The following is a 68,809-nucleotide window of genomic DNA, read 5'->3' as shown; positions in this document are numbered from 1 at the left end:
CTCCGTCAGTTGCCCCTCATCAGATTTATTATCTATTTGTGGAAACCCAACTTCATCAGGCTTCCCCCCTGCTGCTGCAGCTCTTGGCCCAGCAGGGCTCAGCTGAGTTTCTGGGCTGCTCCCCAGACCAGGTGGTCACCAGCTGAGCAGGATCTTATGCAGCTGAACCAGACACCCCAGGAGAGAAACAACTCTGGCCCTGGGACAGAGCTGGCTGGCACCATCCATGGCAATTTCCCTCCTGGGGTTCTGCTGCATCTAGTGATCTATGTGCTGCCCTCACCAGGAGCCCATTTTCACTTGGCACAGAGCCTGGGTCAAACAAAACATCAAGGGCAGTATGTTCCTACCCACCATGGCAGCCAGGCCCTGGCTTTTATGCTGAGATGTGCTGGCATCCACAGGGATGTGCAGGGTGAGTGCCCAGAGGCTGGAGCCAGGCTCTGCTGGGGGATGCCCAATGCCAGCACAAGGGGCAGTGGTGGAAGCTGAGGCAGAGGAAGTGCCATGGAAATATCACAAAATGTTAGAGGTTGGAAGGGACCTCAAGAGATCATCCAGCCCAAGCCCCCTGCCAAAGCAGCATCACCCAGGGTAGTCCTCACAGGAATGCATCCAGGTGGAAAGCCTCCAGAGAGGGAGACTCCACAACCTCCCTGGGCAGCCTCCTCCAGGGCTCTGGGAACCTTACATTAAAGAAGTTCTTCCTCATGTTGAGGTGGAACTTCCTGTGTTGGAGTTTCCATCCATTGCCCCTTGTCCTATCCCAGGGCACAGTGAGGAGAGGCTGTCCCTGCCCCTTCTTTCCTGACCCCCACCCCTCAGATATTGATAGACATTGATCTCCAGGCTAAACAGCCCCAGGCCTATCAGTCTCTCCTCATAGGGCAGTGCTCCAGTCCCTTCAGCATCCTTGTAGCCTTCCCTTGGTCTCTCTCTAGTCTGTCCCTGTCTCTCTTGAACTGGGGAGCCCAGCACTGGATGAAATATTCCAGGTGAGGTCTCAGAAGGGCAGAGTAGAGGGGGAGGAGAACCTCCCTGGATCTGCTGGACACACTCCTCTGCATGCACCCCAGGATCCCTTTGGCCTTCTTGGCCCCCAGGGCACATTGCTGTCCCATGCAGAACTTGTTGTCCACCAGCACTCCCAGGTCTTTATCCCTTTGCTTAGGACAGGGACACCTCACCCTACAGCAGGTTGCTCACAGCCACATCCAGCCTGGCTGCAAACACCTCCAGGGATGAGGCTTCCACCACCTCCCTGGGCAACCTGTGCCAGGCTCTCACCACCCTCATGGGGAACAACTTCTTCCTAACATCCGATCTGAATCTCCCCATTTCTAGCTTTGCTCCATTTCCCCCCAGTCCTATAACTCCCTGACACCCTCAAAAGTCCATCCCCAGCTCCTTACATGTCTGCTAACACGGTGCCAAAGAGCCCTGAAAGTCACAGAAAGGAGGACACCTAACTGTATGACCTTCATTTGATCTAAGCATCTTTCACACTCCTTTGTACAGCAGAGGAATTTCATACTCAATAGGATCTCCTTATCTTTTTTCAGGGAGGACCAAGTCTTTAGCTGGCAAAATACAGGGCCATGACAAAACAGAAAAGTAAGTCAGGAGGGGACCTGGGGGTACTGGTTGACATGAACATGAACCAGCAGTGTGCCCAGGTCCAATGGCATCCTGCTCTGCATCAGGAACAGTGTGACCAGCAGGAGCAGGGAGGTCATTCTGCCCTGTGCTCAGCACTGGTTAGGCCATACCTTGAGTCCTGTGTCCAGTTCTGGGCTCCTCAGGTTAGGAAAGATGTTGAGATGCTGGAAGGTGTCCAGAGAAGGGCAACAAAGCTGGGGAGGGGTCTGGAGCACAGCCCTGTGAGGAGAGGCTGAGGGAGCTGGGTTTGGAGAGGAGGCTCAGGGGAGACCTTCTTGCTCTCTACAACTCCCTGCAGGGAGGTTGTAGCCAGGTGGGGGTTGATCTCTTCTCCCAGGCAAGCAGCACCAGAACAAGAGGACACAGTCTCAAGCTGTGCCAGGGGAGGTTTAGGCTGGAAGTGAGGAAGACATTCTTCCCAGCAAGAGAGATTGGCCATTGGAATGTGCTGCCCAGGGAGGTGGTGGAGTCACCATCCCTGGAGGTGTTGAAGAAGAGACAGGATGAGGCACTTGGTGCCATGGTTTAGTTGCTGAGATGGTGTTGGGTGATAGGCTGGACTGGATGATCTCTGAGGTCTTTTCCCACCTGGTTAATTCTGTATCCTGTAACTGCTTGCCTGCTTATCTCCATGATCATTTACTCTTCAGCTAAAGAGGAATATGGCTGCAAGATGGGGATTTATTTACAGTGCATGCCTGACCTTTGTAAGGCCTGCTAAAATCATGTTATGGAAATGTTTGAAAATGTATGGTCCCCCCAATTTAGCAGCACTGACATCTCCTGATTATGGGCTCTGGAAAAAAATCTACTGGCACTGGCAGGCAAAGAGAGTTCAGGAACTGCTTCCAGGGAGCAACAGAACTCTGAGGTGTTTTAGTCTGGAGGATCAACAGATCCTTTGTGTTGCATATTTTTAATCTCCACCAAAAGGAACACACCCACACACAGAGAAACAAACCCCAAGATAAAACAAACAAACAAACTCCCAGAAGAATCCCAACCAAACCAAACAACAAACAAGCTGCAAAGCAAAGCTGAAAAAGAGAAGGAGGAAAATACCTTTAGAATCACAGAATTGTCAGGGTTGGAAGGGACCTCAAGGATTAGCCAGTTCCAACCCCCCTGCCATGGGCAGGGACACCTCACACTACAGCAGGTTGCTCACAGCCACATCCAGCCTGGCCTTCAAAACCTCCAGGGATGAGGCTTCCACCACCTCCCTGGGCAACCTGTGCCAGTCTCTCATTCCCCTTTCCATCAGGAAGTGCTTCCTAACATCCAACCTAACCCTCCCCTGGCACAGCTTCAGGCCATGCCCTCTCCTCTTGTCACAAGCTGCCTGGCACAAGAGCCTGACCCCCACCTGACTGCAACTTCCCTTCAGGTACTTGTAGAGTGTGATAAGGTCCCCCCTGAGTCTCCTCTTCTCCAGGCTGAACACCCCCAGCTCCCTCAGCCTCTCCTCAGCACTTTCCCTCCAGTCCCTTCCCCAGGCTGGTTGCTCTCCTCTGGACCTGCTCCAGCACCTCAAGATCTCTCTGGCAGGGAGGGCCCAGAGCTGCACACAGTGCTCCAGGTGAGGCCTCCCCAGTGCCCACCACAGGGCAGAATTCCATCCCTAGCCCTGCTGGCCACTCTATTCCTGATCCAAGCCAAGATGCCATTGGCCTTCTGTGCCCCCTGGGCACACTGCTGGCTCCTGTTCAGCTGTTGTCCCCCAGCACTGCCAGGTCCCTCTCTGCCAGGCTGCTCTCCAGCCACTCATCCCCCAGATTCTTTACAATCCAGTCTGTGGCACAAGTCATGTGGAATCTCAGCTTATTCTATGTTTGTTCCAGGTCTGAGCTCGACTAATGGAAGTAAGAAAACTGCCTGAGTGGGGAAGAGGTTGGATGTTAACACATCTCTGAGCACATCACTCCTGAAACTGGGAATTGCCACAGACATTTCTTCTCCCTGGCTGGAGAAGGCAGCTGGCAAAGCAGTGTGACTCTGCTTGGTGGCAGCACAGCACTTCAACTAGCAACCATCAAGATGTCAAAGAGCCACTCTGGAGTCCCAAATGTCCCTAAATAACCCAAGGATTGGGGCCTGACTGTAGTGCTGAAATGGAAGTGTCTCACTCGATGTGGCTCCAGCCAGCTGGAACATTTCATCTCTTTGGGGGGGGTTAGTGGTTTGTTGTTGTTGCTTTGTTTTTCTTTTGGTGGTTGTGATGGTTGGATGGGGGGGGGGGAGTTGGGGTTTTTTCCCCACCTAATTTGTATTCCTAGTACCAGTTACTGGAGAGATCCTTTGCAGAAGGCAGGTTTCAGAGGCTGGGTTTGGCTGGCCTGGTTTTACCTTTGTTTTCTGCCACCTCTGAGCCAGGCAGAATTGCTTTTCTCCATCTTCTCTGGAGGTCCCTTCCAACCTCTAACATTCTGATTCTGTGATGGGTGGCTCTGATGACAGTCGCCCTCTGCTCCCTTTTCACAGTGACACCACCTGAAAAATCAGACTCTGCAGGAATGTTTCCTATCACAGAAGTGCCTGCAGCCTTTAGCACTGTTTCTGCCTGCTCTCACCCAATCTAGCGAGGTCCTACAACGTCTATTAGACCTCAGAGATCATCCAGTCTAACCTATCACCCAACACCATCTAATCAACTAAACCATGGCACCAAGTGCCTCAGCCAGGCTCTTCTTAAACACCTCCAGGGATGGTGACTCCACCACCTCCCTGGGCAGCACATTCCAATGGCCAATCTCTCTTGCTGGGAAGAACTTCTTCCTCACCTCCAGCCTAAACCTCCCCCTGCACAGCTTGAGACTGTGTCCTCTTGTTCTGGTGCTGCTTGCCTGGGAGAAGAGACCAACCCCCACCTGGCTACAACCTCCCTTCAGGGAGTTGGAGAGAGCAACCCCAGCTCCCTCAGCCTCTCCTCACAGGTCTGTGCTCCAGACCCCTCCCCAGCTTTGTTGCCCTTCTCTGGCCACAATGTACTGTAACAGCCCTGCCATGATTGAATTAAGATGCAGCAGCAGCTAAATAATTATCACTTTACTCCATTAGTCCACATTCATAAAGCAGAGCTATCAGCACTCAGTGACTTCCAACAATTACTTTAAATGGCTTTTTAAACGTGGTAATGGGGAAAATTTATGGAGGGCTGCTGAAGCAGCTTAGCTGCTGAAGGACTTCTTCATCAGCTGTTCATTTATCCCTCCATTAGCATTGACCACTCAGCTCTTCAGGAGATTTTGTATCTTTCCACTCCTAATAAATAGCATTTTATAATGCAAACTGCTCAGGACTGAAGTGTTGCCTAGAAGGGAGAAGCATTTTGGGTAGCCAGTCAAGACAAGTGCCTGTGTCAAAACTGGAAAGGTTGCTTCCTTTTTTAGGGGAAATGGGAAAAAAAAAAAGTTGGATATTTTAATGGTAGGGAAGGATTCAAACCTAAGTGGCCACAGGCAGGCTGGCTTCTGTCCATTTAGTTGTTCTCAAAACAGCTAAATGCTGACAGTTTCTGATCTCTGTATCCAAGCTCTATTGCTGCTTTTACAAACATCCCTTCTAATACTCTGCTGCATAGAATTGTCAGGCTTGGAAGGGACCTCAAGGATCAGCCAGTTCCAATCCCCCTGCCATGGGCAGGGACACCTCACACTACAGCAGGTTGCTCACAGCCACATCCAGCCTGGCTGCAAAAACCTCCAGGGATGAGGCTTCCACCACCTCCCTGGGCAACCTGTGCCAGTCTCTCACCACCCTCATGGGGAACAACTTCTTCCTAACATCCAATCTGAATCTACTCCTAGTTTTGCTGCATCCTCCCCCAGTCCTATCACTGCCTGACACCCTCAGAAGTCCCTCCCCAGCTTTCTTGTAGCCCCCTTCACATACTGGAAAGCCACAATTAGGTCTCCTCAAAGCCTTCTCTTCTCCAGCCTGAACAGCCCCAACTCCCTCAGTCTGTCCTCACAGCAGAGCAGCTCCAGCCCTCTGCTCATCCTCATGGCCCTTCTCTGGACACCTTCCAGCACCTCCACATCCTTCCTGTAATAGGGGCTCCAGAACTGGACACAGCACTCCAGGTGGGGTCTTATCACAGCAGAGCAGAGGGGGAGAACCATGTCAAGAGCATCACAGTGATGATGAGCCCACAGAAGACACACAAATTGTTTCTCCAGCTCCATGCATGAACATGGGAAGTGAAACTGAGATCATTGGGAGAGTAAGGTCTAAGGCTGCCTGCAATGCATTACTTACTATTGCTACTCTGGTGCTAAAAGGATTTGGTGATGGCATCATAACTCCTCTCTGCTGATTGTCAGCAGAAGCAGGTACCAACTGCTCAGGAAGCACTTAGAAGAGAATGGAATTAACCAGGTTGGAAAGGACCTCAGAGATCATCAAGTCCAACCTATCACCCATCAACTAAACCATGGCACCAAGGGCCTCAGCCAGGCTCTTCCTGCACACCTCCAGGGATGGGGACTCCACCACCTCCCTGGGCAGCACATTCCAATGGCCAAGCTCTCTTGCTGGGAAGAATTTCTTCCTCACCTCCAGCCTAAACCTCCCCTGGCACAGCTTGAGACTGTGTCCTCTTGTTCTGGTGCTGCTTGCCTGGCAGAAGAGACCAACCCCCATCTGACTACAACCTCCCTTCAGGGAGTTGTAGACAGCAAGAAGGTCTCCCCTGAGCCTCCTCTTCTCCAGGCTAAGCAACCCCAGCTCCCTCAGCCTCTCCTCATAGGGCTTGTGTTCAAGGCCTCTCCCCAGCCTTGTTGCCCTTCTCTGGACACCTTCAAGTGTCTAAATGTCCTTCTTAAACTGAGGGGCCCAGAACTGGACACAGGACTCAAGGTGTGGCCTAATCAGTGCTTTCTGCTTGTAAATACAGCTTTCATTTGCTGGTCTAGCAAAGTCAGTGTTGGGGGGAAATCCCAACCCACCACACCGGGCTGCTCTGGGTCTGGGTTCCCAGCATCGACTGTTGCTTGTGCCCTCCTGCTGTTATTTATAGCAGGACAGAAAACTGCATTTATATTCAGCCATCCTGTTACTTCTGCTGCACTGCAGAATCCCTGTGGCTTTATCTGTGCTTGAATAAACATTACCAACAGCTTCTGACCTGATGCAACACCTCAAGCAGCTGCTAATTGTAGGCCATGCTCGGCACCTATTGACAGAGAGCAGTTTGGTCCAGGTCCTGCTGAAAGCATTTTGGTCACCATTTTTTCAGCAGAGCTAAAAGCTGTGTTCTCTGGCGATGTTTTTCATGGTTTCTGTGCTTAATTTTTTTCTGGGGGGGCGGGGGGGGAAATTACATCTAAAAAAAGTGATTGCTCCATTGTGAAGGGCTGGAGAAGTAATGCACAGCAATAAATCACTTGGAGTGTAAGCCTCAGCGAGTTCGCTGAGGATAGCAAACTGGAGGGGGGCTGGCTGACACCAGAGCTGCCTGCAGGCAAACCTCATGAAGATCAACAAGGACAAGTGCAGGGTCCTGCATCTGGAGAGGAATAACAGCAGGCACCAGGACAGGTTAGAGGCTGCCCTGCTGGAAAGCAGCTCCATGGAGAAAGACCTTGGAGTGCTGGTGGGCAGCAAGTTCTGCAGGGGACAGCAATGTGCCCTTGTGGCCAAGAGAGCCAATGGGATCCTGGGGGGCAGCAAGAAAAGTGTGGCCAGCAGGGCTGGGGAGGTTCTGCTCCCACTCTGCTCTGCCCTGCTGACACCTGGAATACTGTGTCCAGTTTTGGGCTCCCCAGTTCAGGAGAGACAGAGGCCTGCTGGAGAGAGGCCAAGGGAGAGCCAGGAGGATGCTTAGGGGACTTGAGCATCTCCCCTGTGAAGAGAGACTGAGAGCCCTGGGGCTGTTGAGTCTGGAGAAGAGAAGGCTGAGGGGGGATCTGATCAATGTCTATCAATAGCTGAGGGCTGGGGGTCAAGTGGAGGGGGCCAAGCTCTTTTGGGTGGTGCACAGGAATAAGCCAAGGAGCAATGGAGACAAACTTGAACAGAGAAGGTTTCAGCTCAAGATGAGGAGAAACTTCTTTGCAGTGAGGGTGCCAGAGCCCTGGAGCAGGCTGCCCAGAGAGGTTGTGGAGTCTCCTTCTCCGGAGCCTTTCAAACCACCCTGTCTGGATGAGTTCCTGTGTGACCTGTGCTGGATTCTATGGTCCTGCTCTGGCAGGGGGCTTGGACTGGATGATCTCTGGAGGTCCCTTCCAACCCCTAATGTACTGTGATACTTATCCCATTCACAGCCTCTCTGGGCACGGTCTCTCTTCATGGCAGTGCCAAGCCATTCAGACCACACCACCAGCAGACACCTAGCTGCACCAGCACTGCTGTGGTGAATTTCTACTTGCATAAGCTTAGCCAAACTTTACAGCACAGAAATGAAGTTTAGGAATCACAGAAATGTTCAGGTTGGGAAAGACCCTCAGGCTCACCAAGTCCAACCCAGGACCCTTCTTGACAAGGGTCACCCCTAAAAATGCCTTGTAAAAGACTGGGAAGGAAGCTTGAAGTTAGCTAGTCTCCAAATCACAGAAAACATCTGGTTGGAAGAGTCCTCAAAGCTCACCCAGCCCAACCTTTGACCCAGTTTAGAGTCAATCCTAAACCATGTCCCTGAGCCCCAGCTGCACACAGCACTTGAACACCTCCAGGGATGGTGACTCCAGCACTGCCCTGGGCAGAGCATTCCAATGTTGGAGAACCCTCTCTGTGAGGAAATATTTCCTAGCATCCAGCCTGAACCTCCCCTGGTGCAGCTTGGAACCATTTCCTCTGCTCCTGTTGCTTGACACCAAGGAGAAGAGGCTGCCCACTCCTCATAGTCATGACAGAAAGCTTCTGTATCTTGTCAAGAAAAAAAAACAAACTACAGAATTAATTCCCAATCCATTCCTCAAATACCTGTGAGCTCTTAACCCACAGACAAACCTGGCTCATGTTCCTGCCCCAATTTGATTGCTGTTTGTTAATGAGGTTCCAGCGCCACCTCCTGGAAATAAAGACACCTTAGAACCAGAGAATGGTCCAGGCTGGAAGGGACCTCCACAGCTCATCCAGCCCAACCTCCCTGCAGTCAGCAGGGACATCCCCAACTACATCAGGTTGCCCAGGGCCTCATCAAGCCTCACCTTGAATATCTCCATGGAAGAGGCCTCAACCACCTCCCTGGGCAACCTGTTCCAGTGTTCCACCACCCTCAGAGTAAAGAACTCGGTCCTAGCATCCAAACTACATCTGCTCTGCTTTGAAGCCATTGCCTCTTGTCCTGTCCCTGCAGGCCTTTGCAAACAGTCTCTGAGCTGCCAGAGAGCAGTGAAGGGGAAAAGGACCTGGGGGTCCTAGTGTGTGGGATGGAAGGTTGACCATGAGCCAGCAATGTGCTCTTGTGGCCAGGAAGGCCAAGGCCATTCTGGGGTGGATTAGAAGGATTGTGGTCAGTAGTCCAAGAGAGGTTCTCCTCCCTCTCTACTCTGCCCTGGTGAGGCCATATCTGGAATCTTGTGTCCAGTTCTGGGCTCCTCAGTTCAAGAAGGACCTCAGGTGAGGTCTCACCAGAGCAGAGTGTTCAAGTCAGAGAATACAAAACCAGAGGGTCCAAAAGGCTAACGTCAGGATGAAATTGAAATGCCACCAAGCAGCCCCATGTTTGATTTCATTACAAAAAGAGACACAGCAGTAACAATATAATCACTTGTCCTCTAAAAGGAAAATGCTGCCAGAATTAATGTTAGCTTTTCAAAAGAAGCTAAGACTCCAGGATTTTATTTAACACTTAGCACTGGGGGGAAAAAAATACCAAAGAATTGTCAGTGCTTATATTATTTTTTTTTCAGAGAACTAAAATAACTTCCACAAATGTGAGAGGTGGACAGACTGAGAGCTGGGCACAGAGGAACCAAATGAGGGTCAGCAAGGACAAGTGCTGAGTCCTGCACCTGGGAGGGAAGAATAAACTGCAGCAGCACAGGCTAGGAGGTGATCTGCTGGAGAGCAGCCCCAAGGAGAAGGACCTGGGAGTGCTGGGGGACAACAAGTTCTGCATGGGACAGCAATGTGCCCGGGGGGCCAAGAAGGCCAATGGGGTCCTGGGGTGTATTGAGAGGAGTGTGTCCAGCAGAGCCAGGGAGGTTCTCCTCCCCCTCTACTCTGCCCTGCTGAGACCTTATCTTGAGTACTGCATTCAATTCTGGGCTCCCCAGTTCAAGAGGGACAGGGATCTGCTGGAGAGAGTCCAACAGAGGGCTACAAGGATGCTGGAGGGACTGCAGCACTGCCTGGTGAGGGAAGGCTGAGGGACCTTGGGCTGTTTAGTCTGGAAAAGAGAATATTTAGAGAGGATGTATGTCTGAGGGCTGGGGGTCAGGAAGGAGGGGACAGGCTCTGCTCACTTGCTCCCTGGGATAGGATAAGGAGCAATGGATGTAAGCTGCAGCACAGGAGGTTCCACCTCAGCACAAGGGGGAACTCCTTGACTGTAAGGGTCACAGAGCACTGGAACAGGCTGCCCAGAGAGGTTGTGGAGTCTCTGGAGATTTTCAAGGTCTATCTGGATGTGTTCCTGTGTGACCTAAGCTAGATTGTATGGTCCTGCTCAGGCAGAGGGGTTGGACTTGATAGTCTCTTTGGATCCCTTCCAACCCCTGACATCCTGTAAAATGCAACACTGACTTGCATCCAGAAGGAACTGGTAGCTTCCAAAAAACATTCAAACAATTAAAGGGGGGTTGGGGAACAAGCTAGGAAATTTCAGCCATTCTCAAACAGGTGGACATACAAATTCTCTAGTGGAGATCTTACTGTGTTAAATTACAGAGCCTTGGAAAGAACAGAACACTTGAAGCAAGAATTACTAGCAAGCAGGTATTTCAATCCTGCACTTCTGCCTGATGTTAACACCCCAAGGCACATTATTGTCTTCCTGGTGCATTGTGAATGCTCTTTTGTGCAGCCTGAAGAATGTCCTTGATGATCTGTGGTTACTACTAAAGCTATCACAAAGAAACAGTAACTTGTTTCCAAGAGGATTCATCTTATTTATATATTATTCCATTGAGGGAGATTGTAGCCAGTGGGGTTAGTACCACATCCAACTCCACAGCTGGCAGAGGACAGTGAAATATACAGCTACAAGGATTACAGTGCTTCAGTTATAGAATCATAGAATCACAGAATTGTCAGGGTTGGAAGGGACATCAAGGATCAGCCAGTTCCAACCCCCCTGCCATGGGCAGGGACACCTCACACTACAGCAGGTTGCTCACAGCCACATCCAGCCTGGCCTTAAAACCCTCCAGGGATGAGGCTTCCACCACCTCCCTGGGCAACCTGTGCCAGTCTCTCACCACCCTCATAGGGAACAACTTCTTCCTAACATCCAGTCTGAATCTACCCATTTCTAGTTTTGGTCCATTGCCCCCAGTCCTATCACTCCCTGACACCCTCAAAAGTCCCCCCCCAGCTTTCTTGTAGCCCCCTTCAGATACTGGAAGGGCACAAGAAGGTCTCCTTGGAGCCTTCTCTTCTCCAGCCTGAAAAACCCCAACTCCCTCAGTCTGTCCTCATAGCAGAGCAGCTCCAGCCCTCTGCTCATCCTCGTGGCCCTTCTCTGGACACCTTCCAGCACCTCCAGATCCCTCTTGTAACAGGGGCTCCAGAACTGGACACAGTGCTCCAGGTGTGGTCTCACCAGAGCAGAGCAGAGGGGGAGAATCACCTCTCTGGCCCTGCTGGCTCTGCTTCTCTTGATGCAGCCCAGGATGTGATTGGCTTTCTGGGCTGCAAGTGCTCACTGCTGGCTCCTGTTCAGTTTCCCATCCACCAGAGTTCCCTTTTTATTGCTCCAGGCAGAGCTCTGCATAAAACCACATAAAAGTATACAAGAGGTAACCAAGGCAAGCCTGACTGGGCTCTGTAGTGACATAAAGCAAACAAACATTCACCATGAAAGATGTGATCTGTGTACAGTCCTAAGGTGCCTGTGCTGGAACATTTGCCCTGCAAACAAACAGCACAGCTGCACAGAAACAACGTGGGGACACTTAAGGCTAACTCTGCACATAAGTCTTGTGTTATATTCTCTGCCTTTTCAAAGCACTATTCAGGGGGCCTACAAGAAAGCTGGAGAGGGACATCTTAGGGTGTCAGGGAGTGATAGGACTGGGGGGAATGGAACAAAAAATAGAAGTGGGGAGATTGAGATTGGATATGAGGAAGAAGTTCTTCCCCATGAGGGTGGTGAGAGACTGGCACAGGTTGCCCAGGGAGGTGGTGGAAGCCTCATCCCTGGAGGTTGTGAAGGCCAGGCTGGCTGTGGCTGTGAGCAACCTGCTGTAGTGTGAGGTGTCCCTGCCCATGGCAGGGGGGTTGGAACTGGCTGATCCTTGAGGTCCCTTCCGACCCTAGTGTGAGGTGTCCCTGTCCATGGATGTTAGGGAGTTCTTCAGCGTGATCTTGGTGGAACATTGGAACAGGCTGCCCAGGGAGGTGGTTGAGGCCCCATCCCTAGAGGTATTCAAGGTGAAGCTGGACAGGGCTCTGGGCAACCTGATCTAGTTGGGGATTGGACTGGATGATTTTTGGAAGTCCCTTCCAACCCAGACCCTTCTGTGCTATTGAACTGCTTCACAACTGGAGGATTTGTTTGGTTGGGGTTTCTGTGGGCATGTGTGGTTGGGTCGTGGGTTTGTTTGGTTTCTGTTGCTGTGGTTGGTGCTTGATTTTGTTGGGTTAGTTTCTGGTTTGGGTTTTCTTTGCTTGGTTGTTTTCTTTTTGTTTGTTTGAGGGGGTTTGATGATTTGTTTTGTTTCTTTGTGGAGGAGTTGTTTTGTTGGTTTTGTTTGAAGGAAGTAGTTGAGAAGGGGAATTATCCCCTACGTTCTGGGGGGGCACAGAAGTTCACAGCTTCCCAGTTGCCTTTGGGGGTGTGCTGGATTCCCCCCCCCCCCCCCCCCACTTACTTCCAACCTTCAAGGTGGAACATGAAAGAAGAATTATCCAAAATGAAAGTGTCCTCCCTTGGAAATGTCATTTTCTCTGTCTCAGTGCTGTATTTCAGGTAACATCTATCTTCCAGCCAGCTTCTGCATGGGTCAGGTTATTTTCTAAACTACAGTATACAAGATTAAAATCAACAGAATCACAGACTCACAATGTTAGGGGTTGGAAGGGACCTCAAAAGCTCATCCAGTCCAACCCCCCTGCCAGAGCAGGATCAACTAGTGCAGATCACACAGGAACACATCCAGGTGGGTTCTGAATATCTCCAGACAGGGAGACTCCACAACCCCCCTGGGCAGCCTCTTCCAGGGCTCTCACACCCTCACAGGGAAAACATTTTCCTCCTGTTTCCATGGAACTTTCTCTGCCTCAGCTTCCACCACTGCCCCTTGTGCTGGCATTGGGCATCCCCCAGCAGAGCCTGGCTCCAGCCTCTGGGCACTCACCCTGCACATCTTTATCAACAGCAATGAGGTCACCTCTCAGTCTCCTCCTCTCCAAGCTACAGAGCTCTCAGCTCCCTCAGGCTCACCTCCTAAGGAAGATGTTTCACTCCACCATTTGTGTGGCTCTGTGCTGGACTCTTTCAAGCACTTCCCTGAGGTCCTTCTTGAACTGAGGGGCCCAGAACTGGACACAAGATTCTAGATATGGCCTCACCCACCAGGAGCAGAATACAGGGGGAGGAGAACCTCTCTTGATCTACTAACCACAGCCCTTCTAATCCACCCCAGAATGGCCTTGGCCTTCTTGGCCACAAGAGCACATTGCTGGCTCATGGACAACCTTCCATCCACTATAGGACCCCCAGGGTCTTTTCCCCTTCGCTGCTCTCCACCCCTTTCGTTTTGAGGGATGGGTGACCATTGGGAAGGCAGTTTTCTTCTCATCAAAGCTTATGTGAAAACACTAAGGCTTCATGGGGTAGAAACACATTTAAGTAACTCCTACTCCCTAGGCAATTGCCTGGTCCTCAGAAGAGCATGTCTTGCAGAAAACCTCCCCACTTCACACACCCTGCTCACTGCAATTCACTTCATCACTCTCAACAACTCTCCTGTCCTTCTCCTCCCTCAAATTCACACCCAAAGGAAAATGATAAATGGCTACTGATATGAAAAGGTCACTTTCAGTGCAAGAGCTGCAACTCTGCACTGAGGAGCTCTTCTAGGGCAGCAAGCAGTGCTCCCTGTCACACCTGCCTGCTCACGTTCAATAGTGCAGCAAGAAAACCTTCCCATCACACAGCAAGGAGAAAACAAGGACAAAGGGAAAGTAATAACTTTTGAGTAGAAGTTTTCTTTGCTTCAAAATGAATTTGGAGTACCAAATAAAGGAATAAAGCCCTTTTTTTTTTTTTTTCACCTGGAGTTTAGAGTAAACAGGGAACTAAGATTCAGAGGCTGCAGGCTTAACTGGCTGCTCTTTGGCAGAAACAGATGTCAGGATGATCAGGATTAACAAACCAAAACCAAAACTAAACTCCACCTGCTTCCAAGGCCACATGTTGCTTTGCTCAGAATGTCATCAAGGAGAAGCCAGGAAGGGGAACTATCAGTGAACACAAGTCAGTTGCTGAATAACAACTAACCAGATCATCAGAGCTGGATGAACTTGTACTAGCATCACTGAGGATTATAGCACAGAATTGTCAGGGTTGGAAGGCACCTCAAGGATCAGGCAGTTCCAAACCCCCTGCCATGACCAGGGACACCTCACACTACAGCAGGTTGCTCACAGCCACATCCAGCCAGGCCTTCAAAACCTCCAGGGATGAGGCTTCCACCACCTCCCTGGGCAACCTGTGCCAGTCTCTCACCACCCTCATGGGGAACAACTTCCTCTAATTTCTAATCTAAATCTCCCCTCCTCTAGCTTGGATCCATTCCCCCCGGTCCTATCACTACCCAACACCCTAAAAAGTCCTTCCCCAGCTTTCTTGTAGCCCCTTTCAGATACTGCAAGGCCACAATTAGGTCTCCTCAGGGCCTTTTCTCCTCCAGACTGAACAACCCCAACTCTGAGCCTGTCCTCATAGAGCAGCTCCAGCCCTCTGCTCATCCTTGTGGCCAAAATTCCTCTCTTGCAAGAACCATTCACACTACATAACACAGCTCAATCACCTTCTCTTCTGTCCTTCAGCTGGCTGGAAACCAAAGAGCAGCTTACCTGCATCCACATGAGGGGCTAGGGTGGGACATGAACACACACAAACCTCTCAGCTACAAGTATTCTGTTTACTCCTCATTGTCACCTGCTCCACTTACAGGATTTTAAGCCTCCCATTTCATGTTTGCCATACCACTTCTCACACTTCAATTGAGATCTATAAAACATTTTAATGGTTCTCTGAGAAAAGGTAAGAAAAAAACCCCAGACCAAAGGTCTAAGATTAATTTGACAACTAATGAACAAATTCTTCATTAGGAGGAGGCCTGTGTATTGCTGTGACTGAAGGGGATGCCTTAGCCAGCAAGATACAAATGCTTCTGTTTCATGGTGCTGCTTCTGCCATAGGGTTTCTCTCTCTGGAGTCATCCCATCCAATAGAATAGAAGAGGAATGGGAATAGGAATGGAATGGGAATAGGAATGGAATGGAAATAGAATAGGAATAGAATAAACCTTCAAGATCATGTCCAACCTGATGGAATGAAGCTGGAGGTGGGGAGATTCAGGCTGGAGGGGAGGAGGAAGTTCTTCCCCATGAGAGTGGTGAAGCCCTGGAATGGGTTGTCCAGGGAGGTGCTTGAGGCCCCAGCCCTGGAGGTGTTTAAGCCCAGGCTAGACGAGGCTCTGGCCAGGCTGATCTAGTGTGGGGTGTCCCTGCCCATGGCAGGGGGGTTGGAACTAGATGATCCTTGTGGTCCCTTCCAACCCTGACTGATACTATGATACTACTATGCTACTATCATCCAACACCACCTAGTCAACTAACCCATGCAACCAAGCACCCTATCAAGTCTCCTCCTAAACACCTCCAACGATGGTGACTCCACCACCTCCCTGGGCAGCACATTCCAATGGCCAATCACTCTCTCTGTGTAGAATTTCTTCCCCATCTCCAGCCTAAACCTCCCCTGGTGCAGCCTGAGACTGTGTCCTCTTGTTCTGGTGCTGGTTGCCTGGGAGGAGAGTCCAACCTCCGCCTGTCCACAACCTCCCTTCAGGGAGCTGTAGAGAGCATGAAGGTCTCCCCTGAGTCTCCTCTTCTCCAGGCTAAGCAACCCCAGCTGCCTCAGCCTCTCCTCATAGGGCTTTGTCATGACATTTAGATATAGTGGTTAGGTTTATTCTCCTTTATTTCTGCTTCTAGAAGACAACTGCTACATCAGTGTGAAGACTGTGGAGACAGAGAAAGCTACAGTCTCAAAACAAACTTCTACAGCACCAAAATGGTTACTGCTGCATGAGCTTTTTAGGCATTTTTTTTGTTGCTGTTGTTGTTTAGATCCTTTTATTTAAAAAAGAGAAAGAAAAAAAAAGCACCAGTTCTGTCCCCTGCTTCTCCTCAGCTGCAAGAAGAATTTGCCCCTGCTGCTCACACAGCAAACTGTCCTGGGGCCATGACAACGGGTGCTTGCTTCATCACATAGCAGTTTGTGCCACGTATCCATGTAATGAGGGCACCAAGTGCCAGACAAAACCCACCCCAATTAGCTAGAGAAAAATCCAAGACAGCTCTGACATGGAGAAAAACAAAAAATAGAGAATTAAGCAACTGCATTAACCAAACAGGGGCAAGGCTCAATTTGAGGCAGTGGTTCCCCACCTTTTGCTGTCAGTTCCCAAATGCAGTTCGGTGTGGGACTGCTGGCTGCCACCTTCTGCCCCACTTCTAGATGACCTCAGCATATACACAGCAGAGTCTCTCTCTCTTGTACCTGGTTGCTTTCTAGCAGTCTTACAACCATTCCCTGCCATGGGATGAAGGTCTGGCAATACTGGTCTAGGTAATACCATATAGACATAGAGAGATATCTACATAAAACACTCTAATTTGCAGGCTCACAGCATGTTAGGGGTTGGAAGGGACCTTCAAAGATTGAGTCCAACCCCTCTGCCAGAGCAGGACCATAGAATCTAGCACAGGTGTAACAGGAAGACATCCAGACAGGGCTGGAATGTCTCTAGAGGAGGAGACTCCACAACCCCTCTGGGGAGCCTGTGCCAGTGCTCTGGGACCCTTACAGTGAAAAATGTCTATATATGTATATCTTTATATACAGATATCTAGATGATAGAGCTACACACAGCTCTCCAGACATCTAGACAGAGCTACACACAGCTCTCCAGACAGATCTATAGATAGAAATCTAGACATCTAGATAGATCTAGACACAGATATCTAGGTAGATAGATATCTAGACAGATCTATAGATAGATATCTAGACAGATCTATATATATCTCTATCTAGATATAGGCACTAGATAAGGCACTAATACATCCAGATATATATCCAGGTACATATATCTATATCTATCTATATATAGAGATAGATATCTATCTAGATATATTAATGCCTTAACAAAAGTTGTTGGATTAAGACTAGAAGGTAGAAGCCAACTGGAGAAAGAACTTCCTTTCACACTTATCCTAACAAAAGCAAAGTTGAATCCAAAGTTCAGGAACCACTGAGCAGCCACTGGTCTCCTCTGCTCAATTTACCTCTAGCTCACCCTATTTTGCTTCTTGTCTTCTGGTTTAAGCCCACTTCAACTGCAGGAGATGCAGGCTTTGGGAATAAGGCAAGGTGACAGTCGCGGGGCCGGCTGTGTGTTTACTGTAAGGATATCTGCAGGCTCGAACTCACAGTATCACAGTATAGCCAAGGTTGGAAGAGACCTCGAGGATCATCGAGTCCAAGCTGTCACCACAGACCTCATGACTAAACCATGGCACCAAGTGCCACGTCCAATCCCCTCTTGAACACCTCCAGGGATGGTGACTCCACCACCTCCCTGGGCAGCACATTCCAATGATGAACGACTCGCTCGGTGAAGAACTTTCTCCTTACCTCCAGCCTACACTTCCCCTGGCACAGCTTGAGACTGTGTCCTCTTGTTCTGGTGCTGGTTGCCTGGGAGAAGAGACCAACCTCTTCCTGGCTACAACCACCTTTCAGGGAGTTGTAGAGGGCAATGAGGTCTCCCCTGACCCTCTTCTCCAGGCTAAACAATCCCAGCTCCCTCAGCCTCTCCTCACAGGGCTTGAGCATCGGGCTCCTGGCATTTGAGGAGCCGGGAAGGTCAAGACACCCAAGCTTCACTCCCCCCTTCCCTGGGTGAACGGTCTGCATGTGAGAAGCACCGGGGAGCTGCACTGATAACAGGAGAGCTTGGTTTGGGTAACTTGTAATACGAAGAAACTGCACATGCTGGTTTACAGACAATCTATATTTGGAAACTTGCTCATGCAAAAAAAAAAGAGAGAACTGAGTGTGCACAACAGGGATGATCTGCTTTCAACTCCCCACACCTTCAGAAGTGACATTTAGGTCTGCTTTTTATTATGGGTGGTGTGGTTTTTTTTGTTAACTGTACCCAACCCCCCTCTTTCTCTCTCTCTCTCTCTCTTTCAGCACAATAAATCTTACACAGAACTCATCTGCAGGCCAAACTGAATTTATGAAGCTGAAACAAAACAGAACCAAAAGGAAGAATAAAAAGTCATACAAAAAAAAAAACCCAAACCCATGGTGGACACTTGATTCCCAATTCCCCCCTCACCCTCCTCTGGTTTTTGTTTTTCCCTTCTCTCTCTTTACAAGCAGAAAGACTGCAAGGGAAAAGAACAGATCATGGTCACAACATTTCAGCACTTTAATCCCTACATGGATGTTGGGAGCTTATTGCCGTACACCGCGTGCCAACTTTCCCCTCCCTCCCCTCCCCCCTCCACTTCCCCAAAAGGTGGCCAAATCCACTAAAACCAAGAGTGGTTAACAGAAACTGTGGATTATGGAAATCCATTGCTGGAAGAAAGGCTAGGAAAACAACAACAGAAAAAAAAAGCAACACTGGGAACAGCCAACTGTCTCCATGAAAGTGAAATCAAGTGGAACGATGCGTGTGGATTAGATACTCGGGGTGGGTGGGCTGTCTGTTTGTTTGCTTGCTCTCCTCTCTCCTGTTTCTTACTCATAACCTGGCAATTCAGTGCATCATATGGTTCAAACAGAATGGTCCCCTTGATGGGCAAACATCTAACTAGTGTCCATTGATTCTAAGTTGGTGGATGATGAATCTTTTTGGATGCTTTCAAAGATGGCTGCCAGCTCAGGGTTAGAGCTTATCTGTGACTGAAATTCGCTCATTAAAGGACTCTTCTCAGCTTCTGGAATGGTTAAAAGGGCTGCTACTGCCCTCATGGCAGATCTTTTCAGTTCATCTTGCTTTTCAAACTCTTGTTTCACTGAGTTGGCCTTTACCTAAAGAGAAAACAAAACCCAAAAGATTAAAATATGTTTGAGCCTTTTGCTTAAAGCTCTTCTAACACACCCCCCCAAAAGGATAACAGCTGTATCTTACTAAGACCTATTTCCCTCCAGAAGTCCCTCCAGAGCTTTCAAAATGGCCTAAGCTCTTGAAAGAAAACCAAAGGCAAAACCCAACAACCCCACAAACAAGCAGCCAAGCAGGAGAGGGACCTGGGGGTACTGGTTGGCTGAACATGAGCCAGCAGTGTGCCCAGGTGGCCAAGAAGGCCAAGGGCATCCTGGCCTGCATCAGCAACAGTGTGACTTCCCTGCTCCTGCTGGCCATTCTGCCCTGTGCTCAGCACTGGTTAGGCCACACCTGGAGTCCTGTGTCCAGTTCTGGGCTCCTCAGTTTAGGAAAGATGTTGAGATGCTGGAAGGTGTCCAGAGAAGGGCAAAAAAACTGGGGAGGGGTCTGGAGCACAGCCCTGTGAGGAGAGGCTGAGGGAGCTGGGGTTGCTTAGCCTGGAGAAGAGGAGGCTCAGGGGAGACCTTCTTGCTGTCCACAACTCCCTGAAGGGAGGTTGTAGCCAAGTGGGGGTTGGTCTCTTCTCCCAGGCAACCAGCAGCAGAACAAGAGGACACAGTCTCAAGCTGTGCCAGGGGAGGTTTAGTCTGGATGTTAGGAAGAAATTCTTCCCAGAAAGAGAGCTTAGCGATTGGAATGTGCTGCCCAGGGAGGTGGTGGAGTCACCATCCCTGGAGGTGTTTAGGAAGAGCCTGGCTGAGGCCCTTGGTGCCATGGTTTAGTTGCTGAGATGGTGCTGGGTGATAGGTTGGACTTGATGATCTCTGAGGTCTTTTCCAACCTGGTTACTTCTATTCCAGTCTATGATTCATCACCCAAATGCCTCTTTGTGACAATCAATCATCAGGAGTCAGAACAACTCTCACTATTCCAGTTTCAGTATTTATAACAAAGTGAGACTTTGAAGTTGCCCTAATGGCAGAGGACTTTTTCAGGAAGGCAAAAGAACTGGCATCAAAGAAAGAGAGGATTTTTAGCAGGAGGTTAACAAGTCAAGCCCTCCACGTGTAAGTTAGTGACATCCAGCCCATGTCAAAGGCCCACAGATTTGTAGTGTTTTGCCTACTGCAGCTTATCAACCACAACTCAGGAAGTGCTGCAGTAGTACAGAGGTATTCTTCACATCATTTCACTTCTACTCCTGTAAGAGCACCCAAAATAATGAAGTCAATGGAACTTTGGATACCTTAGTTGTACAGGTAGCACGCAGAGGTTCCACCAGCCTGTCCAGCCTCTGCAGCACTGCACTTGGACAAAGGGTAGACAGTCTGACCAACATTAAAAAGGTTAACATCTAGAGGTGGAGGGGGAAAAATAAAAGATCAACAGTTAGTTCTGCTCAGCACAGATACTGAGATACATTTCCTGCAGTGCTGTGTAGCCTTTTCAACAGCAACACTACAATGAGAGGGCAAACAGAGTGAAGTCCTTAAGTATATGAAGTAATATTTTAACCGTTTCAGTCTATTCACTGTTTAAAATACATGTGCAGAGAAGGGCCATGAGGATGAGCAGAGGGCTGGAGCTCCTCTCCTGAGGACAGGCTGAGAGAGTTGGGGCTGTTTGGTTTGGAGAGGAGAAGGCTTCACGGAGACCTTCCTGTGGCCTTCCAGTACCTGAAGGGAGCTAGAAGAAAGCTGGGGAGGGACTTTGAGGGTGTCAGGGAGTTATAGGACTGGGGGGAATGGAGCAAAACTAGAAATGGGGAGATTCAGATTGGATGTTAGGAAGAAGTTCTTCCCTATGAGGGTGGTGAGAGACTGCAGCAGGTTGCCCAGGGAGGTGGTGGAAGCCTCATCCCTGGAGGTTTGTAAGACCTGGCTGGATGTGGCTGTGAGCAACCTGCTGTAGTGTGAGGTGTCCCTGCCCATGGCAGGGGGGTTGGAACTGGCTGATCCTTGAGGTGCCTTTCAGCCCTGACAATTCTGTGACTCTGCAAAATGTTTTCACTAAGGCCTTGCCTTCCACAGAGAAAAAACAACAGCTGACCTTAATGTCATAGTGATCCTTCAGGCCATCTTCAACGTGGTTTAAGAATTCAAATATGTCTAGTCTGTCCAAACAGCTGTCCAAGAGAGTATACATGCACTCAAAAGCTGCTTTCCTGATGTCCAACCCGTCGTCAACTGTGTGCTTAAATGGTCCCATTTCCACCTGCCGGCCGATCAAAAGACAAAGTTAAGGAGGAAGAGATCCACAACAAGACGAGAAATCTCCTTCCAGATATTCAGCACTGCTTCTCTCACTTAGCTTACCTCCCTGATTAACTCCTTCCTGACTTTTGTCTCGTTGTAGAGGTGAGGAAGCACAGTATCTAAGAGGTCCCTTATCAGGGACGGTTTGTTGTGCGCCGCGGAGTTAAACGTCACCAGGGCGACTCTCCGGACGTTGAGGTCGGGGTCCTCCAGAGTCTTCAGGAAGTCACCTGCAATCATGCACACCAATCAGTCAGGCTGGGAGGGGCTCTCTCTCATTTGCTGCTTAGTTTTAACCTTTCAAGAGGTTAAGAGTAAGGAGGGAGGGAGGACAGAGAGGCAGAGAGAGGGAGGGAGGGAGGACAGAGAGGCAGAGAAAGGGAGGGAGGGAGGGAGGACAGAGAGGCAGAGAAAGGGAGGGAGGGAGGGAGGACAGAGAGGCAGAGAAAGGGAGGGAGGGAGGGAGGGAGGGAGGACAGAGAGGCAGAGAAAGGGAGGGAGGGAGGGAGGACACAGAGGCAGAGAAAGGGAGGGAAGGAGGGAGGGAGGAAACAGAGGCAGAGAAAGGGAGGGAGAGAAGGAGGAAGGGAAGGAGGGAGGGAGGGAGGGAGGGAGAATACAGAGGGATCAGCTGGTAAGACTCAGTATTCCCACATGTAGTGCCAGAGTAATTTCCATGGAAGAGAGCCCAATACCTGCTATTTGAGCATGACTACACAAATAAACCTATTCATTACAATGATGTTCCAGGGATTCACATAACTGAAATGCAGCATTTTATTTAATGCAACAGAAAGGAAAAATACCACCCTCAAACTAAAAGGCCCTAAGTTCTTCTAAAGGTAGCCAAGTGAATTACTGACAATTGTATTTAACCTTCTCAATGACAAGTCTGAGAGTGTGCATTCAAAACCCAGCTCTGCAGTTGAAGAGTCAGACCACCACCTCTTAAAGGGACTATGAACAGAGTGATTTAAACCCCTAAAGCTCCATACACTGAGAGTCCCTCAATTAGGGCAAAACAAGCCCACTCAGCTGCTCTCATGCCACCTCAGCCACTTTCACATTAGACCTCCTGCAGTTCTACAGCAGAGCCTTGTTAAAATAAATCCCTGAAGTAAGATAGTCACTTCTCTGTAAATAAAACCCCTTGCTCTCCACAAAACTCTGATGTTTTCAGAGATAATCTTTTTTGCCTCTATGAGCTTCAGCAGTACACACCATTTCTGCACAGATCCTTTAAAACTGCAATTCATCCACTGCAAAAACATTTGCCACAGCAGATGAAATAAATCTCTAATTCCCTGTCATGCAAATGAGAAAAAGATCAAAAAGCCACAGTGCTGCAAAGCTCTAAAGAGCTCTCAAGATAAATCATACTGATGGTACACGGAGAGACCTGATTAGCTTTGCCCTGCACAAATATGTACACTTGCAAATGTTTTCAACACCAAGAGAGAAAGAATCCAGGGGCAGAGAGGGAGAGAGAAAAAATAAATCATCCAGGGGCAGAGAGAGAGAGAGGGAGAGAAAAAAAAATCATCCAGGGGCAGAGAGAGGGGAAAAAAATCATCCAGGGGCAGAGAGAGAGGTTGGGGGGGGGGAATCATCCAGGGGCAGAGAGAGAGAGGGAGGGGAAAAAGTCATCCAGGGGCAGAGAGAGAGAGAGAGGGAAAAAATCATCCAGGGGCAGAGAGAGAGGGAGATAGGTGAAAAAATCATCCAGGGGCAGAGAGAGAGAGAGAGGGAGGGAGGGAAAAAATCATCCAGGGGCAGAGAGAGAGAGGGAGATAGGGGAAAAATCATCCAGGGGCAGAGAGAGAGAGAGAGGGAGGGGAAAAATCATCCAGGGGCAGAGAGAGAGAGAGGGGGGGGGGAAAAAAAATCATCCAGGGGCAGAGAGAGAGAGAGAGGGGGAAAAAAAAATCATCCAGGGGCAGAGAGAGAGAGAGGGAGAGAGGGGAAAAATCATCCAGGGGCAGAGAGAGAGAGGGAGGGAGGGAAAAAATCATCCAGGGGCAGAGAGAGAGAGAGGGAGGGAGGGAAAAAATCATCCAGGGGCAGAGAGAGAGAGAGGGAGGGAGGGAAAAAATCATCCAGGGGCAGAGAGAGAGAGAGGGAGGGAGGGAAAAAATCATCCAGGGGCAGAGAGAGAGAGGGAGATAGGGGAAAAATCATCCAGGGGCAGAGAGAGAGAGAGAGGGAGAGAGGGGAAAAATCATCCAGGGGCAGAGAGAGAGAGGGAGGGAGGGAAAAAATCATCCAGGGGCAGAGAGAGAGAGAGGGAGGGAGGGAAAAAATCATCCAGGGGCAGAGAGAGAGAGAGGGAGGGAGGGAAAAAATCATCCAGGGGCAGAGAGAGAGAGGGAGATAGGGGAAAAATCATCCAGGGGCAGAGAGAGAGAGAGAGAGAGGGAGGGGAAAAATCATCCAGGGGCAGAGAGAGAGAGAGAGGGGAAAAAAAAAATCATCCAGGGGCAGAGAGAGAGAGAGGGAGAGAGGGGAAAAATCATCCAGGGGCAGAGAGAGAGAGAGAGGGAGGGGAAAAAGTCATCCAGGGGCAGAGAGAGAGAGGGAGAGAAAAAAACCCATCCAGGGACATCAGCTGGTAAGACTCAGCATTTCCATGAGCAAGCATATTTTAAGTGATTGAAAGGGAAGTATTTTCAAGACCATCCTTCTGGATCAAGACAGCAGCTTTCTCCATCAAACTGATAAAAGTTTGGCAAAAGCATGGGAAAGGCAATCAGCTTTTGTGTCCCATCTTCCTAAAAGCCCCTAGCTTCTTGTTCCCTTCACAGCTTCAAGATGGCATTTCTAATCACACACTTCTACAGCTCCAAATGCAAATGAACTAGGAGTAATAACTGGCTATTATGGAACTCTTTTCTGTTTTACCAGTTCTCATCCCAGGCAAGCAGCACCAGAACAAGAGGACACAGTCTCAAGCTGTGCCAGGGGAGGTTTAGGCTGGAGGTGAGGAAAAAATTCTTCCCAGAAAGAGAGATTGGCCATTGGGATGTGCTGCCCAGGGAGGTGGAGGAGTCACCATCACTGGGAGTGTTTAAAAAGAGCCTGGATGAGTCCCTTGGTGCCATGATTTAGTTGCTGAGATGGTGTTGGGTGATAGGTTGGACTCCATGATCTTGAAGGTCTTTTCCAACCTGGTCAATTCCTTATTCTGTGTTCATTATCAGCTAATCCTAGCAGTTGCAAAATGCTTCCTTCTGAAAAGACAACCACTTTTAAATGCAGCTCTACTGCCTGAAAAACACAGAGGCCACCAGGAAAAGTAAAGAACTTACCTATGCAGTTTTTCAGTAGAGGGTCTATGGGTTGTGGATGATCAGAAATAGTGAACTTGACAGCAGTAACCACTGAGCTTCGAGCATATGAGGAGCCTAAGGTGAAAGAGACTTGTGAATATGTAACATGGAACCAGTGTGACTACAGAATTTAAACAGTGCTCAATGTCATGCCTTTGACACTTCCAAGAGACTTAAGGAGATGAAGCAAGAAATGTTATTTATTAGTAGCAATGCTGGTAATTAGTCATGCTGTCATTGACACCAACAGGTCAAGGTGCTGCAGTTGGTTTGGGACAGAGTGCACTCTCAGCAAGTCTACTGGGTGGAGTAGCTGACACACAGGAGGGTTGTGCTGCCACTCAGGCTGCAGAGCTGGGCATGGAGAGATTGAATGAAATTAAACAAGAGCAAGTGTAGTCTTTCACCTGGGAAAGATCGACCCCATGGGTGGGGGACTGATCTGCTGGAGAGTCGTGAAGGGGAGAAGGACCTGGGGGTCCTATAGTGGATGGAAGGTTGACCATGAGCCAGCAATGTGCTCTTGTGGCCAAGGCGGCCAAGGCCATTCTGGGGTGGATTAGAAGGGCTGTGGTTAGTAGGTCAAGAAAGATTCTCCTTCTACTCTGCCCTGGTGAAGCCACATCTGAAATAGTGAGTCCAGTTCTGGGCCCCTCAGTTCAATAAAAACTTCAGGGAACTGCTTGAAAGAGTCCAGCACAGAGCCACAAAAATGATGAAGGGAGTGGAACACCTTCCTTAGTAGAGACAGAGGGAGCTGAGAGCTCTGTAGCTTGGAGAGGAGGAGCCTGAGAGGTGACCTCATTCATTTTGATTAAGATGTGCAGGGTGAGTGCCCAGAGGCTGGAGCCAGGCTCTGCTGGGGGATGCCCAATGCCAGCACAAGGGGCAGTGGTGGAAGCTGGGGCAGAGGAAACTCCATGGAAACAGGAGGAAAAATGTTTGCCCTGTGAGGGTGACAGAGCCCCGGAAGAGGCTGCCCAGGGAGGTTGTAGAGTTTCCCTCTCTGAAGATATTCAAATCCCATCTGGATGTGTTCCTGTGTGATCTGCTCTAGGTGCTCCTGCTCTGGCAGGGGGCTTGGACTGGATGAGCTTTCGAGGTCCCTTCCAACCCCTAACTTTGATTCTGGAATTTGTCCATTTGTTGCCTGTGTTCCTTTCCTTTAAGTTTATAGCCCTTTGTTACAGGCAACACCATTAACTGAAATACCACCCTGAAAGCAGAATATCAAAGCAATTCCTATTCTGGATGACTAACAACTTCCAGTGAAAAAAGCACCACTGCTGAGAAGCTATGGGGGGGGAGCAAAAGGGATTGGATATGGCACTTGAAGCCATGCTTTGTTGGTCATGAGGTGTTTGGTGATAGGTTGGACTTGATGGTCTCTGAGGTCTTTTCCAACCTGATTGATTCTATGATAAAGCTTCAAGAGTGCTACAAAATCCAAGCCAATCCCTTGCAAAACCAGGCCAGTTAAACAATGGACAAGCCATGGCCATTTGCCACAGCATGCACACGAGCCACTCACCTGATGCCAAGTACCCCTTGAGTCGTGGAAGCAGAGTCTCTGGGTCTATTAACGTAAGCTTGCCCAAGCATTCAGCCACCACGTTCCTGGTGCCCTCCTCCGCACACTCGCAGTGCTTCAGGAGCAAGGCCCAGATGTTCTCAACGTAGGGTTTGAGCCCAATCACTGACGCAGAGCTAATGATTTCTTTCAAGGAATGAAGGAGAAGGTACTGCCTCTTAGGCTGACTGGTTATTTCCTGCAGGACAAAGGGCAGGTACTCGGGCAGGTTGCCGACGCTGATGCTGCCCAGCGCATAGGACGCTGCCGATTTGACTTCCTCGCTGGGAGAAGAGAAGGCTTCCAGTATCACGGACTTCAGCTCGATTTGCCCACTTAAGTCAATGTGATGCCCGACCTCCCCCAGAGAAAGCAGAGCCAAGAGCCGAATGGAATCCGTGGATCTGGAGTTCTTTACGTCCTGAATGAACTGGCCCACCACCGCAGGGCCTTCCTTAGGGCAGGCTCGGGTAAGGGCAGCGACGCATTTGGCAATGGAATAGTAAGACTGCTTGTGAGTGAGCGCTGTGCTCTGCGAGTACACCGGGCCCGTCAGCATGCGCAGCAGATCCATGTAGCCCAAGTTGTTCGTCCCGGTCACCACCAAGGCTTGGAAAAACTCTAGCATGGCGCTGAGCGCTCCACCCTGAAGCAGGGGCGACCTCACCAAGCCGATAAGTTCGTTGAGGATGGAGCCGCTGATCTTGGAGAGGGAGGAAGGATACACTTTAGCCAGGGTGGTGAGAAAACTGATGGCCATCTGCGACACGTGCATATCGCTCTCGCTGATCAGCGGCGGAAGCTCGTCCAGCACGGCGTCGATCATGGCAGCTGTCAAGCTGTCGCTGTAGTTTTTGATTAGAATGTCGAGAGCAGAGAGAGTGCCCAGTTTCAAAGCTCGCTGGTTCTTCCTCAGGAAGGAGGCAAGGATAGGAACTCCCTCCCCAAGGATTGGTCTCAAATCTATCTTCAGAGGAGAACCAGCGATCAGCGTCATGGCCTTCACCGTCGTTAAGCGGGTGATCTCATTCTTCAGCCTCTCCAAGAAGATCTGAAGTGTACTAGGCAGGTCTGTGCCTAGGCTGTCACCCAGGCTGCAGATTATCTGACCCATGCAGGATATTGCCCTTTCTTTCACCTCCTGATCTATGTCAGCAGCCTTCAATCTCTTGATTGTACAAGTGAACAAGTCTTTGATGTAAGGTGTGGCATCAAAGGAGGAAGGCTGGTCCAGAGGCCGGATGACCTTCACCAGCTGTTGGGTAACCAGAAGCGCCTCTGATGTGATCTTGTAGAAGGGGTCTCCAACACAAGCTACAACTGGAGGTACCAGTGCTTGAACGTGAGGGTGAAAGACCTGGGGGGAATGATTGCAGAGGATCACATACAAACAGGACAAAGCATCGATCTTCAGGTTAGAAGAACTCGATTTGTCATTCAGCGAAAAAATGATTCCTGGAGGGAACAAGGGAGACAACAATATGTTATTTTTAGGGTAGGGCATTTAGAGGCTGTTAAAACACTTCAAAGGCTCTGAAAGAAGGCAGTTATATAGCACCAAGGCTTTCCTGAATGCTTCCAACCCCCATTTCACCAGCTGATTCAAACAATCAATACATTTTCACAGTCTCACAGTATCGCTAAGGTTGGAAGAGACCTCGAGGATCATCGAGTCCAACCTGTCACCACAGACCCCATGACTAGACCATGGCACCAAGTGCCACATCCAATCCCTTCTTGAACACCTCCAGGGATGGTGACTCCACCACCTCCCTGGGCAGCACATTCCAGGGACTAATGACTCTCTCGGTGAAGAACTTTCTCCTCACCTCGAGCCTAAACCTCCCCTGGCACAGCTTGAGACTGTGTCCTCTTGTTCTGGTGCTGGTTGCCTGGCAGAAGAGACCAACCCCCACCTGGCTCCAACCTCCCTTCAGGTAGTTCTAGAGAGCAAGAAGGTCTCCCCTGAGCCTCCTCTTCTCCAGGATAAGCAACCCCAGCTCCCTCAGCCTCTCCTCACAGGGCTGTGCTCAAGGCATCTCCCCAGCCTCGCTGCCCTTCTCTGGACACCTTCAAGTGTCTCAATGTCCTTTTTAAACTGAGAGGACCAGAACTGGACACAGGACTCAAGGTGTGGCCTAACCAATGCAGAGTACAGGGCACAATGACTTCCCTGCTCCTGCTGGCCACACTATTCCTAATGCAGACCAGGATGCCATTGGCTTTCTTGGCCACCTGGGCACACTGCTGGCTCATGTTCAGGCAGCTGTCAATCAGCACCCCCAGGTCCCTCTCTGTTTGGCAGCTCTCCAGCCACTCTGACCCCAGCCTGTAGCTCTGCATGGGGTTGTTGTGGCCAACACAACAACTTGGACTTGTTGAATGCCATCCCATTGGACTCTGCCCATCTGTGCAGTCGGTCGAGGTCCCTCTGCAGAGCCCTTCTGCCCTCTAACTGACCAACATCTGCTCCTATCTTGGTGTCATCTGCAAATCTGCTGATGACTGACTCAATGCCCTCATCTGGATCATCAATGAAGATATTAAAGAGGATGGGGCCCAGCACTGATCCCTGGGGGAGATTTTCAAGCTTCCTCTGCAGAGGAACAGGGGACAAGCAGCACTTGATGGTGTGTGATGTGTTTTCTGAATGAGAAAAGGATTCTCAGCCTTTAACTTTTCCAAGCTTACTTCACCTTGTTTCAGAGTTCAGTATTTTAGGTCCCACATTAATATATATTCACAAACAGATAAAACCATTCATAGGTATAAACATTTCACAGTATCACTAAGGTTGGAAGAGACCTCAAAGATCATCAAGTCCAACCTGTCACCACAGACCTCATGACTAGACCATGGCACCAAGTGCCACATCCAATCCCCTCTTGAACACCTCCAGGGACATAAACATATATAAATATTCATACATAAAGGTTCACATATAGATTCATATATCAAATATTCACATATATAAATATTCATATATAACTATATATAAATATTCATAACATGAAGTATCTGAATGGCACAGAATTGTGTGAATGGAGGTGAAGCCTGAGGAGACATGGAAAGGAGAATGGTGGCATGGGGCAGGAAAATGAGTCCACAAGGCCAAGGGCAGTGTCCTACACTGTGGCCACAACAACCCCATGCAGTGCTACAGGCTGGGGGATGAGTGGCTGGAGAGCAGCCTGGCAGAGAGGGACCTGGCAGTGCTGGGGGACCAGCTGAACATGAGCCAGCAGTGTGCCGAGGGGGCACAGCAGGCCAATGGCATCTTGGCTTGGATCAGGAATAGTGTGGCTGGGAGGAAGCCATGGCTTAGTGAGGTGTTGGGTGACAGGTTGGACTTGATGATCTCTGAGGTCTTTTCCAACCTTACTGATTCTATGATATTTTGCTCTCTTGAAATGATAAATAAGGCAGTTTGACCTTTCCATTAAGAAGCTAATAAACCTGGGGTTTTTTTACATAAAAACAAAGCAAATCTCAAACTCAGAGCCAAACTGTTTTCAAGACACATCAGTAAAATATTTATATGGACCCACATATTACTAGACTATTTTGCCAGCTTATTTGAATAGATTCATAGAATCAACCTTTGAGATCATCAAGTCCAACCTAGCACCTAATACCTAACACCTCCTGACAACTAAACCTTGGATCCAAGTGCCACATCCAAGCCCCTCTTGAACACCTCCAGGGATGGGGACTCCACCACCTCCCTGGGCAGCACATTCCAATGGCCAAGCTCTCTTGCTGGGAAGAACTTGCTCCTCACCTCCAGCCTAAACCTCCCCTGGCACAGCTTGAGACTGTGTCCTCTTGTTCTGGTGCTGCTTGCCTGGCAGAAGAGACTAACCCCTTCCTGGCTACAACCTCCCTTCAGGGAGTTGTAGACAGCAAGAAGGTCTCCCCTGAGCCTCCTCTTCTCCAGGCTAAGCAACCCCAGCTCCCTCAGCCTCTCCTCACAGGGCTGTGCAGCAGACCCCTCCCCAGCCTTGCTGCCCTTTTCTGGACTCATTCAAGTGTCTCAAAGTCCTTCATCAATTGAGGAGCCCAGAACTGGACACAGCATTCAAATAGAAGCAACATGCCAAAGGTTTAGCAAAACAAAAAAAGGCACAGTCAAGATTTATAGATTTCAAAACCTCCTATCTGTTTTACTAATGAATCTTTTAAAGCTGATAATGCTTCTCATACCTGGTACAAGCACAGGAACATGTTGTGTTAGGGCTCCAGGTAACACATTAACTAGCTCAGTCAGCATGTTAAAGCAACACTGACGAGTCTTCACACTTTTCTCCTTCATCTGTTTGTGCAAGGCTTTCACTATGTTGGGCACCTGCAATCATCACACAACCGTTAATGGATTCAATAGCTGATATTTCTTTCATCTCTGATCAAGAGGAGGGGATATAAAGAAAGACCTGTCCCACCTCTCTCTGTCTGATATCTCTAAAGGGACTAGAGCAGTCACATAAACACTGGGAAATGAAGACTCAAAAGAACAGCAAGTCACAAAGATAGTGATTTAAAAGGTGAGTTGAAAGGAAGCAAACCTGAGGTTGCATTAATAAGAGTACAGAGGAAAATTTGAGAAGTCCCCCAAATTATTCATTTGGAAAACTTTCAGCACTATCCTTTTGGTTACAGAACCACAGAATTGTCTGGGGTTGAAGGGACCTCAAGGATCATCTAGTTCCAACCCCCCCTGCCATGGGCAGGGACACCTCACACTGCATCAGGTTGCACAGAGCCACATCCAGCCTGGCCTTAAAACCTCCAGGCATGAGGCTTCCACCACCTCCCTGGGCAACCTCTGCCAGTCTCTCACCACCCTCATGGGGAACCTTCTTCCAAGCCCCCAGTAAATATTATTCTGCAGAACAAAATGTTATAGCCAATCAGCTTTTATCTCAATCATTACAATTTATGCCAGTTTACCTGACTTGCTCTCTATGTCAGTACTACACCAATAAAGTCTGTGTATGAAGCATCACAGAATGGTCTGGGTTGGAAAGGACCTCCAAAGGTCATCCAGTCCAACCCTCTCTGCAGTCAGCAGGGACATCTTCAATTTGATCAGGCTGACCAGAGCCCTGTCCAGTCTCACTTAGAGTATCTCCAAGGACGGGGCCTCAATCCCCTATGCAACCTGTTCCAGTGTTCCACCACCCTCACGGCAAAGAACCCACCCCTAAAATCCAATCTCAGTCTGCTCTGCTCTAGTTTGAAGCCATTGCCCCTGGTCCTGTCCCTGCAGGCCTTTGCAAACAGTCTCTCTCCATCCTCCTTGTAGCCCCCTTCAGGTACTGGCAGGCTGCCATTAGGTCTCCCTGGAGTCTCCTCTTTTCCAGGCTGAACACCCCCAGTGCCCTCAGCCTGTCCTTGTAGCAGAGGTGCTCCAACCCCCTGATCATTTTCATGGCCCTCCTGTGGACCCTCTCCATCAGAAAGAATGACATGGCACATTTCAAGAACTACCCTCATGAGCAGGGCACAACTGCAGTGTCTCTTCTCAAAGACCACCAAAACGTTATCAAATCACCTGACTCTGAAGCATCGTCAGAGGTGTCTCTCCTTGCTCCATTGCATCAGGATCACAAAGCCAACTCTGCACAGGCCTAGTTTGTTTTAAAAGGGAGAGATATGCATGGAAAACATCTGCTTTCACATTCTCCTCACGCTCTTTGAACCTGGCTATTAAAGCAGGTGACACAGTCTTGTAGAACTCTGGAAGCATTTCGTGTCGTGTGCTAACCACGGCATCCAGGCATTTAGCAGCTGCACGCCTCACTTTCCAGCTCATGTCGTCATCATCGCTGTATTCATCATCACTCCCTGGAAGAAGAGAGGAAAAAATATATCAGTTATGCACATTCTTGTAGAATAGAAATAACCAGGTTGGAAAAGACCTTAGAGATGGGATAGGGGTAAGGATGGGCATAGGATGGGCATAGGATGGGCTGGAAGAGACTTTTGAGATGATCAAGTCCAACCTATCACCCAACACTATTTAATGAACTAAACCATGGCACCGAGCACCCCATGAAGTCTCTTCCTAAACACCTCCAGTGATGGTGACTCCACCACCTCCTTGGGCAGCACATTCCAATGGTCAATCTCTCTTTCTGGGAAGAATTTCTTCCTAACATCCAGCCTAAATCATTGAATCCAACCTATCATCCATCTTCAAGTCTTGACAAATCAAAGCATCCAGTTTTACTTTAAACAGTTATGAACACACTTGGGGGTTTCTGCATAAGGCACACCAAAGAAGTATGTCCAACAGAATCACAGAACTGTCAGGGCTGGAAGGGGCCTCAAGGATCAGCCAGTTCCAACCCCCCTGCCAGGGCAGGGACACCTCACACTACAGCAGGTTGCTCACAGCCACATCCAGCCTGGCTGCAAAAACCTCCAAGGATGAGGCGTCCATCACGTCCCTGGGCAACCTGTGCCAGTCTCTCACCACCCTCATAGGAAGAATTTCTTCCTAATGTCTCATCTAAATCTCCCCTCCTCTAGCTTGGATCCATGCCCCCCAGTCCTATCACTCCCTGACACCCTAAAAAATCCCTCCCCAGCTTTCTTGTCACCCTCTTCAGATACTGGAAGGCCACAGTAAGGTCTCCTCTGAGACTTCTCTTTTCCAAACTGAGCAACCCCCTGGGTAACCTGTACCAGTGTCTCACCACCCTTCCGGTGAAGGAGAGGCTGAGGGAGCTGGGGTTGCTTAGCCTGGAGAAGAGGAGGCTCAGGGGAGACCTTCTTGCTCTCTACAACTACCTGAAGGGAGGTTGTAGCCAGGTGGGGGTTGGTCTCTTCTCCCAGGCAACCAGCACCAGAACAAAAGGACACAGTCTCAAGCTGTGCCAGGGGAGGTTTAGGCTGGAGGTGAGGAGAAAGTTCTTCCCAGGAAGAGTAATTGGCCATTGGAATGTGCTGCCCAGGGAGGTGGTGGAGTCACCATCAGTGGAGGTAAAAAGAGTCTGGATGAGGCACTTGGTGCCATGGTTTAATTGATGAGATTGGTGTTGGGTGATAGGTTGGACTGGATGATCTCAAAGATCTTTTCCAACCTGCTTAATTCTATTCCATTCTAAAACACATAGATAAAATGCATTGTAAACTGCCTAAATTATAAGGCTAATTATTTTCCCTGGCAATTTTTTTCATGCTGGTGTTCCAGGTGGTTGTAAAATGCACACAGGACATGCTTTTTCTTATAAATCATACAATTGTAAGGGTTTGAAAGGACCTCAAGGATCAGCCAGTTTGAACCCCCCTGCCTTGGGCAGGGACACCTCACACTACAGCAGGTTGCTCAGAGCCACATTTCTCATCATATCTACAGCCTAACTACTTATTCCAAGCATATTCCTCTTCATCACTGGCATAAAAGTCAATGCAAATACAATTTCCAGCCAACTAAGATTCATCAAATTAATCTGCTTGGTTTTTTTTTTTTCCTAGGAGTACATCAAACCCCACTCTGCCCCTGAAAATGACAACAACAAAATCTATGCACACACATCACAAACTGACTTGCTATGTGCTGGAACAGGTGTTCAAGAGGGGATTGGATGTGGCACTTGGTGCCATGGTCTAGTCATGAGGTCTGTGGTGACAGGTTGGACTCGATGATCTTCGAGGTCTCTCCCAACCTTAGTGATACTGTGAACTATGCAACTCACTCCTTAAAGCAATGAGAATGTTATGCTCTGGGTTCAGCTCACTTCCACATGTGAGTTTTTCTAATGCTTACATGTGGCAAGGTATTTCCACCATGTTAACAGGAAATACCTTATGCCTCTCAGTCTACACTAATCCTTTATCCTGCAGAAAAATACTGAGCAGTTTGCAGTTTTCAAGCCACTCTGATTTTATGTATGAGGTAATAGAGTGGAAATCACTAAGAAGCTTTTCCCATGCTGAATACATTTTTGTCAGTTCAATAATTGATGTTCTTCTCACTTTAGCTGTATCATCCTATGATACATCCTAGCTGTATCAGCCTTTTTTCACCTCTCCAGTAGTCTAAAGTATTTGTCTTGTATTTTATGTTCGCTCTTGGAATTATTTATCTACAGGAACAACATCCTGTGCTTTTATTATAAGACGTGAGTTCATCAGGCATGTTTAAAACCAGTACCAAAAATGAGTACAAAAGTCTGCAACTCATTCAAATGCTGGCATGTGATAGCAGTACACCTCCCCTCACAGAGAACAGAATAGAACAGAATCATCGAACAGAACCGAACCAGGTTGGAAAAGACCTCAGAGATCATCAAGTCCAACCTATCACCCAACATCATCTCAGCAACTAAACCATGGCACCCAGCACCCCATAAGTCTCTTCCTAAACACCTCCAGTGATGGTGACTCCACCACCTCCCTGGGCAGCACATTCCAATGGCCAATCTCTCTTTCTGGGAAGAACTTCTTCCTAACATCCAGCCTAAACCTTCCATGGCACAGCTTGAGACTCTGTCCTCTTGTTCTGGTGCTGCTTGCCTGAGAGAAGAGACCAACCCCCACCTGCCTACAATCTCCCTTCAGGCAGCTGTAGAGAGCAATAAAGTCCGCCCTGAACTTCCTCTTCTCCAAGCTAAGCAACCCCAGCTCCCTCAGCCTCTCCTCACAGGGCTGTGCTCCAGACCCCTCCCCAGCTTTGTTGCCCTTCTCCGGACACCTTCCAGCAGCTCAACATCCTTCCTAAGCTGAGAGGCCCAGAACAAACACAGATCTTCTCAGGTTGACTACAGGCTTACGCATATTTCTTCTCCCTCAGATCAAAAAGAGAGTAGTACCTTGATCATCATCATCACCACCATCAGCATCCATAGCATTTTCATCCTCGTCTTCATCATCGTAATTGTAATTAGGATCATAGGTCAGGTATTTAAGACAGATATTTATAATAGTAGACACATGAGGATAAACTTCTTTAGGACATCTGTGGAAAGACAAAAATGCAAATCAGTGTCCAGTCTCTCTGAAGAATTAAAATATGTCTAAAAGACATCATGCCACAGGCTGTACTTTTGAGACACTAAACCACACCAGATACCATCAACGCATCCCTGTGAAGCACAGAAATTCAGAGAAGGTGGTCAGGAAGGGCAATGCTACTGTGCAACTGGATGTGCTGGAGTGAAAGAATGCAGAGGCCCCAGATACAGATTCATACAATTGTCAGGGTTGGAAGGGACCTCAAGGATCAGGCAGTTCCAATCCCCCTGCCATGGCAGGGACACCTCACACTACAGCAGGTTGCTCACAGCCACATCCAGTCTGATCTTAAAAGCCTCCAGGGATGAGGCTTCCACCACCTCCCTGGGCAATCTGTGCCCGGCTCTCACCACCCTCATGGAGAAGAACTTCTTCCTACATCCAAATGAATCTATTCACTTCTGGTTTTGCTCCATTGCCCCTAGTCCTACCACTGCCTGACACCCTCAAAATCCCTCCCCAGCTTTCTTTTAGCCCCCTTCAGATACTGCAAGGCCACAATTAGGTCTTCTCGGAGCCTTCTCTTCTCCAGACTGAACAACCCCAACTCCCTCAGTCTGTCCTCACAGCAGAGCAGCTCCAGCCCTCTGCTCATCCTCATGGTCCTTCTCTGGACACCTTCCAGCACCTCCAGATCCTTGCTGTAATAAGGGCTCCAGATGTGTTTGGACATCCACTTCTTTCCCATCACTACTGGATAAAAAAAATGCAATAGGATGCTTTCCCCCTCCCATCTGTCTACCTAACAATGGCACAGCAGAGTTTCTGAAGTGCAGACAAAACACACTGCTGAACAGTTAAGTTACAAAGCAGATTTACAGGAACAGTTCAAGCTCAAAGCACGCAGAAATATTTTGTACAGCACACTGTTAGATCTTAAGAAAGCCTGGAACAGGTAGCTCAGGAAGAACTTACCTCCTAACAAAGGATTCAAAGGCTTGAATGCAATACTCTCGTAGCTCATCATCATCTACATTACAAAACTTGACCACCAGAGGAATTATTTTCTCCAGATATTCACCTGGGAAGAGGAAAAAAAAAATTAGTAATTACTCTCATCTGCAAAAAAAAAACCCCAGCCCACAGCACAAAACAGTTCAAACTCCAGAGAATTGATATGTTTTTCTTACCTATTCTATGACCTGCTTGCCTACTGATAGCAGCAATACACTGTATATAGGTCCTAGTTGTTGACATGGAATCATTTTTAGACAGCTCTGTCAACAGATGTTCAATGAGGTCAACAAAAACCATATTGCCACAACTCATAACCAGGTGACCCAGAGCAATGATGGTTCTTTTCCTCACAGCAAGCCTGGGGCTAGTCAGCTGGGGGAGCAGACAGGTCAGAATTGAAGGGTGGAAGTTAACAAGCAGTCCTCCTTGCCTTAAAACAGACAAAACACAAACTCAAACCAATTGCATCTAGGTAACTTTGTTCACACAACTGTACAACAATTTCTTTCAATAGTCTCAAAACATCAGAAACATCCCCAATTAAGTCTTTGAAATTTAAGCTTTAGAACTTGTAAAAACAAGAAGTTAGTTTCAGACACACCCTCAAAGCCATAAGCATTAAAGCAAGCTTCAAATCACAGTTCTCAGGGGAGTACACAACGAAGTAATTGATCTATCGAACAACTTCTCTGCAATACATTCACCACTTCTTTTTTAACTTAAGCTTTACCTATACTTCAGACCTTGCCATATTATTTCCCACAACTTCAAGCAGTTTCAATCTGACATGGTCAGTATTAACCCTGCATTCAGCAGCGCTTGGGAGGAGGGAGGTTTACCTGCTCAACATGTCGGCCATGATATCCAGCGCCTCCAGCTGAACAGACACGTCCTCCTGCTTGGCTATAGCGCTAGTGAGACGCCCTGTGATCTTTTTGCAGACATTAGCTGCTAATGCAGAGCCTGCAAAGACAAGAGAACCTCAGCATTTTCCTAACCAAACTTCACCAAGAATCCAGTTTTCACATCAGAGAGATTTTGCCGTCTGTGATCATGGAAAGCGACCGGAGCTCACTAGCTTTTCCCACTCAGCGAAGCAAGCTTGAAGAGCCACTTTAGTTTGCTAATGTAACATGAGTTTTGTGCTGAAGCTGGAAGCTACCTATGTAGAAACACACTCAGGAGGGCTTCCTAATTGTCCCCTAAGGCACACAGAGACAGGACACTGCTTTTGGTTGGGCAAGATTCAAAAAGCAAAAGCCCAGACAAGTCAAGAGGATGATCAGAGGGCTGGAGCACCTCTCCTGTGAGGACCGACTGAGGGAGTTGGGGCTGTTCAGTCTGGAGAAGAGAAGGCTCCAAGGAGACCTAATTGTGGCTTTCCAGTATCTGAAGAGGGCTACAGGAAAGCTGGGGAGGGACTGTTTAGGGTGTCAGGGAGTGATAGGACTGGGGGGGATGGAGCAAAAATAGAAATGGGTAGACTCAGACTACATGGTAAGAAGAAGTTGTTCCCCATGAGGATGGTGAGAGCCTGGCACAGGTTGCCCAGGGAGGTGGTGGAAGCCTCATCCCTGGAGGTGTTTAAGGCCAGGCTGGATGTGGCTGTGAGCAACCTGCTGTAGTGTGAGGTGTCCCTGCCCGTGGCAGGGGGATTGGAACTGGATGACCCTTGAAGTCCCTTCCAACCCTAACAATTCTATGATTCTAAATGAAATCACTACAGGTAATAATAAAGGAGCAAACTAAAAGCTAAAGCAAAGGACAGGAGTAGCAAAGAACCAGAACATTGTACAGAACAGCTGGATAATGAAAAAATAAAGATTTTGCAGAAGCTACTTAAACACCTGAAATGCTACTGACATGTTTGAGAAAGGAGAAAACAAACAAAAACAAAATGCATACCCAAAGTACCTTAAACTTAGAGCAAAAACATCATTACCATAAGTCCACAGTTTCCCTTTCCTCCACTGTCTAACATTTTTTGGTGTTATCAGAATCACAGAATTGTTAGGGTTGGGAGGGACCTCAAGGATCAGCCAGTTCCAACCCCCCTGCCATGGGCAGGGACACCTCACACTACAGCAGGTTGCTCACAGCCACATCCAGCCTGGCCTTCAAAACCTCCAGAGATGAGGCTTCCCCCACCTCCCTGGGCAACCTGTGCCAGTTTCTCACCACCCTCATGGGAAACAACTTCTTCCTAAATGTCATTGTAGCACTCAATGGATAGTTCTCATCTTCATTTGCATGAAGTGAAATTAATGACATTCCAACCTGCCTTCAATCTTATTTATCTATTTCTATGGCTTACTCTTAACTCTATGACTAAAACTAAACACAAGTAGACAAATGTATTACTACAGAGGCTAAGAGGGGGAAAAACCAGAGACACAATGGTTGATTTGAGCTAAAGCAGTAACAGCTACACTCTTTTTGTATTAGCAATACTAATTATAGTGGAATATTTTGCTATATTTGTTTGAGCTTTACCTCCACCCCAGAACCTCCTTTTGTTTTGCTTAGGTAAACAGAAGAATAATCATAGTATCATAGGATCAGTCAGGGTTGGAAGGGACCACAAGGATCAGCTAGTTCCAACCCCCCTGCCATGGGAGCATAAGAGCCTACAGTTCTCAGCACTGGTAGGGAAAAGCAAGAATTACATTTGCAGTAGGCTTGCAATAAAGGATGCTAAAATCTCAGCTGGTTTCTCTTCATTTCATTTTTAACTGCATTTCCAAGGGCTTTTAATCACTTTTCTGTTCTCATTCATACAGTACAATATCTGAAAGTGCTTGAACCCAAAGAGAAAAAAAAGAAGAGGAGTACTGTCATTAAACTGTGAAGTCTTCATCATTATTCTCTCTTTTGCCTTCATTTCAAAGGGCAGGTAAGAATTTCAGTCCATTAACAGGTCAGAAGCACAAGCTGCCTTCCCCAACACTTAGCACAAACTGAGACAGGAAATCAGATCATACAAGAGAAATGTCCAAGTGATAATCAGCATCAGTCAGGGTTGTAAGGGACCACAAGAATCACCCAGTTCCAACCCCCCTGCCATGGGCAGGGACACCCCACACTACATCAGCCTGGCCAGAGTCTCATCCAGCCTGGGCTTAAACACCTCCAGGGATGGGGCCCCAACCACCTCCCTGGACAACCCATTCCAGGGCTTCACCACTCTCATGGGGAAGAACTTCCTCCCCACCTCCAGCTTCATTCCATTCCCCCTAGTCCTATCACTACCTGAGATCCTGAGAAGTCCCTCCCCAGCCTTCTTGTAGCCCCCTTCAGATACTGGAAGGCCACAATGAGGTCACCTCAGAGCCTTCTCTTCTCCAATCAATCCTAAAAGCATACTACCAATCAAAAGCAAGGTGAGAGTTACCTCTTACTACAGCCTAGGAATGTTCCACCAGGCAGTTATTACAATAGGAGCTTTTGAATAGAATAGAATACACTGGACTAGACTAAACCAGGTTGGAAGAGACCTTCAAGATCATACAGTCCAACCTATCATCCAACACCACCTAGTCAACTAACCCATGGCACCAAGCACCCCAGCAAGTCTCCTCCTGAACACCTCCAGTGATGGTGACTCCACCACCTCCCCAGGCAGCCCATTCCAATGGGCAATCACTCTTTCTGTGTAGAACTTCCTCCTAACCTCCAGCTTCAACCTCCCCTGGTGCAGCCTGAGACTGTGTCCTCTTGTTCTGGTGCTGGCTGCCTGGGAGAAGAGACCAACCTCTGCCTGTCTACATCCTCCCTTCAGGTAGTTGCAGAGAGCAATAAGGTCACCCCTGAGCCTCCTCTTCTCCAGGCTAAGCAACCCCAGCTCCCTCAGTCTCTCCCCATAGGGCTTGTGTTCCAAACCCCTCCCCAACTTTGTTGCCCTTTTCTTTGCACTCAATTTGCTATACCAAAGCTCATGTACTGCAAGTTAGGTTTTCACATGAATGCAATTCTTCAGTAAAAAAACAAACAAACAAACTTCTGACTGGACATTCAGTCAGAGAGGCAGCAACTACAAACAATTATCTGTGCTGCATGCTTTTTCCTCTGACAGAAATTAGTTCCAGTGTTAAATGAACTGAATTATTTCCCCTAAAGGACCCAGGATTTGCATGTTTTTTCACTTGCCAAGGGAATGGTAAAATTGAATGCTCTTGAGTACAAAAAGCCTTACCACTGGAAGCTGGGGGGAGTTCTCCAATCACAGTTTTAAGGCCAATGCTTGAAATGTCACGTAGCTGTTCCTTGTCTGAAAGCATGTTTGTACAGAGGGTATCTACAATGGTCTCCACTTGGTACTCCTTCACTTTACTCACCAAAGGACCAAGGCTGTATGGAGAGAAGAAAGTATTAAATCTGCAGACCTTAAAAACCTCCCTTTTTATCTCACTGTTTTGCAGTCACAGAATCACAGAAACAAGAAGCTTGGAAAAGACCTGAGAGATCATCCAGTCCAACCTATCACCCAGCACCTCATAAGTAACTAAACCATGGCTCCAAGTGCCACATCCAATCCCTTTTTTAACACCTCCAGGGACAGTGACCCCACTGCTGTGTGGGCAGCACATTCCAATGGCCAATCTCTCTGGCTGGAAAAAACTTTCTCCTCACCTCCAGACTAAACCTCCCCTGGCACAGCTTCAGAGAGACGAGACCAACCTCTGCCTGTCTACAACCTCCCTTCAGGGAGTTGTAGAGAGCAAGAAGGTCTCCCCTGAGCTTCCTCCTCTCCAGGCTAAGCAACCCCAGCTCCCTCAGCCTCTCCTCACAGGGCTGTGTTCCAGACCCCTCCCCAGCTTAGTTGCCCTTCCCTGGACACCTTCCAGCATCTCAACATCTTTCCTAAACTGAGGGGCCCAGAACTGGACACAGGACTCAAGGTGTGGCCTAACCAGTGCTGAGTACAGGGCAGAATGACCTCCCTGCTCCTGCTGGCCACACTGTTCCTGATATAGGCCAGGATGCCATTGGCCTTCTTGGCCACATATAAGCCAATGGGACCCTGGGGTGCATCCAGAGGAGTGTGTCCAGCAGATCCAGGGAGGTTCTCCTCCCCCTCTACTCTGCCCTGGTAAGGCCCCTCCTGGAATACTGCATCCAAGTTCTGGGCTCTCCTGCTCAAGAGGGACAGGGATCTGCTAGGGACAATCTGATCAAGAGTTTGAGCCAGTTCCAAGGTTCCACTAAATTTGTGCTGAGAGGTTTCAAGTGCTGAACTAAGAGGCCATGTCTCCCAGTGCAACTGACAGAGCCAAGCATTACAGCTCAGACACCATGGATGTTTCTGTGGCTTAGCAAGAGAGGGTCCAGCATTACAGCTCAGACACCATGGATGTTTCTGTGGCTTAGCAAGAGAGGGTCCAGCATTACAGCTCAGACACCATGGATATCATTATGGAATGCCCAACAGAAAAGGCAGCAAGGAAGATGTGCAAATGAGATTTCTATGTAGAATGCAATAGTAACCCCCCAATGCCACCAATTCAGGCCAATTGCCATTTCCTCCCTTTGCAGAGTAGTTTACAGAGATATATAAACATCTATGTTTAAATCTACAAACCCCACCTGTGGTGCAACATGTCTAGAAGACTGTGGTGGGCTGCAGCACACAGATGATGCCAAGAGAACTGTTAAATGAGACACTGACTGGTCTCTGGAGAAAGGCTTAAAAGGAAGCCCTTTAAGTGCATAGAAACAAAGACATAATGGCATGGTTTTTCACCTGCCACAGCAGATACACCTGCTGCTTGCAGAAATGAACAGCCCTGACAGAACAAGCTTTGTAAAGGCAGACAAACCTTGGGCCCTACCCTGACACTGCCCTTTCAGCTGGGAAAAAGGCATTCTACTGGAATTTGTAGGTTCCATCAAACCACCTCCACAGATACTAAGAGCTCCTGGATTTTCCAGGACAATATCCACACTCTAATCTTATTAAATTAATACTGCAACCCTATTAAAACAACTTCTGGACACTAATACTGGCAAAGACCAGACAGGCAAACTCCTGATCTATTTGTACACAAGGACCTGCCAATACACAGTTATTACCAACAATTAGCTAATTGTCTCCCAGACTCAAGCCATCCCTGACTGCACTCCTGAAACTTGAAAGCATCTGTCCTGCTGCTCAGAAAAGCTCACAGCTTCCTCTACAACTCAGTTTCACTCTTCAGACAACCTTTCACTTGACAGTGTTTCATCATCCAATGTGCACTTGCAGCCCAGAAAGCAAATCACATCCTGGGCTGCAGCAAGAGAAGCAGAGCCAGCAGGGCCAGGGAGGTGATTCTCCCCCTCTGCTCTACTCTGGTGAGACCACAGCTGGAGCACAGTGTCAGGTCTGGAGCCTCTGTTACAAGAAAGATCTGGTGGTGCTGGAAGGTGTCCAGAGAGGGCCATGAAGATGATCAGAGGGCTGGAGCTGCTCTCCTATGATGACAGACTGAGAAAGTTGGGGTTGTTCAGTTTGGAGAAGAGAAGACTCTGAGGAGACCTAATTGTGGCCTTTGTGTATCTGAAGGGGGCTACAAGAAAGCAGGGGAGGAACTTTTGAGGGTGTCAGGGAGTGATAGGACTGGGGGGAATGGAAGAAAAAACTAGAAATGGGGAGATTGAGATTGGATGTTAGGAAGAAGTTGTTCCCCATGAGGGTGGTGAGAGCCTGGCACAGGTTGCCCAGGGAGGTGGTGGAAGCCTCATCCCTGGAGGTTTTGAAGGCCAGGCTGGATGTGGCTGTGAGCAACCTGCTGTAGTGTGAGGTGTCCCTGCCCATGGCAGGGGCTTGGAACTGGCTGATCCTTGAGGTCCCTTCCAACCCTGACAATTCTATGACACCATCCTTTTATACATCAGCCCTGACCAGAAGCAGACCTTCACTAAAACAGTTGTTCCATATGTGAAAACCTCTCAAATAATGACAAGCACTTCTTCACTAAAACCTCAACTAGCAAACACCTGCCACATCCTTCTGATGTAAACAGGTTTGTTTTTCAGCTGTAACTAAAATAATCCCAGCAAAGACTGATCAGTTAAATCCTCCTCAGTTCAGTAGAGGAACCACTTTTTTGCTGATGCTCTAGAGATGACCAAGCCACTGAAATGAGGAAGTCATTCACACAGCTGCTTGAAATTACAGTTTCTAGAAAGTGCTAAATCAGATTTGACTTGAATTAGTGTCTTCAGCCCTATTTATTCAGCCTGCTGATTCAATAAAGCTGACATATGAATTGTGAAGCAAACCTTACAAAAAGATTGCCTCAAGCTTTGCTGGCCCTTAAAATAAATCAGTAAATATCAAGTGCAGACCTTACTTTCAGCCTCAGATTACAAACTAAGCTTATCAGAAGCTGAAAAGGAACTATAACCTTATTTCCTATAATCAGTTGTGAATACAAAGCTTTTGCATTTAAGCACACTTTAGACCCTTGAAAGCAGTTTCAGGTGTTTGATCTCTCCTTTCATCTGTGTCCTTTCACTAGCCAAAACTTTTTGTCCAGTCATTCAGCTGCCTGTAAACACTGACTATAACACAACATCTCCTTTAGGTCTCATACATTAGAAAACAAAGATAGTGTAGCTCCCTGTTAGGAAGAGGGACACCAACTCACAGAATTGTTAGGGTTGGAATAGACCTCAAGGATCAACCAGTTCCAACCCCCCTGCCACAGGCAGGGACACCTCACACTACAGCAGGTTGCTCACAGCCACATCCAGCCCGGCTGCAAAAACCTCCAGGCATGAGGCTTCCACCACCTCCCTGGGCAGCCTGTGCCAGTCTCTCACCACCCTCATGGGGAACTTCTTCCTAACATCCAATTTGAATCTACCCAGTTTTAGTTTTGTTCCATTCCCCCCAGTCCTATCACTCCCTGACACCCTAAAAAGTCCCTCCTCAGCTTTCTTGTAGCCCACTTCAGATACCAGAAGGCCACAATTAGGTCTCCTCAGAGCCTTCTCCTCTCCAGACTGAACAACCCCAGCTCCCTCAGTCTGCCCATCATCAGTGATACTCTAAAACTACCATACTTTAATGGCTAACCAATGAGCACATTTGATTACAAGGAAGAGTTAAAATTCCTAAATGGGGAGAAGAAAAAAACTGGTGATTCAAATCCCCAGGCCAGGATGACGTGCAGCAAGTCTATTACCACAGCATCCAAAACACTGTAAAGCTGCTGAACTGGATCAGCCACACAACCACCAGTATGTGCATCATCCTGCCCATACTAATGGCTCAAGCTCACAGCATAAGGCAGGGTTTCCTATATTGACCTGCTGTCCAGAGAAGTCACACTCATAAAGGCAGAGAAGCTGCACAGAATTGACCAGGTTGGAAGAGACTGCCAAGATCATCAAGTCCAACTGATTACCCAACCCCAACTAATCAACTAGACCATGGCACTAAGTGTCTCACCAGCCTCATGGGAAAGAACTTCTTCCTAACATCCAATCTCAATCTACCCATTTCTAGTTTTTTTTTCCATTCCCCCCAGTCCTATCACTCCCTGACACCCTCAAAAGTCCCTCCCCAGCTTTCCTGTAGCCCCCTTCAGATACTGCAAGGCCACAAGAAGGTCTCCTTGGAGCCTTTTCTTCTCCAGACTGAACAGTCCCAACTCCCTCAGTCTGTCCTCATAGCAGAGCAGCTCCAGCCCTCTGCTCATCCTCGTGGCCCTTATCTGGACACCTTCCAGCACCTCCAGATCCTTCCTGTAATAGAGGCTCCAGAACTAGACACAGTGCTCCAGGTGTGGTCTCACAAGAGCACTGCAGAGAGGGAGAATCACCTCCCTGGCCCTGCTGGCTCTGCTTCTCTTGCTGAAGCCCAGGCTCTGCTTGGCTTTCTGGGCTGCAAGTGCTCACTGCTGGCTCCTGTTGAGCTTCTCATCCCCCAGCACCCCCAAGTCCTTTTCTTCAGGGCTGCTCTCAAGCCAGTCCCTGCCCAGCCTATATCAGTGCTTGGGATTACCCCAACCCAGATGCAGGACCTTGCACTTGGTCCTGTTGAACCCCATGAGGTTGTCATGGGCCCACACTGATCTACCTGAACAGGAAGCTTCCCAAACAAGCTGCAAATCTTTTCTTCCTTTCTCCCAGAAAAGTGTCTCTCAAATACAGATTCAAAGGTACACAAGCTTGCCTGAAATCCTTATTCTGAGGAAGGGAATCTATACTTAAATGATCTTCAAGGAACAGTCTAATGAAAGTTCCTGTTGTAAAGTCTCTAAGTTCAGCAGAGTATTGAAATTAATAAAGATCACAGAAGCACAGACTGGTAAGAGTTGGCAGTCACCTCTGGAGATCTAGTCCAAACCCACTGCTAGATATTTAAACATAGACTATGCCTCCCTCAAATAAACATCCTAGCCAATCTGTAACAGAAACACACAAGTAAAGAATGGCAACACAAAATATTTTAAACCCACAAAAAGCCAAGGAACATAGGCTGTCTGAGATTAACCTTCCAATGAATTGGGCTTACACTCAGTAAGGTAGTAGAAGACTTCAAATCACAGCTTGAACTGTCTCGGAAACACTACAGCTTGATAGCGTTCAACCTCTCCCATCCTTCATCCCCAACACTGTTTCTACAAATGCTTGCCTGATTGCAGGAGGAGAGCACAAAGCTAGAACAAGATTTAAGTCCCCAAACCAGTCTACAACAAAATCAGATAAGCAGCAGTGCAAGAAAAGAGACAAGGTGGGCAAGAATAGAGCAGCAGCAGCAGCATTAGCTTAGACTGGCTTAAAACTGGCAGGGAACAATACCATGAGCATAAGCTGCCTTAAAAAGAGAAGAGGCCTTCAGTGTGGCTTTTTTTGGCCTTCAAAGCCTATCTGCAAGTGGAAGTGGCTGTAATACCAAAAACACCCCCTGATACATTCAGGAATGAGTACATTCAGGATGCATGTTCACCACCTACCTGAAAACTTTTTCCCTGTGTTTCTTGTCCCCTTTACAGTAAATCTAACACTTTTTCTTGAGCAGTATTTGGATTTCTCAATCAGAGCCCAAAATTGGAATAAATCCTCTTATTTTTATGAAGTCAAGCAATATTTTATCAGCATGCCAAAGTAACCTTTAAACAAGGAATGGCTAATAAGGAAAAGAACAGGACATGCACACAGCCACATCTATTTTCTCGTCCTCTTCCCTTTGCAGTTTCTCTTTCTGGTCTAAAAGTAGTACTTCAGGTGCAAAATCCTAACACTGCCATTAAAGATCTTCAGATAACCTGAGGCTGTGCACCAATATAAACCAGCTTTGGTGTGCATATGAAAGATCAATACTGTGTGTACACTGCAACATAACTGTTCCAGAAAGTGCTTCACACAAAGTGTGAAGGGAAAGTGTTGCACACAAAGACAATTCTAAGCCTCAGCCAAGTTTCATGACCTATTCTTCCAACTGAGTACAAGCCATCTGTTTCAGAGCCACAGAATTTGAGCTGTTCCAAAAGGAATTTAGACCTTTCAGAAGTGTGAATTAAAAAGAAACTTAGCATTTTGTGTTGTTAATAAAAGCATTTCTAACCCTGCAAGCCTGGTGAGAGCAGTGGAAAAGCAGTGACAATTACTATACTGCCAATACTAAACTTGAGCATGAAACTCACTGTTCCTACTGAAGTTTCTTTCTCTGTGCAAGGTTTCTGGTTGCCACCACTTAAAATACTTCAGAAGTTGGAAGCAGCACTGCTTCTAAGTGCACAAGCAGATGTATGCCCAGGCTATAATTTTCTGCTTTGCTAGTCAGATAGGGCAAACTGTAAAGAATGACAAGCTGAAACCTACTAACTCAGCTAATCTCACTGAGAAGCTTCTCTTCCAAGCTGTCCCAAGCTCTTGGGTAGCAAGTTTACTTCAGTCCATTCCTCATGGAACACAGGTAGCACAGATGGAATATTAAACAAAAAAACTAAGCTCATGAAGAAGAAACATTCCCAGGAACACTAGAAGATTTTTAACAGAGAGGCTCCTCTTAAAGGCACAAAAAAGTCAGAAGGGTCAAGAACAAAAGGAAAGTCATAATAAACATAGCACCTCTTCAAAGGGTGCTCTGGAAAAGCCACATGTGAAGTCAAATAAAGTCAGGGATAGACACCACTGAAGCAACAGATGTCTGAAATGCAAGTCACTGCACTTGACCCCATAAAACATTTACAGTTCCTCTGAAGCATGTAAAACCATTGACAACAGTATTCTGAATGCTAGTTGAGAGGCAAGTTCCATGTTTGATAACCAAGGCCACATATTTACATCTCCTATTTTCATCTCTGCTTGTAAACTGCTCCAATACTATAATTCTTTCCCTACACATCACCTACCCTCTCACAGTGAACCATAAATGTGGCAACCACCAGTGAATGATGTTCTTTTAAATTGAGCACTCAAGCACTATCACAGAAGAGTATAATCCATATACCTTCAGCCAGGACTGCATGTGCTGTTTCTCACCTGAAACCCCAAATGTTAACCTGTAGTATCAGCAAAAGACAGGCAGGCAACCTGTATGTAGAAGGCTTCCTCTGTGGACATCACTGCAATCATCATTTTCACAGTATCACAGTATCACTCAGGTTGGAAAGGACCTTGAGGATCATCAAGTCCAACCTATCAACACAGACCCCATGACTAGACCATGGCACCAAGTGCCACGTCCAATCTCCCCTTGAACACCTCCAGGGGTGGTGACTCCACCACCTCCCTGGGCAACCCGTTCCAATGACGAATGACTCGCTCGGTGAAGAACTTCCTCCTCACCTCGAGTCTAAACCTCCCCTGGCACAGCTTGAGACTGTGTCCTCTTGTTCTGGTGCTGGTTGCCTGGGAGAAGAGACCAACCCCTTCCCGGCCACAACCACCCCTCAGGTAGTTGTAGAGGGCAATGAGGTCTCCCCTGAGCCTCCTCTTCTCCAGGCTAAACAACCCCAGCTCCCTCACCCTCTCCTCACAGGGCTGTGTTCAAGGCCTCTCCTCAGCCTTGTTGCCCTTCTCTGGACACCTTCAAGTGTTTCGATGTCCTTCTTAAACTGAGGGGCCCAGAACTGGACACAGGACTCAAGGTGAGGCCTAACCAATGCAGAGTACAGGGGCACAATGACTTCCTGCTCCTGCTGGCCACACTGTTCCTAATGCAGGCCAGGATGCCATTGGCCTTCTTGGCCACCTGGGCACACTGCTGGCTCATGTTCAGGTGGCTGTCGATCAGCACCCCCAGGTCCCTCTCTGTTTGGGAGCTCTCCAGCCACTCCAACCCCAGCCTGTAACTCTGCTTGTGGTTGTTGTGGCCAAAGTACAGCACTCAGCACTTGGACTTGTTGAATGCCATCCCATTGGCCTCTGCCCATCTGTCCAGTCGGTCGAGGTCCCTCTGCAGAGCCTTTCTACCCTCTGACTAACATCTGCTCCTATCTGCACAGCAGCAGCTCCTTCAAAGTGCTCTATGTTGTTCAGGCATTAAACAACCCTTTACACCATATAAAAAGGATACCTACCATTTCACAGCTAGGTTTTGCACCTCACCATTTTTGTCTTCCAGTAATTTCAGGATCATCTTCACCACCTTTCTTTCACTGTCATCATCCAGCTTGATAGAATCTTTCTGTAGCTCTGTCATCAAGTCATTAGTAGCCATAAACCTGACAAGAGAAAGTCAGAGAGTTATTGCTAAAAGGACTGAGGTGAACCAAAGGGCTCAGGATTTGAGATTCTCAGTTTCCAGCATTTTTAATCAAACAAATCACATTTAGAGTTGGATTATTGGCACTTGCTTTGCAATGTAAGCAGCACTTATTTTAGTTGCAGAGTGAAAATGAGAGGGGGGAGGGGGAAGTATTTAATTTTAGTTAGGTCATCATCTTTTCCTGATAAGAACAGCTACCTATTTCACTTCATCTGTTTACAGTATATGCCAAATTATCTCCACAAAGAATACAGAATTAACCAGGTTGGAAAAGACCTCTGAGATCATCAAGTCCAACCTATCACCCAACACTACCTAATCAATTCAACCATGGCACCAAGTGCCTCATCCAGTCTCCTCTTGAACACCTCCAGAGATGGTGACTCCACCATTCAGTCCCAGAAGAGAGGACTCTCTACTAGAGATTGGGTTGACTTTTTCCAGAGAGATCAGAAATCCTGCACTGCAATGACAGACCTCAAAGATCTTAATTTGCACACATCCATTAAAGCTTGAATGGAGTTTATGACCCAGTAGCTTTGCAGAGTCCATTCAATTTGAGCCCTGAAAAACACAAAGAATCCAATGATGCCTGGAGTGTAGCTGATACCACTGTCCCATTGTGAGGCTCTGGGGAGGCCACACCTGGAGTATTGTGTCCAGTTTGGGGCACCTCAATCCAAGAGAGATGTGGAGGTGCTGGAGCCAGGGCAGAGGAGGGCAAGGAAGCTGGGAAGGGCCTGGAGAAGAAATCTGATGAAGAGCAACTGAAGGAGCTGGGGATGGTTAGTGTGAAAGAGAGGAGGCTGAGGGGAGACCTCCTGGCTCTCTACAGCTACCTGCAAGGAGGTTGTGGAGAGGTTGGTGCTGGTCTCTGCTCCCAGGTCATTAGTGACAGAACAAGAGGGAATGGCCTCAAGCTGCCACTGGGGAAGTTCAGACTGGACATTGGGAAAGCTTTTTTCAGGGCAAGAGTGGTCAGGGATTGGAATGTGCTGCCACTTTCCCAGATTCTAAGGAGTCTGTTGATTACATATACTGATGTTATTAAAAAAGGCTTTTTTATTTAAGGCTCTTAAAAAATCCCAAATTATCTCCACTCTGAGTTTATTTTATAACTACTCCTAAGTGAGAAGAAAAATGAGTGGGTTCCAAGCATTTTCCAACAGAACTCACCCAAGTCAAACCTCAATGAAGGGAGAAATAAAAGCAAAGCTGGTTTATGTGTTTTTCATTGTCTTGCCCTGTACAGGCTAGTTTGTTTATAGTCTAGACAATGGCCAATCACATTTACTCAGCCATCAATTTGGGGTGCCACATTAAAGACCAGAATTCATTACTGAGAGATCAAGCAAATTCATTAATGAAGAGCACTGTCATACCCACCCATGTAAGAACATACTGAGAAGTTACTTTGCAAATCTATTGCTTTTATGCCTTTGGTTTCTTTTCCTTCTGAAGTCAGTGTTCCAATCTGTTCTTTTGTAAGTACCCTCTCTCCTCAGAAGTTAACACACAGTTATGAATCCCATGGGCTTCAGCATCAATCCCAACCCCCATTCAAAGCCTCAGACAAAGATGGTTTGCAATCAAACAGTTAAAGTTGACAGCTGGACTTCAGGCACAACAGCCTCAACAGCCATCACTCAAGCTCAGGGCAGACTTGGGAGGTTTTCTCTGCAGCCTGACCTGCTGGATATTCTGCAGAATCTTAATATGCAGCATAAGTGCCAGATGCTGACCCTGACATAAAGGACCTTTACTTGTCCTGGCTTTTAATATAGTCTGTCCCAAGGTGTTTCGAAGATAAGACCCCACACATTTTTCATTCACTTCAGCAGTGCCACTGAGGCAAACCTGTAATCTGACAGGAACCAGATGGGCTCATGAACAGATGATCAACGTGAATGGCATCAGCATGCCAAGGAAAAAGGTTATTTGAGAAGTAAAGGTCATGGACCTCCAAAGGCCATCTAGTCCAACCCCCTCTGCAGTCAGCAGGGACATCCTCCACTAGAGCAGGCTGCCCACAGCCTCACCTTGAATATCTCCAGGGATGGGGGCCCAACCACCTCCCTCAGCAACCTGTTCCAGGGTGCCACCACCCTCATGGTAAAGAACTTGCTCCTCACATCCAATCTAAATGTGCTCTGCTCTAGTTTGAAGCCACTGTCCCTCGTCCTGTCACTGCAGGTCTTGGCAAACAGTCTCTCTCCCTCTCTTTTTGTAGCCCCCTTCAGGCTGCTGTTAGGTCTCCCTGGAGCCTCGTGTTTCCAGGCTGAACACCTCCAGTTCCCTCAGCCTCTTTGTAGCAGAGGTGCTCCAATCCCCTGATCATTTTCATGGCTGAATATTCAAAACCAGTCTCCATGTTACTACTACATTGACACCCTCTCCTGGAATCTGAATAGTCTCCCCTCACTTTCTTGGTCAACAGCTCCCACTGTAGCCTCAAGAGTTCACATGCATTGTGAACTCAGCTTGTGACAAGTTCCTAAACCAAGCAGAGCTTGCACATGCTCAGTGCATGAGCAGCTTCAGCACCCAACTACAACTGGTGGACTCCTCCATTAAAAAAACAACCACCAACAATGGTGTAGGCAGGCCTGGCAACTGTATTTCAGACTAGCTGGTATTTAGAAACATGGGCTGTAGCAGTCCAGGTGTGGCTAGCAGTCACAACTGCTTCCTCCTCAGGCACGGCAAACCTAACCTGGTACAGAGCAGCAACGTGTCAGCAGAGAATAGAATAGAATAGAATAGAATAGAATAGACCAGACCAGACCAGACCAGACCACACCACACCACACCACACCACACCAGGTTGGAAGAGACTTTCAAGATCATCGTGTCCTACCTATCATCCAACACCATCTAATCAACTAACCCATGGCACCAAGCACCCCATCAAGTCTCCTCCTGAACACCTCCAGTGATGGTGACTCCACCACCTCCCTGGGCAGCCCATTCCAATGGGCAATCTCTCTCTCTGTGTAGAACTTCTTCCGAACTTCTAGCCTAAACCTCCCCTGGTGCAGCCTGAGACTGTGTCCTCTTGCTCTGGTGCTGGCTGCCTGGGAGAAAGGACCAACCTCTGCCTGTCTACAACCTCCCTCCAGGTAGTTATAGAGAGCAAGAAGGTCTCCCCTGAGCCTCCTCTTCTCCAGGCTAAGTAACCCCAGCTCCCTCAGCCTCTCCTCACAGGGCTGTGTTCCAAGCCCCTCACCAACTTTGTTGCCCTTCTCTGGACACATTCCAGCAAGTCAACCTCCTTCCTAAACTGAGGAGCCCAGAACTGGACACAGGACTCAAGGTGTGGCCTAACCAGTGCAGTGTACAGGGGCAGAATGACCTCCCTGCTCCTGCTGGCCACACTGTTCCTGATGCAGGCCAGGATGCCACTGGCCCTCCTGGCTGCCTGGGCACACTGCAGGCTCATGTTCAGCCTACCATCAACCAGCACCCCCAGGTCCCTCTCTGCCTGGCTGCTCTCCAGCCACTCTGACCCCAGCCTGTAGCACTGCATGGGGTTGCTGTGGCCAACGTGCAGAACCCAGCACTTGGATGTGTTCAATCGAGTAGTCATTCTCCTCCAGCAGGGAGTCTGCTTCTCCCACTGCCATACAGCAAGGTGACACCTTACAGTGGTGCCCATTTTAGAATGTAAGTCTGAGTTTCTGGACAACTAACCCCCCAACCATGAAGTCAGTTTAGCCAAAAAGAAAAAGGGAGGATTAAATTTTCCAGTGAACTGTGGTTAACGCTCAGCTCCCTGCCACCAACAGGTTAACTACACTCTCCCTCTTCAAACATGCCTCAGAATAAATGCACTGACAACTACTAGTGCTAAATCCCATTTCCTCCATTGTGCAAATCTGTGATACACCTCAGGTTTCACAACACCATGGTGTGGTGTGACAAACTGTTTGTAAAGGCCATCACTCATTTTGAATGCTTGTAAAGAGTAGATTTTAATCCACAGGTTTTATTGGGTTGTTTTTTTGTTTTATAGTTGAGAATGTTGAAGTTGTGCAAAGCTCCTTGAAAAAGTAATTAGAATAGAATAGAATTAACCAGGTTGGAAAAGACCTCAGAGATCATCCAGTCCACCCTATTACCCAACACCATCTCACCAAGTAAACCATAGCACCCAGTGCCCCATTCAGTCTCTTCCTGAACACCTCCAGTGATGGTGACTCCACCACCTCCCAGGGCAGCACATTCCAATGGCCAATCTCTCTTTCTAGGAAGAATTTCTTCCTAACATCCAGCCTAAACCTCCCCTGGCACAGCTTGAGACTGTGTCCTCTTGTTCTGGTGCTGGTTGCCTGGGAGAAGAGACCAACCCCCACCTGGCTACAACCTCCCTTCAGGGAGTTGTAGAGAGCAAGAAGGTCTCCCCTGAGCCTCCTCTTCTCCAGGCTAAGCAACCCCAGCTCCCTCAGCCTCTCCTCACAGGGCTGTGCTCCAGACCCCTCCCCAGCTTTGTTGCCCTTCTCTGGACACCTTCCAGCAGCTCAACATCTTTCCTAAACTGAGGAGCCCAGAACTGGGCACAGGACTCAAGGTGTGGCCTAACCAGTGCTGATCACAGGGCAGAATGACTTCCCTGCTCCTGCTGGCCACACTGTTCCTGATGCAGGCCAGGATGCCACTGAATTTCTAACTTGTGCTCTCCTAAGGCAAATACAAACCAAGTTTTAGGCACATGCAGTTGAGGATTACAAAAAAAGTCCTTCTTACACCCACCTTTGGCTCCTTTTATACTGAAAGTTTTAAACTCATCAAAAACCAGTATTTTGTTGCAAATCCCACTGGATTGTTTTGTAAATCATCCTCCCCTTAAACACAAAACAGAACAGCTCCCTCAATCACAGGCACAAATTAGCATGATAAAAGTATCAAAGATCTGCAGTGACCTTTAAGGATAAAAGTTGGCTGAATCTGGTTTTACTGCAATTGAAGTAAATCAGGCAATTTGAGGCTGCTGTCTTAGGCTACTCAGTAACCTTCCTACTCCGACGTGACCTAATTGTGGCCTTCCAGTATCTGAAGGGGGCCTACAGGAAGGCTGGAGAGGGACTTCTCAGGATCTCAGGTAGTGATAGGACTAGGGGGAATGGAATGAAGCTGGAGGTGGGGAGATTCAGGCTAGATGTGAGGAGAAGTTCTTCCCCATGAGAGTGGTGAAACCCTGGAATGGGTTGTCCAGGGAGGTGGCTGGGGCCCTGTCCCTGGAGGTGTTTAAGCCCAGGCTGGCTGAGGCTCTGGCCAGCCTGATCTAGTGTGAGGTGTCCCTGCCCATGGCAGGGGGGTTGGAACTAGCTGATCTTTGTGGTCCCTTCCAACCCTGACTGATACTATGACACTATGAATTTTAATCTAGATTCTCCAAGTACTACCATGACAGTAAAATCTGAAGGGAAAAACCACCATCACACTAGTGTCCAGTGCTACAAGTCTGTCAAAACCCAACTCTAGTGTTATTTAATCACAGGATCAGATTAAGGGAGCCCAAGCAGTCTCAGAGTGAACATGTAAGATACACAAATACTAGTTTCTGTACTCCTGTGAAATGTCAAACTACAGTTACGAAGTTCAGACAGAAAGAGTTTCATAAAACACTTTCATTTATAGGACTACAGGGTATTAGGGGTTGGAAGGGACCTCTGAAGATCATCAAGTCCACTGCCAGAGCAGGACCATAGAATCCAGCACAGGTCACACAGGAACACATCCAGACAGGGCTGGAGAGGCTCCAGAGAAGGAGACTCCACAACCTCTCTGGGCAGCCTGTTCCAGTGCTCTGGGACCCTCACAGTGAAGAAGTTCCTCCTCCTGTTGAGGTGGAACCTCCTGGGCTGGAGTTTCCATCCATTCCCCTTGTCCTGTCGCAGGGTGCAACTGAACAGAGCCTGTCCCCTCCTTCTTGACCCTCAAATATTTATAGATATTTATTAAATCCCCTCTTTAATTTAATTGGAAGATATACTGAACTAACTTCACACCAGGAACATTTGTCTTCTCAACACAGTTGCTCAGATATCACCTCAGGAAGTGTTTTAGGTCATATATTTGATGGAGTGTCTTGAAAGAAAATCATCACATTTGGTTTTCTTTTAGATTTTAACACATTAACAAGAAACTTGTTTGGTTGCCAACAACTTCTTTAACTATAAGCCAAGCACTGTAATGCTGCAGCAAAGCAACAAATCCCCACTTTATTTCATGCCTATTCCCTTGTCTGTATTCATGCAGCCTCTTTGACATAAAGAGGCTTCAAAATGTGGATTCCTGTTTGCATAAAATAGAAATAAATGTAATTCCTCTTAATCTAACGTTTTTAGTCATCTCTGCTGTTTCACAACAGCTTGTTTACACCATTTGAGAGGCTCGGGTATCTGCATTTCATCTGCTGTTAATTTATTGCAGAGCAAGCAAACGATCCAGTGCTCTTGTGGCAGATCTTAGGCTCTAAATGACATCTATCAGTGCTGTCCCCATAACACTTAGTTGGGCTTCTCTCTCTGGCAGCGTTACTGAGCTCTGAGAGGTGCACAAAGCCCCTCCGTCTACAAGATGCAGCATCCGGGAAGCATGTGACCTTAGGACGTTCAAGCCCACGGTGCTGAGTGGCCCTCCCCGCTCCTATCCGCCGATGCACATCATTCGTGTCTTTCGAGACGGGGGAAGGACCCAAGGGAGGTCATCTCGCCCAACCTCCGGTACTTAAAGCAGATTCGGCGACAGCTGGTTGCTCCGGGCTTCACCCATCTGCGAGGGCTCAGATTCGAACTCTTGACCTCCTCCTTCGCCTATCCCCGAGAACACCAGCAAAACTGATGACCGCTTAGCATCTGCCGGCTGCCTGGCATCTCTGCCCGCAACGTGTGGAGGCCGCAGCTTCTCGCGAGCTGCCGTGCCCCGACCTTCACGGGCAAGGAGAAGAGGCGACCCTCTCCCGGCAGCTTTCTGCCCAGGGGAGCAGCAGATCCGCGCCCAGCCCCGCTGGGGGGGCCGGGGAGGGTGACTCCTTACTCACCACGAGAGGCGGCGAGGCGGGAGCAGCCCCGGCTGGCGGCGCCGGGCCCTGCAGGCCTCCCCGCCGCCGAGCACCTGCCGCCGCCCTGACAGCGGCGGCGCCAGGCCTGGGGCCGGCGCGGAGGCGGCCGTGGGGGCAGGGCGGCGCGGGGCCTGCGGGCGCGAGCCCGGCGGGAGCGGCGAGGCGGGGGCGGGGCGGGCGCAGGAGGGCGCGGGGGAGGGGGCGCGGCGGCGGCGGGTCCCACCTGAAGTCCTTGTCGCTGGATGTCATTTTCTCCAGCAGGTTGGAGATGTGGTACGAGGCGCTCGCCATGTTGATGCACCCGGCCGGGGGAGTAGGGAGAGGAGAGCAGAAGGAGGCAGCGTCTTCCTGGCCTTGCCGGCTCCACTTCGCCCGGTGCTGGGGACGACGCTCGGCGGGGCCAGTCGGAGCCGGAGCCGGAGCCGGGGCCGGGGCCGAGCCGGCGGCGAAGGCGAGGGCGGCGGGGGCGGGCAGGCGGGCGCTCCGCCGCCTCCTGCGGCTGCGGCTGCGGCTGACACGGCGGGAGGGGCGTGGAAGGGAACGAGCGGCCGCTCGCGCTCAGCGCCAGGTCAAAGGTCGCGTGGGGCCCCCTCGCACTGCCGGCGCCCCTGATTGGCCTTGCGAGCGGGCGGGAGGTGCGCGCAGTCGTGTGACGCCAGATCGTACGTGGCGCAGAGCGTGCGCGGGAAGTTCGGGACGCCGTCGGAGAGCGGTGGGAGGGGAGAGGGCGGAGAAGCTGGCGGGGACTACGCTTCCCGGCGTGCATCGCGCCCACGTCGCGCCCAGAGCTATTGGCGGTGCGGCTCGGGACGTGTAGTTTGAGGGGACGGCAGGGCCGCGGCGGCGCGGTGCAGGCTGGGAGGCACTCGGGTGGCAGGCTGGCGCTGTGGCGTCTTGGAGGCCGAGGTTCGGCGGCGTGCGGCTCGCCTTGAGGTAGAGCCCTCTGAAACACTGTTGAGAATGCACTTCTCCTCCAGCAGGAATGCTGAGGGATGATAAGCGTTCACCAGAGCTCTGACTCCCTCTCCGCGCTCTGCACGGGACGTTACAAACGCACACGGCGTACCCTGGGGTTCCAGGCTGCAGCCTGTGGTCCAGGCCCCCCCATAGGTGCGCGGTGGCTCACACCAGAGCTGAGCCTGCTCTGGGAAATGTCGGATGGAAACCAAAAACAGTGATGTGAAAAGGTGTTTTCTTGGTACATGATGGCAGTGTGTCCATCAGTCATAGAATCACAGAATTGTCAGGGTTGGAAGGGACCTCAAGGATCAGCCAGTTCCAACCCCCCTGCCATGGGCAGGGACACCTCACACTACAGCAGGTTGCTCACAGCCACATCCAGCCTGGCTGCAAACACCTCCAGGGATGAGGCTTCCACCACCTCCCTGGGCAACCTGTGCCAGTCTCTCACCACCCTCACAGAGAAGAATTTCCTGACATCCAATCTGAATCTACCCATTTCTAGTTTTGCTCCATTCTCTCTAGTCTTATAATTACCTGACACCCTAAAAAGTCCTGGTTTGCAGAAAGCAGGTAGACAATCTGAGTGCTTTCAGAGATCTTGGAAGTCAAAGAGCACCTTTTAGGGAATTTGTTTTACTAGTACCTCATTATTCTTCATGTCAATACTTTCCTGGGCCTAACCCATGGTCTGTCTCTGCCTGTGTTGATGATAGGCAGCAGTAGAATTGGGGAAATAACTTCCCATGTTACATCTTCCTTAAAGGTAATATTAAAATGCAAGAGCATTACATACCCTTAATCCTGCTTAGCTGCGTTTGTGTGCAGCACACTGAAGAAATGCTTTTGGAGCCCTTTATGTTTCTTTGGTTGTTTCTTTAATAAGAAAATTTATTTAGAATATTTATTTTGTTACATGGAGCTGGCAGGGAGCCTTCGATAGCAGCTGATTAGAATAGAACAGAGTAGGAGAGAATAGGGATAGGGATAGAATAGAGTAGAGTAGAGTAGAGTAGAATAGAATAGAATAGAATAGAATAGAATAGAATAGAATAGAATAGAATAGAATAGAATAGAATAGAATTAACCAGGTTGGAAAAGACCTTCAAGATCATCCAGTCCAACCTATCACCCAACACCACCTAATCAACTAAACCATGGCACCAAGTCCACCATTCAGTCTCCTCTTAAACACCTCCAGTGATGGTGACTCCACCACCTCCCTGGGCAGCACATCCCAATGGCCAATCTCTTTCTGGGAAGAATTTCTTCCTCACCTCCAGCCTAAACCTCCCCTGGCACAGCTTGAGATTGTGTCCTCTTGTTCTGGTGCTGGGTGCCTGGGAGAAGAGACCAACCCCCACCTGCCTACAACCTCCCTTCAGGTAGTTGTAGAGAGCAAGAAGGTCTCCCCTGAGCCTCCTCCTCTCCAGGCTAAGAAACCCTAAACCTTCTTTTGGCACAGCTTAAGACTGTGTCCTCTTGTTCTGTTGACACAGTCTTAAGCCTGGGGAAGCATGTGCCCCTTAATTGCTAGAGGGAAATCTTGTGCCACTGCCATGGCCTGTCACCCAGCCACAGTGTGCAAGCAGCTATTTTGGCGGATACTTATGGTGTTGATTTTCTGTCAGCTGTGTTGGAGGGAGAGCTTGCTATTTACAGACCTCATTCCCCAGAGCATCTCAGTGGTAGATTAGCACTGTGCAGCAAAATGAGAGACAAAGTAAGCCAGAGGTGGGCAGCATGGTGCTGTGTTCGTGGCACTGCGGTGGAATGGGGTCGAATAAGGAAGATGGGAGTGGTAGTCAGGAGTGGGGCAGATGGTATGGGGAGAATGGTCTTATGGGTAGAGGGCCTGCAGTGAGGGGAAACAGAAAGAGAGCTGGTCCAATGCTGGCTGATCTTCAAAGAGGCCATTGGAATGTGCTGCCCAGGCAGGTGGTGGAGTCCCCGGCCCTGGAGGTGTTCAAGAGGGGATTGGACGTGGCACTTGGAGCCAGGGTTTAGTTAGTCAGGAGGTGTTGGGTGAGAGGTTGGACTTGATGATCTCTGAGGCCTTTTCCAACCTTATTGATTCTATGATTCTTTGATTTAGGATTACTTAATGTAAAGGTCATTCTTAGAAAGGGCAATTCTTTGCTGCATTGTGCTTGAACCCTTATGCTGGATACTCAGGGAGGCCAGCTTGCACAATACAGGTAGAGACAGACTCAATCTTGACTTAGCTGTGGCAGTTAAAATGTTTTGTCATGTCTGAATTGTGATCATACTATAAAGCACAGGAAAACTGTGCAGCTCCTCTGTCAAGTGCTGACACATGAGGAGCTGAAGTACAAATGTTTGACATTTGGCATATCTGATTCATATTTTGCCCTGTGAACCTAGGTAATCAAAGTCATTTTGGTGACCTTGGCTCCTGAGCATCTTAGAGTTGTTAGGACCAATTTGTTTCAGACATATTAGTGTCATCAGTTCTCACATACTGCAGGAAAAGGCCATTATAACCTATTCTTTATTTACATTTGTGACCTTGGTAGTAAAAGGGGATTGGGTGGTTAAGGAACAGTGACAGATAATCTGTTCCAAAACTGGTTCACCCAAGGGGCTACCATGAAGCATTCTGTGGGATGTACATGTTAGACCAACCAGATGATAGAAAGTTCTCTGTAGTAGATAAGGTCCTTTGGGGTTTTGCTTTTGTGGGGTAGAGTGTTCCAAGTGGTCCCTGTAAGCAGTTACACTCAGGATGGGGAGGGAGGTTGTAGCCAGGAGGGGGTTGGTCTCTTCTCCCAGGCAACCAGCACCAGAACAAGGGGACACAGTCTCAAGCACCAGGGGAGGTTTAGGCTGGATGTTAGGACAAAGTTCTTCACAGAGAGAGTTGTTAACCCTTGGAATGTGCTGCCCAGGGAGGTGGTTGAATCCCCGTCCCTGGAGGTGTTCAAGAGGGGATTGGATGTGGCACTTGGTGCCATGGTTTTGTAGTCACGGGGTCTTGGGTGACAGGTTGGACTTGAAGATCATTGAAGTCTTTTCCAACCTTACTGATTCTATGATACCTTTATAAATCCTTGCCATTTCCAATTAGGCACTAAAGCAAGGTATTTACCACTGTGGGAATGGTACATGTATTTACTTAGAACAAAAGAGTATATGAGAGAAGAAAGAAGATCAGAACAATTATAGAACAATTCTGCTCTTATCTGCTATACAACCTTGAGCACTTCAAATTATTTTGAAGTCATTTAACACCATCCTTCTCATGCTTGTTTCTATACCTTATTGTGCCACAGCTTAAACCTGAAAATGATCAGGGAATTGGAGCACCTCTGCTACAAGGACAGGCTGAGGGAGCTGGGGATGTTTAGCCTGGGAAAGAGAAGGCTCCAGGGACACCAATAGCAGCCTTCCAGTAGCTGAAGGTGGCTACAAGAAGGATGGAAAGAAACTGTTTGTAAAGGCCTGCAGTGACAGGATGAGGGGCAATGGCTTCAAACTAGAGCAGAGCAGATTTAGATTGGATGTTAGGAACAGGTTCTTTACCATGAGGGTTATGAAACACTGGAACAGGTTGCCCAGGAAGGTGATTGAGGCCCCATGCCTGGAGATATTCAAGGTGAGGCTGGACAGGGCTCTGGGCAACCTGATCCAGTTGAGGATGTCCCTGCTGACTGCAGAGGGGGTTTGACTGGACGACCTTGGGAGGTCCCTTCCAAGCCAGACCATTCTATGATTCTAGGCCATCGTGAGGGAGTTAAAAGTACCTTTTTTTGTGAACTAAATTTATTACAATGGGGATTCAGCTCTGATAGAGTCAGTGTTCCAGAGGAAGTTAGGCACAGAGAGAGGCTAATTGAGAAGAGATTTTTCCAGCTGATAGCAAACAGCTTCACAGATGGAGTGGTGCTCCTGATCTGTTCCCTGCAGACAGGCATATTAGATGCTCTTGGTTCATTCACAAAGATAGCTGAAAGCTTAATTAAATGCTGGAGCCTGAAAGGATTTATCTTGCTTTATACTTGCAAATATATTCCCCAAATGCTGAAGATGAGAGGAGGGTGGAGTTAGTTTAGAGATGCATTCAAGACACTGGAATCTGAACCCTCCCCAGTTTGCCCTTTCTCTTCACAGGGGAGCTGTGAGCCCACAGATCAGCAGAGGCCACCGAGAATGTGCTGCATCTTCATCTCTCAGCCTGGAAAGAGGTATACCACACAGCTTTACTCAGCATAAAGGGAATCCTTTAGGATGACAAGTTTAAAGCTGGTTATCATTTTTTACAGCTGGTTTGGGGGAAATAAAAGGGAAACTGCTGCTCTAAGTCTAAAGCTGCTTACCATGCAAGCAGATATTTGAGCCAGGGAACCTCACAGTCGTCGTTTATCGTTCAGATGTGTGATTGGCTTTGTACAACTGAGCTTTGAATTCCTGAAAGGATGTTTGGAATGAAGTCTTCACAGATCTTTTGGCTGATTACATTAACAAGCCACAGATGGTGTCAGAGAAATGATCTAAACAGGAAAGGAATAGGAAAGAAAGATTGATGTGGCAACCTTTACTGTAAAGCAAACAAATTGAACAAAGCCCAGCATACAGCAGAGCAGTCACAGGGGGAAATGTGTGTTTCAAGGCATTAAGGTTATCACTGTATGGCAGTGTATCAAACCTTATGTTCCAAGAAATGAAGGTGAGTTAACTGTGGAACTAAGACCTTGTCTTTGGAATCTCAATCATAACAACACTCATTTAACACCAGGGGGGTGTTTTCTCCCCTATCTTCTGTTTTCCTTCACTTTCAAGTTGGAAGGCATTCCATAATAAATTAGGGCATGTTTGGAACAAAATAAATCATCAGCTGCCTTAAGCCAAAGTTTTGGCTAAGTTTGTCTTTCTTCTCAAAGCTGAAAATCCAGTCACATGCAGCTTAAATAAGCATCTCAAAGCATCCTTTCAAAAGCAGATGGTGCTACAGTGCTGATTCTCATGGCTGTTTCATTTCTGGACAACAGAATGTCGTGTTGGTCTCATTTAGGGGAGATTTCTGCACACCTAACTGAGGAGAATAAATACTGTCTACAGCTGTGAACTGTCTGGCCTTTCCTTCCTAACCCAGCCAGTCCACTTCCATAAATCAGAGCCAAGTGTCTGACTCCATCAGCTTTAAAGAGAAAGAGCAGGAAAGCTGAGGGAGGCAATATATTCATCTGGTTAAGTATGGACTCAAGCAACTGTCAAATGGTGGAACTGCCTGTCCAAAAAGGACAGAGTTCACACAGCACCCTCATCATAAATACCACTTTCAAGAAACCAATGTCTGTAAGAAAAAGAAGTGTCTTAATTATAAACCAAACCAACAAAACCCACAACAAACCAGCCAAGCTGCTTCAAGAGATCTCCATTCTGGATGGTGAACATCTGCAGCATCTGTGATCAAAACTTCATACTACAGCCCCCCAAGAACATACAATTAAAAAAATGAGTCTTTCAAATGAAATCCTATTTGAACTATGAGTCAGAATTTGAGATTCAAGGATTTATTTGGTTTTATCATTGCATTATTTTCATGCCAATTGAACTCTGTTTAGACAGAACAAAAGATAGGGTTTTTTTTGTCTTCCTTAATACCTCTCCTGCAAATCAGTCCAGGTTGTTGTTTTTTTTGTTTCTTGCCTAGCCATTTGCATTTTCATTCTTTATCACAGCTCTGAGTTTGTAATTCCTTCAGAGCCAATTATGTTTTCTTTTATGTCAGCTCCCCCAGCTTTCTTCAGATAATGATCTCGGCATTGCTTGTCTCCAGTAAACTTTAAAGGGCTTCTTTAATTGGGACTTCTGATATTGAACAATGCTATTTGAGTAATGCAATTTGTATGGCAGAAGTTGTAAAAATACAAGTTAGTTCAGGTTTAGCAGAACTACAGGGTGCTGTGCTATGGAGTTTGTTTATTCTGGATCCCACATCTCAGGAAAGCCTTGACCATACCAATCATTAGGTGGTGTTGGATGATAGGTTGGATTCGATGATGTCAAAGGTCATTTCCAACCTGGTTAATTCTATTCTATTCTATTCTATTCTATTCTATTCTATTCTATTCTATTCTATTCTATTCTATTCTATTCTATTCTATTCTATTCTGCATCAGGAACAGTGTGGCCAGCAGGAGCAGGGCGGTCATTCTGCCCCTGGACACTGCACTGGTTAGGCCTTACCTCAAGTCCTGTGTCCAGTTCTGGGCCCCTCAGTTTAGCAAGGAGGTTGACTTGCTGGAACGAGTCCAGAGAAGGGCAACAGAGGGACCTCAACAGGCTGGACAGATGGGCAGAATCCAACGGCATGAGATTTAACACATCCAAGTGCCAGGTTCTGCACATTGGCCACAACAACCCCATGCAGAGCTACAGGCTGGGGTCAGAGTGGCTGGAGAGCAGCCAGGCAGAGAGGGACCTGGGGGTGCTGGTTGATGGTAGGCTGAACATGAGCCTGCAGTGTGCCCAGGCAGCCAGGAGGGCCAATGGCATCCTGGCCTGCATCAGGAACAGTGTGGCCAGCAGGAGCAGGGAGGTCATTCTGCCCCTGTACACTGCACTGGTTAGGCCACACCTTGAGTCCTGTGTCCAGTTCTGGGCCCCTCAGTTTAGGAAGGAGGTTGACTTGCTGGAACGAGTCCAGAGAAGAGCAACAAAGTTGGTGAGGGGTTTGGAACACAGCCCTGTGAGGAGAGGCTGAGGGAGCTGGGTTTGCTCAGCCTGGAGAAGAGGAGACTCAGGGGTGACCTTATCACTCTCTACAACTACCTGAAGGGAGGTTGTAGACAGGCTGATGATGGTCTCTTCTCCCAGGCAGCCAGTACCAGAACAAGAGGACACAGTCTCAGGCTGCGCCAGGGGAGGTTCAGGTTGGATGTTAGGAAGAAGTTTTACACAGAAAGAGTGATTGCCCATTGGAATGGGCTGCCCGGGGAGGTGGTGGAGTCGCCGTCATTGAAGGTGTTCAGGAGGAGACTTGATGGGGTGCTTGGTGCCATGGGTTAGCTGTTTGGGTGGGTTGGATTGGTTGATGGGTTGGACACGATGATCTTGAAGGTCTCTTCCAACCTGGTCTGGTCTATTCTATTCTATTCTATTCTATTCTATTCTATTCTATTCTATTCTATTCTAATCACAGGATCACAGGATGTTAGGGGCTGGAAGGGACCTCTGGAGATCTTCCAGTCCAACCCCCCCTGCCAGAACAGGGCCATAGAATCTAGCACAGGTCACACAGGAACACATCCAGACAGGGCTGGGGAGGCTCCAGAGAAGGAGACTCCACAACCTCTCTGGGCAGCCTCTTCCAGTGCTCTGTGACCCTCACAGTGAAGGACTTCTTCCTCATGTTGAGGTGGAACTTCCTATGCTGTAGTTTGCATCCATTGCTCCTTGTGCTATCCCAGGGCACAAGTGAGCAGGGGCTGTCCCTTCCTTCCTGACACCCAGCATTCATCTATTTATAGGCATTGATCAGATCCCCCCTCAATCTTATCTTCTCCAGACTAAACAGCGCCAGGGCTCTCAGCCTCTCCTCACCAAGCAGTGCTGCAGTCCCTTCAGCATCCTTGCAGCCCTCCCTTGGACTCTCCAGCAGATCCCTGTCCCTCCTGAACTGAGGAGCCCAGAGCAATATTCCAGTAATTTAGAAATTTCAGCATTAGTGCACTGGCTAATTACAATGTGAGTCAAATCTGTTTCATTTCCTAACACTGCTGTTGTTTTATTGATTCTTATTTAGGAATACTTCATTCCAAGGCAATGGGATGTGCTGTCTCCTTCATTTATGAGACTCTCAGTAACAGCAAAGATAAAAAAAAACAATTACTCTTCCATGAGTCAAGGTGAACAGAGCAGGCTAAACTGAATTGGAATGAACGGGGCTCAGTGTGCTCTTGCAGCCAGGAAGGCCAAGGCCAGTCTGGGGTGGATTAGAAGGGCTGTGGTTTGTAGGTTGAGAGAGGTTCTCTTCCCTCTCTACTCTGCACTGGTGAGGCCACATCTGGAATATTTTGTCCAGTTCTGGGCCCCTCACTTCAAGAAAGACAGTTAGCTGCTTGAGAGAGTCCAGAGCAGAGCCACGAGGATGATGAAGGGAATGGAATATCTTCTGTACAAGGAGGGACCGAGGGAGCCAAGGGCTCTTTAGCTTAGAGAAGTGGATTCTGAGAGGTGACCTCATCAATGGCTATAAAGATGTGCAGGGTGAGTGCCCAGAGGCTGGAGCCAGGCTCTGCTGGGGGATGCCCAATGCCAGCACAAGGGGCAATGGTGGAAGCTGAGGCAGAGGAAGTTCCATGGAAACAGGAGGAAAATGTTTTCCCTGTGAGGGTGACAGAGCCCTGGAAGAGGCTGCCCAAGGGGGTTATGGAGTCCCCCTCTCTGGAGATACTCAAACCCCACCTGGATGTGTTCCTGTGTGACCTGCTCTAGGTGCTCCTGCTCTGGCAGGGGGGTTGGACGGGATGAGCTTTTGAGGTCCCTACCAGCCCCTCAAATTCTGTGACTGAATCCATGAAGCAGAGTGTAACTTTGCAGAATTGGGTTTCTTGGAGCAAAACTAACTCATCCACAGGATTGTCCAAGGTAAAGTGACTCAGTGACTCTCCTCTTGGAGCAGATGATGCCCATTGCAGTCTACTCACTGGAAGAAATCTGCTGCCTGCCAAGATGAGTCTCTGTTGGCTGCCACAAACTGATTCACGTGTTGATCTTTTTCACGCTCTGTGAGTCTTTTGCTAAAGGCCTTTCTCAGTCTTTAACTTGCAGGCTGGAGCTGAATAGCTCTTCATCTATGGGGTGTTCTTTTACATTTGCTAGTTGAGAAATTAATAATAATGGTTCCCCACACACTGTCATCCACACTCTCACAGAATAATCTAAAACCATCCCCTGACTTCTGAGCACTTTGTGGGAGAGACTTGTACAGGCATCCTTAGAGAGACTGGCCCTTGGAATGTGCTGCCCAGGGAGGTGGTGGAGTCACCATCCCTGGAGGTGTTTAAGGGGAGACTGAATGGTGGACTTGGTGCCATGGTTTAGTTGATTAGATGGTGTTGGATGATACGTTGGAATTGATGATCTCCTATTCTATTCTATTCTATTCTATTCTATTCTATTCTATTCTATTCTATTCCATTCCATTCCATTCCATTCCATTCCATTCCATTCCATTCCATTCCATTCCATTCCATTCCATTCCATTGCAACGAAGTTGGTGAGGGGTTTGGAGCACAGCCCTGTGAGGAGAGGCTGAGGGAGCTGGGGTTGCTTAGCCTGGAGAAGAGGAGGCTCAGGGGAGACCTTATTGCTCTCTACAACTACCTGAAGGGAGGTTGTAGACAGGTGGGAATTGGTCTCTTCTCTCAGGCAACCAGCAGCAGAACAAGACAACACAGTCTCAGGCTGCGCCAGGGGAGCTTTAGGCTGGATGTTAGGAAGAAGTTCTACACAGAGAGAGTGATTGCCCATTGGAATGGGCTGCCTGGGGAGGTGGTGGAGTCACCATCATTGGAGGTGTTGAGGAGGAGACTTGATGGGGTGCTTGGTGCCATGGGTTAGTTGTTTAGGTGGGCTGGATTGGTTGATGGGGTGGACACGATGATCTTGAAGGTCTCTTCCAACCTGGTCTATTCTATTCTATTCTATTCTATTCTATTCTATTCTATTCTATTCTATTCTATTCTATTCTATTCTATTCCATCCCATCCCATCCCATCCCATCCCATCCCATTCCATTCCATTCCATGCTATTCTATTCTAATGTAGCTGACTGCAGTTCTTAGACCTGATGGAATACCTGTACCATTCAGGTCCTCCTGAGCAGGAGCACAATCATCTTAGTCCCTGTTTGAAGTTTTTCTGGGACTGGGAAGGTCTACATTTAATCATCTCAAAACTTCCTTGTTTTTAATTATTTGGAGGGGGGGAGAAGACAAGTACATTCAACACATAGTAAGTGATTATTATCAACAACATCTTGTCAGAGGAGTACTAAGTTCAGCAACTGATTAAAGCCTCTCTGTGTAGTTTCCTCTTGTTACTTGTTTTTTGCAAAGGGAATAAGGCCATAACATGCTAACAGGCTGGAAGGCTGCTGTAAGACTGCTTTTCCTGTTTGCTCCATCAGAACTGCCACTCCTCCCTCCAAAATCTTTTGAGTCCTTTGAGTTACAAACTTAAGCTGCTGAGCCTTGTGGCTGAGTGTCTTTCAATGTTTGTGTGCCAGAATTAGTTAACACACAGCCATCAGGGTAAATGTTGTTTAAATACCTATTATTAGGCCATTCTTCTCATTCTAGGATTAGTAGCCATGTACTAAAGGTAGTTTGGATGTGGTGCTTGGGGATATAGAATAGAATAGAATAGAATAGAATAGAATAGAATAGAATAGAGTAGAGTAGAGTAGAGTAGAATAGAATAGAATAGAATAGAATAGAATAGAATAGAATAGAATAGAATAGGAGTTAACCAGGATGGAAGAGACCTTCAAGATCATCATGTCCAACCCATCAACTAATCCAACCCACCTAAACAACTAACCCATGGCACCAAGCACCCCATCAAGTCTCCTCCTGAACACCTCCAGTGATGGTGACTCCACCACCTCCCCAGGCAGCCCATTCCAATGGGCAATCACTCTCTCTGTGTAGAACTTCTTCCTAACATCCAGCCAGGATGTTAGGAAGGTTTAAACCCAGGTTTAAGGGTGAAGTTTGAAGAGTAGGGTTCTGCGTTGGACTTGGTGATCTTGAAGGTCTTTTCCAACCTAGAATCATAGTGATCAGAGCCTGTCCCTTCCTTCCTGACTCCCACCCCTCAGATATTTATAGACATTGATCAGCTCCCCTCTCAGTCTTCTCTCCAGACTAAACAGCCCCAGGGCTCTCAGCCTTTCCTCATCAGGCAGTGCTGCAATCCCTTCATCATCCTTGTAGCCCTCTGTTGGAATCTCTCAAGTAGATCCCTGTCCCTCTTGAACTGGGAAGCCTCCTTCCAAGTGGGACCTCACTAGAGCAGAGTAGAGGGGAGGGAGAACCTCCCTGGCTCTGCTGGACACACTCCTCTGAATGCACCCCAGGATCCCATTGGCCTTCTTGGCCCCCAGGGCACATTGCTGTCCCATGCAGAACTTGTTGTCCACCAGCACTCCCAGGTCCTTCTCCATGGGGCTGCTCTCCGGCAGATCACCTCCCAACCTGTGCTGCTGCAGTTTATTCTTCCTTCCCAGGTGCAGGACTCTGCACTTATCCTTGTTGAGCCTCATTAGCTTTTACTGTGCCCAGCTCTCAGTCTGTCCAAGTCTCAGTGAATGACCACACATCTCTTGCCTGTCACAGTCAAGACAACTTAGTTTTTTTACCAGTGTTATCTTAACTGCTGCTTTAAGGGCATAACTTTATCTCTATATTGAACTGCATTGCTACTGTTACCCTCTCTGTGGCTTTGTTACCATCTTGCAGAGACTAAAATTAGTAATTTTGATAAGATTTTTGCATCCCTAGCCAGTGCTTCAGAGAGTCTGGAACAAATACACTGTAGAAGCAATGTCATTTGGAGGAATAAGATACAGGGAGACAATTGTCTGCTCACATACAGCCAGATCAAGATGATTGTCTCTCAACAATTTCTAAGAGTGTCCTCAAAGTGCATTCCTACAGTGCTTCTGGAGGCAGTGATTCCTCTAGCAAGAGAAATAAGCTACATTCTTTGTTTTCCTCTGCCTAACTTCATCCTTTATGCCAGCATGTCCTTAGAGTGAAACAGCTGATCTGATGGAGTTTTACAGAAGGGCCACAAGGATGATCAG

General features: G+C 48.2%; 1 protein-coding gene across 1 annotated transcript; it reads right to left on the bottom strand.

The window, feature by feature from the left end:
- Positions 1 to 18,053: 18,053 nt before the first annotated feature.
- Positions 18,054 to 56,534, bottom strand: CAND1 (cullin associated and neddylation dissociated 1). The gene is made up of 15 exons (XM_068160953.1): positions 56,237 to 56,534; positions 48,763 to 48,906; positions 40,440 to 40,594; positions 37,087 to 37,210; positions 36,421 to 36,677; positions 36,206 to 36,311; positions 35,089 to 35,234; positions 31,824 to 32,116; positions 30,476 to 30,617; positions 26,234 to 27,727; positions 24,682 to 24,777; positions 21,437 to 21,606; positions 21,171 to 21,335; positions 20,368 to 20,475; positions 18,054 to 19,105 (listed from the first exon to the last, which is right to left on the bottom strand). The coding sequence occupies exons 1-15, from the start codon at positions 56,302 to 56,304 to the stop codon at positions 18,881 to 18,883; spliced, it is 3,693 nt and encodes a 1,230-aa protein (XP_068017054.1). The 5' UTR covers positions 56,305 to 56,534; the 3' UTR covers positions 18,054 to 18,880.
- Positions 56,535 to 68,809: the final 12,275 nt, after the last annotated feature.

Source organism: Melanerpes formicivorus, unplaced genomic scaffold (assembly GCF_026170545.1).
Source record: "Melanerpes formicivorus ecotype bairdi unplaced genomic scaffold, bMelFor1.0.p_v2 SCAF_54, whole genome shotgun sequence".
In the NCBI taxonomy this organism is placed as follows: domain Eukaryota; kingdom Metazoa; phylum Chordata; class Aves; order Piciformes; family Picidae; genus Melanerpes; species Melanerpes formicivorus.
This window is presented reverse-complemented; position numbering and strand designations above follow the sequence as displayed.

Bases quoted from the DNA above. Each gene is read 5' to 3' on its own strand.
- CAND1 (XM_068160953.1), bottom strand. From the start codon at position 56,304: ATGGCGAGCGCCTCGTACCACATCTCCAACCTGCTGGAGAAAATGACA. The intron at 48,907-56,236 runs GTGGGACCCGCC...TTCTCTTGTCAG, and splicing joins TCCAGCGACAAGGACTTCAG to GTTTATGGCTACTAATGACT. The intron at 21,607-24,681 runs GTAAGTTCTTTA...GCATGATTGCAG, and splicing joins TCTACTGAAAAACTGCATAG to GTGACTTCCTGAAGACTCTG.